General features: G+C 39.6%; 2 protein-coding genes across 9 annotated transcripts; both read left to right on the forward strand.

Annotated features, from left to right (window-relative positions):
* The first annotated feature begins 3,958 nt into the window (after positions 1 to 3,958).
* IKZF4 (IKAROS family zinc finger 4) lies at positions 3,959 to 28,101 on the forward strand. 8 transcript variants are annotated; one of them, XM_075199561.1, is made up of 9 exons: positions 3,959 to 4,184; positions 5,996 to 6,112; positions 9,102 to 9,156; positions 12,495 to 12,596; positions 15,787 to 16,047; positions 17,067 to 17,270; positions 18,750 to 18,899; positions 21,738 to 21,869; positions 24,717 to 28,101. In XM_075199561.1, the coding sequence occupies exons 3-9, from the start codon at positions 9,117 to 9,119 to the stop codon at positions 25,409 to 25,411; spliced, it is 1,584 nt and encodes a 527-aa protein (XP_075055662.1). In that variant the 5' UTR covers positions 3,959 to 4,184; positions 5,996 to 6,112; positions 9,102 to 9,116; the 3' UTR covers positions 25,412 to 28,101. The 8 variants fall into 8 exon arrangements, with proteins under 8 accessions (XP_075055662.1, XP_075055661.1, XP_075055658.1 ...); XM_075199560.1 differs by having other exon boundaries at positions 5,999 to 6,112; XM_075199557.1 differs by lacking the exon at positions 5,996 to 6,112.
* An 11,427-nt stretch (positions 28,102 to 39,528) lies between these two features.
* On the forward strand, positions 39,529 to 43,875 carry RPS26 (ribosomal protein S26). The gene is made up of 4 exons (XM_075199565.1): positions 39,529 to 39,621; positions 40,265 to 40,442; positions 40,594 to 40,724; positions 43,793 to 43,875. The coding sequence occupies exons 1-4, from the start codon at positions 39,619 to 39,621 to the stop codon at positions 43,826 to 43,828; spliced, it is 348 nt and encodes a 115-aa protein (XP_075055666.1). The 5' UTR covers positions 39,529 to 39,618; the 3' UTR covers positions 43,829 to 43,875.
* The last annotated feature ends 28,214 nt before the right edge of the window (positions 43,876 to 72,089 follow it).

The raw sequence follows: 72,089 nt of genomic DNA on the forward strand, positions 1-72,089 counted from the left end.
GTGGACAGTGGGTACAACCGCATTTTTAAGAGCACTGAGGACACTTGATCGTACTTCTCTGTACATTTTTGGTATCGCCTGCCTAGTGAAGTGGAATCTCGAGGGGATTTGGTACCGGGGACACAATACCTCCATCAACCCTCTAAATCCCACTCCACTGATGGCGGACACCGGGCGCACGTCTAACACCAACATTGCAGTTACAGCCGCAGTTATACGCTTTGCAATAGGGTGACTACTATCGTATTTTGTGGTCATGGCAAACGACTGTTGGACGGTCAATTGTTTTGTGAAAGACTTAGCGGTCTTACGACTTCCCCTCTGGGAAGATGACCGACTAACAGCAGCAACAGCAGCAGTGGCAGTAGTAGGCGTACCGCTGCAGGATTCCTCGGATGAATCCCGTATTGAGGAGGACTCAGTCTGGCTGCTGACTTGGGCTGCAGGACTGAATCTGATGGAGATTGTGGAGGAAGTTGACGAGGAGGGTGTTGCTGGTGTGTATCCAACTGGACCACGGGATTTAGGTGTCCCTGTACCGATGAGGGTCCTAGCCCCAGTTCCTGAACTAACCACTGAACTATGAAGGTTATTCAGGTGACGTATAAGGGAGGATGTTCCTAGGTGGGCAAGATCCTTACCCCTGCTTATTTGAGCTTTACATAAGCTACATATGGCCATACATTGGTTGTCTGGATTTGGATAAAAATAACTCCAGACCGAAGAGGTGCATTTTTTGGTCTTCTGACCAGGCATGACGATGGGCTTTTTCATCCCATGGACATCAGCTGTTTCCCCCCCTGGTGCCTCATTTACAATAACCACATCACCATCCTCATCATCAAGTTCCTCCACAGCGCCAGCTACATCATCAATAGCCTCCTCCCGAGCCACCTCTTCCCGTACAGTGATGGGAAGGTCAGGCTTGACAACCACCAACATCCTTGGACTCGCCTTGTGGATTTGTGATAATTTCTCTTTAGAAGGCAGAGTTGTTTGCTGTTTTGTTGCTGACAGCATAACTCTCTTCAATTTTTTGTAGGGGGGGGGAGGAGGAGGAGGGCTAAGATCCGTGGGTGAAGCTGAACCACTAGTCATGAACACGGGCCAGGGCCTAAGCCGTTCCTTGCCACTCCGTGTCGTAAATGGCATATTGGCAACTTTACGTTTCTCCTCAGATGATTTTAAGTTTCTCTTTTTGCTACTTTTTCTTAACTTGGGCTTTTTGGATTTTACATGCCCGGTACTACGAGATTGGGCATCGGGCTTGGAAGACGACGTTGATGGCATTTCATCGTCTATGTCATGACTAGTGGCAGCAGCTTCAGCATTAGGAGGAAGTGGGTCTTGATCTTTCCCTACTTTATCCTCCAAATTTTTGGTCTCCATTATATGTAGCACAAGATACTGCAGAATGTGTGAACTTGGTAATATTGCAGTACCAATGGACTTATACTGCTGGATTGGTTTTGCAAATTTGGTTATAATTATTATATATTTTTTTTTAAAAAAAAAAAATATTTTTTTTTACTTTTTTTTTATTTTTAAAAAACTTGGGAATAGTGGGGAAATAACTATGCCCTTAGAAGCACAGAGCACAGGACACAGCACCACTGGACTGAACAGGACACGGCACAGGACCCAGCAGCACTACGGAACTCAGCAGGACAGAGCACAGGACACAGCACCACTGGACTGATACTGCAGAATGTGTGAACTTTGTAATATTGCAGTACCAATGGACTTATACTGCTGGATTGGTTTTGCAAATTTGGTTATAATTATTATATTTATTTATTTTTTTTTTAATTTTTTATTTTTTTTTACTTTTTTTTATTTTTTAAAAACTTGGGAATAATGGGGAAATAACTATGCCCTTAGAAGCACAGAGCACAGGACACAGCACCACTGGACTGAACAGGACACGGCACAGGACCCAGCAGCACTACGGACCTCAGCAGGACAGAGCACAGGACACAGCACCACTGGACTGATACTGCAGAATGTGTGAACTTTGTAATATTGCAGTACCAATGGACTTATACTGCTGGATTGGTTTTGCAAATTTGGTTAGAATTATTATATATTTTTTTTTTTTTGAAATTTTTTATTTTTTTTTACTTTTTTTTTATTTTTAAAAAACTTGGGAATAATGGGGAAATAACTATGCCCTTAGAAGCACAGAGCACAGGACACAGCACCACTGGACTGAACAGGACACGGAACAGGACCCAGCAGCACTACGGAACTCAGCAGGACAGAGCACAGGACACAGCACCACTGGACTGATACTGCAGAATGTGTGAACTTTGTAATATTGCAGTACCAATGGACTTATACTGCTGGATTGGTTTTGCAAATTTGGTTATAATTATTATATTTATTTATTTATTTTTTAATTTTTTATTTTTTTTTACTTTTTTTTATTTTTTAAAAACTTGGGAATAATGGGGAAATAACTATGCCCTTAGAAGCACAGAGCACAGGACACAGCACCACTGGACTGAACAGGACACGGCACAGGACCCAGCAGCACTACGGACCTCAGCAGGACAGAGCACAGGACACAGCACCACTGGACTGATACTGCAGAATGTGTGAACTTTGTAATATTGCAGTACCAATGGACTTATACTGCTGGATTGGTTTTGCAAATTTGGTTAGAATTATTATATATTTATTTTTTTTTGAAATTTTTTATTTTTTTTTACTTTTTTTTTATTTTTAAAAAACTTGGGAATAATGGGGAAATAACTATGCCCTTAGAAGCACAGAGCACAGGACACAGCACCACTGGACTGAACAGGACACGGCACAGGACCCAGCAGCACTACGGAACTCAGCAGGACAGAGCACAGGACACAGCACCACTGGACTGATACTGCAGAATGTGTAAACTTTGTAATATTGCAGTACCACTGGACTTTTACTGCTGAATGTGTGAACTTGGTAATATTGCAGTACCAATGGGCTTATACTGCAGGATTGGTTGTGCAAATTTTGTGGTAATTAAAAAAAATTAAAGTAGTTTTTGGTATTTTTTAAAAAAACTTTTTTTTATTTTTTTAAACACAGGGGAATATTGGGGAAATAACTATGCCCTTAGAAGCACAGAGCACAGGACACAGCACCACTGGACTGAACAGGACACAGCACAGGACCCAGCAGCACCACTGACCTCAGAAGGACAGAGCACAGCACACAGCACCACTGGACTGATACTGCAGAACACAGCACAGCACAGCACAGCACAGCACAGCACAGCACAGAACTAAACAGCACAGCACAGAACTAAACAGCACAGCACGAGATCTACCAGGACAGAGGACCACCTAACACACCCTCCCTCTACCCTGATCAATGCCCGAGTGAAGATGGCGGCGACTAGCGGGGAATTTATAGGATCCGAGTATCGCGAGATCCGACAACGGGATTATGAGTCAGAGCCTCAGTTTCACATTTGAATTTGGCGCCAATACCCGGATCTGTCTCGGATCCGACTCGGATCCGCAACGTTCGGGTGGGCTCGGATTTCATAAATCCGAGTGCGCTCATCCCTAATTTAAATGTATCATTATTTGCATTTCATGGGATTATTTTTATTGCTACAGTTTGCTCATGTTTATGTTATACTGACAAATGTAACAATAGCTCTCTGTAACTGATGTGTTGTGAATTCAAAATACATATGTATTTCTTCAAAGTGATTATCTTATCTCCAATAACATCTAACAAGCTATCATAAGGTAGGAGGTAACATACAGGTAACTTGAGCCTCTGCAGCTGCTGTAACACTACAACTCACGGAGGCTGGTGGGGTAATACTGTTGTTCCACACCAGCTGGTACATACACACCGCAAGGTGGCGGAGGTAGAGAGAATTATGCCCTGGCTGTTCTGCGCATGCGCCCATTTGCATCACACGCTTTTTTTTTTTTCTGTTCGATCCGTTCTGCCTTCGATTGGACCCGTCTAACTCAGCAGCTGGTACACCGCTCTGTGATCATCTCTGCACCCTGTCGCTTGGCAGCTGCCCCGGAAGTTGTCGCCGGGGCCGGTTCAGCTCCGGTGAAGTCGCCGCCGGACACCACGGGCTCGGTAGCGACCGGAACGAAGTCGGCACGGGTCAAGGGTTGAAGAACGGGCGGGCGTGGATGAGGCTCCCTGAGGAGGAGCCGCAGCAGGTGAGGACGACAACTGATAACGTGTAACCCCTTGTCTACAATAGGTGCCCGCCCGGCACAGTGACAGGTTAGGCCCGGTACACCGGAGTCTGGGATCAGCTACTGCCAGTATCCCGGTGTTTCTGGTGTTTCCTCCACGGTAACGGGGATAAATGATGAGGGGTCTATACCCGGTGTAGTTAGGGTTACATTACTCTCCATGGACTGTGGACAACCTGTGGCTCCAGCTGGTGAGAGCCAGCGTGTCCGGCTATATCATGCTGGGACTTGTAGTTCTACAACAGATCGAGAGCCACAGGTTACCTAACCCAGATCGCCTGTCACTTTAAAGCATGTTACTTTTCCACATTCTTCTGTATACATCCATCTCCTAGTCCTGTCCTCAGGTGACACCAGTTGCAGCCTGATCCACACGGCACCTCGTATACATACAGTGTCTGCAGCCAGCACAATAATATGAGGCACACGAGTGTAGACTGCATGCAAAACAAATACCCAGGCCATTACCTGCGGTGTATGTGAAACAATAACATGTTAGGTTGATCAATACAACTTTTGTTTATTTTACTGCCCCTATAATATACGTGTTTGGATCATAAGGTAGATGCCTAATTGGAACATATAGGTGAAAATCTGGCTGCCAAAGAGAGAGTAGGAACAGTTTTATTCACTTGTCTTTTATGCACAGAATGTTTTCATTATATTGTTTTATGGCTATTTGCCAAATAGACTAGTAGCGGTAGTAATTGTTTTCTTGTAAACATAATATACCAAGATTGACAGTTAAAGTAATGATGTACCATTATCCTTGCTGGAAGTTTAAAGTTGCTGTCTTCATAAATATATTTGTGCTTCTAATGTATGCTGTTCTGAATAATTTATTATAACGTCCCATGTCCTGTTTGCAATTAGCTGCCTAGTTATTGTATAAACTTTTTTTATTTGTTGATGTATAGATGATGTTTGTTTATATGTTTAACGAACAGCCTTCAAACATACATATCTGTCCTAGTGTGAGAAAGCTGTAATCCTCAAACCTACATTTTGGGTACACTCCTTTAAAACAGCATCTAGATTTGAGTAAATAACTCCTGAATTCTGATATTTTGTCTGGCACAGCAGACTGGTGTTTGAAAAATAAATTGTCCGTTTAAATGGACCTGTCGCTTACACACATTAGATGTAGACATTTTGTGGTCTGAACTGATTTTAATGAACATGTAGCCTATGTGTTCATTATAAACCAGTAGCTCATGAATATAAGACAGACCTTATATATACTAGTCAGGAAATGCTTCAGTGTACTGGTTGCTAGCAAATTGGTAGGGTGCATACTGGTTCAGCTCCACTATGTGTATGTGACAATTTAATTGTAACATTAGTATAGTAGTTCTTAGATAAATCATATTAAAATGTTTAAGAACAGAAATATTTTTTGTAACAGTAGACCTATAATGTCAGCTCAGATACAATAATGGAAAGTACAATGAAATATTTCAGTTTCAGTGGGAATAGTATAGTTTGTATTTAGAAAAATTACCAAGGGCTCATTCACATATCATTTTTTCCTGCTGTACATCTTTAGAGCTTCATGTTCACAGGAAAGCACATAGAATAGTGATGAGCAACCTGATACACGTCAGGGGCCACATGGTGCAGCCATCTAACCTTCAAAAGGGCTGCACATTACCCTTAATAATAGGTTAAAACAATACACTTAATCAAATAAAGAGACACCTATCTGTACTAACATATGAACAGGCATTTTAAACAAGCGTTACAAGCTATAACTAACAAATCTGAAAATTAAGCAGGAAGGAACTGAGGACCCTAGGTGAAGGCTCGAAGGACCACCTGTTGCCTCTCACTGAAATAGAACCCAAAATGATCATTCACATGAACAAAGGACCAAAATAACCAGAAGCCAGGTTGGAGTCACTTAATAGTATTTGTTAATAAATTAGCTTGATAGATTAATTTGTGTATAGAGTGTAGAATCTTGCCTCTAGGAATATAGTGTATGTATGTGTTGCAAATTTTACTTTACCTGAAATAGCATACATTGATAGCAACTTCGTAGAGGAATACATTATTTCTCATTGTTTGTTTCATAATAATTATCAGATCATCAATTACACTTCGGATGTTATCAGATGGTGCTATTAATTACGCATCAGCATGTTCCATCTGTAGCAACAATTAAGGTATTGAACTATATCTGCAATAGTTTGTTGTTCGGGCATAAGGAGTGTTTGTTATCACTAACATTTTTACAAACGACTGAAGTTCCAATCAGTCTGCCAATACATGCATATACACGATTTACCTTCAGATCTGTGCTCTTCATCTGGTTCTGTAGTCGTTTAACAAATGACAGCACAGTATTCATTCATTCCTGTCACGCTGATTAACCGCCTTGTTATAGCTATCCAAATGTCATTGCAAATTTCATTAGGTTCAGTGAGTTTGAAACAAAATATTCAGTCTCAGAAAGAATGGACACATTTTTTCATCTACAGCACTCTCTATATTTATTCACTGGGACATGTTCATTGCCGCCATTGGCTAAAAAGATCATGACTCTGTAAACTCTATGGAAATTGTGATAGTGAGTGCATACACACTGCGGGATTGGAAGGCAGTTGAAACGAGTTTATTATTTTTACAGACCAACCAAATGAACGAACGTTCGATGCTTTGGAACAACTATCGGTCATTGTGTAAGAGTGTATACACTATTGCAATATTGGGCCGAGCAGTCGGTTTAGGGGTGTTTGGCCCAATTATCGCCTGAAGAACCTGTAGTGTGTACCCAGCCTAAATCGCAGTGGTTCAAGAGCCAAGAAAAGCCTTTAAGTACACACACCAATTTTATGAATTCTGATCTAGGGATCTTTTAATTGAACAATTTGTACACACAGAATGCACCTTAAGTCACCTAACAATAATTGTAAGATTTCCTTAAATATGCTTTCATTGTGAGAAACAAATATTGTGTGTGTGTGTGTAGCTGGAGAGACTTATGTCACTTCCGTCTTTTCAAAATCTGTCAAATTACTATCTTTGTAATCTGTAAAGAAAGTTATAGTTTAATAAGTTCTCCTAATGTACAAATACCCAAACACCATTACCACACTACCAGGACTGGACAAATCCCAAGAGCCGAGTAATCAATGCACCTAAAGGATTTCTGCCTGTGCTTTGGGAATCCTTTCTATTCATGCCATTGGATGCACATCTTTCCTGGCTCTACCTGTTTTTGTCCCATCCTGATAAACCGGTCTCTCTATTTATAAAACCCTCTTTATAATGTTATCTTGGCTTGCCAGCAAGTGTCTATTAAAATATATTTATTCCATTATATATCATCCTCTTTAGTGAGTACATCTTTTAACTAATGATGTGCCACTCAATTATAACAATAATTATAAGTTGTTAGACTTTACCAAGATGTTGCAAGACCATATAAAAGAATTATGCTGGATTTCCAAGGAATATTATATGGTTAACAGGGTGCATCATTTCTTAGAATAATCATTATTTAGACCATGGCTGCTCTACCTCAATATTATATTGAGAGCCAACTATAATCAAATATACTAAATTATATACTAATATACTGTAACCTAATTTTCTCTAGAACCTAATACAATACTATAATCACAATTTATGAGTAAGTCATTCCAGTTAGTTGCAAGATGATATACCTAGTTAGATAAAAATAAAATCCTAAAGTTCTGACAACCCTATGGGGGGAATTTAATCCCCCCCTGAAGTAGCGCAGCGTTAAACCTATTATGGTAAATTTAACCTGGCTTTCTGCTGGCAGCTCAAGAAGCCGTCGCTGAATCTACCGTAATAACGGTAATAGTGCGCAGGCCACGTTACTTTTTACAATAACGCAGTCAATTGAATTCCCCCCTATATATCACAGTGTTTGCAGGCAAACCAATTCCCACTTATATTATGCAAATTGAATTGGTAATGTGAAAATATTACTTCAAAATCAAATCTGTCTGTGACACTAATACAGATGTCGCTGTTTATTTTTATTTAGCTGCTTTGTTCATTTAATTCAGGGTCTCCATGGGAATAGTTTTTATTTCAGGTTAAGGAGAATTTAGGATGAAAAAATGGTGGGCAAATCCCCAAGTCTCAACTGGTAGAAGTGCGGATGTCTTGTTTGATAGCTGCTTACAGTCACCAGTAACTGTATGATAAATTAATTTCTGATTTCTGATGCCAAAAGCTGTCTTTCATATGAAAACTCTGTGTGGAAACATACTTTTTGCTTATTCTGCCTATGGAGACCCAAAATAAACTGAAGAAAACTCCACTCCAAGTTTTAGATATCAAGTAACAAAAACCATGAATGTCCTGTACCAATTCCATGTTTTCCGCTTGTGATGTGGTGTGAGCAGTATTAATGTTGTGTAATCCCTAGTAGCAGCTAGCTAGACCCTCCATGATGGGGCTATTTGGCCCCGCCCCGCGACACAATTCACATTATTGTGTTGCCAGGCCAAAATGATTGCTCTCTCTTAATTAAACCATGTGCATACAATATAACTACTTAAGTAAAATGGAGTTTGTGTGGCACTTTATTTATACAAGAATCATTAGGTTACAAATAAGCCAGCATTAAGTTTATATCCTCTGGTTATACCAAAGTGACCCAGTTTGGTCTTTTTTTTTTGCTAGCAATCAGATTGAACTATGCATTCTGGATGCTTATGAATTGTACATTATAGTGACCATTGCCCAGCATATTGTAGACACTTCTAGGTGAACTGAGTTTGACACTGTTGGGTGTAATATGCTATGTTACTGTGCTGTGCGATTCTTGTACATGGCTTCTGTACTAGGTAGCCTAGATTTTTTTTTCAAAGGGCTAAAATCATCCTATTCATGTTTCAGAGAATCCAGTCAAAAATGGAAATTGAAGACTACAATGCACGGTCTTATATGTCTGGTACGTATAAGCACAATATTGCTATCTGATGTGCCCTGGTATCCTTTGTCAGTGGGATTGATCGTTCACGTGTCAATAGATCTTTCATTGCTAAGTAGTTGGTGATATCCAGTTGGTGTATTCCTTATAGGGTATCTCAAACTGTAATCGACTAGCTTAGTACAGTTGTGTACATTTTACAAAATGCATGTCGCCTGTAAATAAGGATATAGATTTGATTTATATTGTTTTAAATATATAAATAGGAAAGTGTGTGTATACATGCGTTCAAAGAGAAATTGAAAGGGAAAATAAAAAGGACATTACTGCTGCTCAGTGATTTCTCATGTATAAGATCACCTAGTGTTTCCTTCTAGTTACAATGAGGTGCACTACTTAATAATGTAATAAGGAGGGAATGCCAGGGGCAGGTTGAAAGCAGACAAGTGCATTTCTTTAGGTCATTTAATATTTTTTTTTTTTAGACATAGTATTACAAATGACTGAAATACCCCTTATCCAGAAAGCCCCAACCAGCAAACATTCTGAACAAAAATACCCTATATCAGGGTTTCCCAAACCCCAGTCCTCAGGGCTCCCTAACAGTGCAGGTTTTCCAGATCACATGTGACCTAATTAGGACCACCTGTGGATCTGTTACAATGTGTCAGTTAGTAATGAATACACCTGTGCTCCAGCAAGGAGATATGGAAAACATGCACTGTTGGGGAGCCCTGAGGACTGGGTTTGGGAAACCCTGCCCTATATCCTTGTAGGTTTATATTTATTTATGTATGTGTGTGTTTATGAAATATATATACATACATATATTTTACTAACGTAAATGTTCGTGAAATTATAATACATGGCATATTTTCTAAAATTGTTGTTAGTCAAAAGAATTAATGGTCATACAGACACATAATGGATTTGATTTTTGTTTTGGAATTAAATAGCTTTGAGTCTGAGTTGTTATCTCTCAGCATGACTCTGTATTGATTGGTAGAGAAGTAAGTAGAATTCTTGTTTAGTGGATGTAGTGTTTAGCCAAAATATTGGAGACCAGTCTGTGTAAGCACATATGATGATCCTGTTACCACCTTTAACATGTGAAAACATTTCTTTTGTGTATAATTGACTTCAAATCCCGCTTTATGCATTGAAATTGTGAAATTATTAATACATACAGACTTGAGTAAAAGGGGAATTATTTATAAGGGTATTTTGTAATGTTTGTAAATTATGTGGGTGCATTTTTCTAGATTTGTGGGAAGGCTGTGGCCCAGATGAGAAGGTTATGATGTGAGGTTTGAATGTAGATGTTTATCTAATCATACCAGGGTGATGGGCTTATTACAGTGTCGTTTTTTTTTTGCTACTTGTACCTTTTGTCTTGAGTCATTGCTTTCCATGACTTGTTGTTTTGATTAGCTAGTTAGATCCTAAGATCTGTAATATTTGGTCTAACAATGTGGATACATGATGCTGGTTTGTGCCATGGAGCTGCCTCAAGTTGTAGGAGAACACACGCTGCCACCACCACCAGTGTCCTATACTTGCAGCTCAATGCACCTGCTTCTGGGTGGTGTGTGTAACTGCTACAGCATCTCTTCGCTGGTTACTCTAGGTGGATCCTCCTGTCCTCTTATTTTGGATCAGGGCTGCTCGTTAGCGGACAGAGTGTTGTGACACAGGGACCGATTAGCGCATTAATTATTATATGTAGGTCAGAGTAATATAGAAGGTATAGGTATCTAACAGGTACAGTAGTACTGTTACTTCAAACACCTTATTGGTAAATAACAGTTGCACCAATCTCTGCACATTCAGATATAGGCATATTATGATAATGCTTAACTTGCAAAACTAAACTTTATACACATTTGATGTTTTTGTGTGCAATCCGGTTTCTAGCAAACTCCTCTAAATTTGTAAAATGCTAGCTGCTTATTTTTTGTTTTGGTTTTTTACCTTCACTTTTTTTTAAGGTTTATCTGAAGCTTTTTTTTTTCAGAACATCCTGGTGTGTGCTTCTCTATCCAGCTAAACTGGAAATGGCATCACTACAGTGAATAAATATGCATTGCCCATAGATTTATGGAATGCTGCAATCATTTTGGCTTTTTTAACCACTCCAGGGCAGATAAAACGGCACATCATTCCCCTGTTTAAATATTTTTGTTTTTTCAAATATCCATTGAGATGTATCACAAGAGGATCTGCAGCAGATTAACTGTAGATGACAAGCATGCCAAATGTGGTCACAAACCTTGCCATGTGAACACGGTTGGCAATATGTGTGCCTATTGCCAAATAATTGTTACTTCCTTTATATACCTCTGACAGAAGCCAGCTACTAACCATAAATTTGCTGACTTACTGCTAACCTGATGTGGACACTACTAATAAACATTTTCATCATCTCCTGCATTGACTATTGCAATTCTCTTCTTACTGGTATTCCCATAAACAGACTCAAACCCCTTCAATCTATTTGCATGCAATGGCCTGACTGATTTTCCTTGAAAATCGTTCTTCCACTGCTGAGCCACTCTGTCAGTCTCTACATTGGTTTCCTGTTTTCATTCAAATCCAATATAAAATTCTTCTACTAACATACAAGGCCATCAACAAAACTGCACCAACATACATCTCCTCAATTGTCTCAAGATATCTCCCAACTCGACAAATCCGTTCTGCACAAGATGTGCATCTCTCATCCACTTTCATTACATCCTCCCATTCCCGGTTACAGGACTTTTTTCGAGCTGCACCCTCTCTGCGTAATTCCATCCCTCGCACAATAAGACTTTCCTCTGGTCTACAAACTTCCAAGCGTTCTCTGAAAACCCACCTCTTCAGGCAAGCTTATAATATTCCTCAACCACCATCTTAACCTCACTAGGTTACCCTATTACCACCCTTTACACAATTCACACAAGACAACAACCCTCTCACCGCAGACAACATTGCTCATATGAATCACTTTTTATCCTTTGCAATCTGGCTGGACCAATATGTAGTATGTAGATTTAACCTCATGTATCTGACTCCCACTGACCTATAGATTGTAAGCTTGCGAGCAGGGCCCTCTCACCTCTTTGTCTGTTTTACCCAGTATTGGTTATTACTGTTTGTCCCCAATTGTAAAGCGCTACGGAATTTGCTGGCGCTATATAAATAATTGTTGATGATGATTTTGTCCTACTTATTGGGAGTATTGACTGTGTAATTCTTCAACACCCTCATGATATTGTAAATGTTGTCCCTTAATATTGTAATAGTGTTTGAAGTAACTGGTATCTTCCCAGCTGACTCTCCTCCATTACCTAAACACAATGTTTTCCTTGACACTGCAGCTGGAGATTCATCTCTGGAGAAGGATTTTTCAGAAGCATTGATAGGACCCTCTGTGAGCACGCCAAATAGCCGACACTCCTCTCCAAGCCGCTCACTAAGTGGTAAGTACATCACCGTCATACTTGCTGCTCTAGTAGCTGGGGATTCAATTTTAAAGTAAGAACATTTTGCCATGTAAGTGCCAATATCCTTGCCAGGCTGATGCTGGAAGTCACAGCACACTGGTTACCACTGACTTCCACTTCATCTCCTAGCATAATATTGTATGGTGCCGTGTATGACAGGCTGCCAGGCAAACTATGCTTTTAGCATTGCAAATTGCATCTATTTGGTGAACTACTTATACATGGTAAAAAGTTTGTTCTAGATGTGTTTTTTTTTTTTTGTTTTGTTTTCTTAAAACAAAAAAGCACAAGTTGCAGAATGTACCATTTCCGATGGATAGCACTTTTTTGTTTCCATAAATAGATAATTACACATGACCTACAAAACAAATATTTGTTCTAAAAAATAAATTACAACAAATTAACAGCATTAATAAATCAGACTAGGGTCAATTTGTTAGCAGCCAATTAACCTACCAGTATGTTTTTGGAGTGTGGGAGGAAACCGGAGCACCTGGAGGAAACCCATGCAAACACGGGGAGAATATACAAACTCTTCACAGATAAGGCCATGGTCGGGAATTGAACTCATGACCCCAGTGCAGTAAGGCAGATGTGCTAACCACTTGGCCACCGTGCTGCCCACTGATTAATACTTAATACTGAAGAATGTTGATCATAAAAGTGATTTAAACCACTTGTTATTAGCTCCACTTCACCTTTTTGAGGGTTGTATCCCATTTGCAGAGATGCTTCAAGTGTGTATTTCTGTTATTCATAAAGCAAATAAAAACCCTGAATGGTGTGTTACCTACTGTCCAATTTCTTTAATAATAATAAAGTTGTGGTCTGGTCAGGGACTGACTTGTGTCTGTTATTTAGTACCAGCTAAATACGTCCTTGATGAAGATCTTTTGACCATTAGATCTTGAATTCCTCATTTAGAGATTTTTTGACATCAACAAGTAGTTCACATTATTCAGAAATGTTTGAAATACCAAGTTGTTTATTCTCTAACTATTCTTGAGAAATTTTGCAAACAGCCATGCTGGTCCAGTGAAGTGATTTCCTTCTTATATCAAGGCATCTAGGTCTCTGCCTTTGGGAAATAAACCCCTTTTTAAGTGAGAAATTGGACTGCTCCCTAGGCCAGAAATAATTGTAATATATCTTTGAGGGTCTTTCCAAGCTTTTTACATGCACAGTATTATGAGAAAACAAGATAAGTTACTTATGAGATGGTATTTGACACCAGTCCATCTGCAATGTATGTTCCCTAGTGCCTCTCCTTTATGCTGTTGTATCTGTGTTGGTGAAGTTAGATTCTTTCACTATTTGTGAAACTGTCCCAGGATTTATTCTATATATCTGGGTTCTTGCCTTGCTTACAACCACTTATTTTTCAACCTTCTTTGGTTTTCTCTTTATATAATATATTGCACTTGATATTATATTTTGAATGATAAATTAGTCTGTTTGATAAATTTCAGACTCATGTATATTGTTATGCCTAATATATTACATTTAATGTGTATTGATAGATTATTATATGCAATTTCTATCTTTTGTCTATTTTTTTTTTATTGAATCTTACTATATTTATTTATTTATTTGAATAAAACATTATTTTTTTTAATTATTGTTAATTATACAGGCACCACTTTTACTTTGATACAGTGTAACGTTTCAAAACCACCTGACATACAGCTGTCACTTCCCCTTGAACCCTTAATTCATTCTTTTGACACCTGACATACGGGCACCACAATTTTTATTTTAGTTAAACATTTTATTTCAGAAGATGCATAGTGATGAACTAGACTTATACTACTTAAACGAAAACAGTACTGCGGGATAAATGTGTGAAAAGGAAATAAGCGCTACGGAATTTGCTGGCGCTATATAAATAAATGTTGATGATGATGATATGAAACAATTATTTTCTAATAAACAGTCCGTTGGCGATGAAGACCAGAAGGAATATGGTGGGATATTTGGCTTGAGAGTTGGAAGCTGTGGCATATTTTATTTATTTTTGGTCCCATCAATTAACATGTATTACATTTTGTAAGCAAGAGTTAACCATGTTACTGCCATGTGTTGTCAACTAAAACAACTACATGCAAGAAGTGTATGGTAAACAGAATGAATAGCTACAACAATTGGAGGACAGGGATTGTTTGTAGAAATTGGTGAGTTGGTTGTATTAAAGAATGGAAGAAGTGTAGTGGACTGTGTGTGGGAGGAAATGGAGTATTGTATAATGAAAGTTCCAAGTTGCTCAGGTGACACTTTAAAGACACTTTATGCCTATAAAAGAGAGTTGGATCTGACTAAGTACTAATCAAGCAATGTTGGCAAACATCCAACTGTCAATCACTGGTGCAGTTTTGTCAATCCTTCAAGACATACGTCAACTTGACCCCTTCATATGTGATGCATGAGCAAAGAGACTCTAATCTGTGTCTACAAAGTGGAAGTGGTGCCCGTAAAAGCAGCTTGTTACACTGTGTCCCATTTGATCCATTCATTCACCTCTCCTGTAATAGGTGAGTATTGTAATTGCTTCACAGTGGTTTCCAATCTGGCTCTGCCTGTTTGTCATCATCATTTATTCAGGTAGTGGGAGATTCAAAACTCAAAAAATTAAAAAAAAGTGGTGAGTTACAGTGGTTCATATAAAAGGGTGCCTGTATAATTAACAAGTATTAGAAAAGTAAAAGCATGTGGCATGATGTGTGTCATCAAAATAGTTATTTAGTAATATGATACTAGCTGAATATGGGAGTGTGAGTATGGTGGTGTGTGATTATACTTGTCCCCCAAGGTGTAAACAAACGAGGTGAATGACCATTCACTTATAGGTTATTTATTCTGTTGAATTTTCCATAATTATACATTTATTTTGACTTGAAGTTATACTATGAATTGTTCTCTATTCACTCTGGTCATTTGAAATCCTGTTTATGTATAGACTGTAGCTAATTTCTATTGCCGAAATTATGTAATTGTTTCATTGCTTTTGTAAGTGATATGCCATATTGACATTTAATGGGAATCCTAGCATTTCAGAGTGCTATCTCCGGATTACTAAAAGTCTTTTTAAGTTTTCTTATGCAAAGTATTTCTTAGGATAATTTAGTACCTTTAATTATTTCTATGTTATTCTATCTGACTGCCTCTACAGCAAATTCCATCAAGGTAGAAATGTATAGCGATGATGAATCTGGTCGTCTTTTCAACCATGAAGATCGGTTGAGTGAGAAGGAAGATGGGGCCATGCCTGATGACTCGCTGGTTGAGCCACTTGGGTACTGTGATGGTTCTGGACAAGATCCTCACTCTCCAGGAGGCATTCGCCTACCTAACGGCAAGCTAAAGTGTGACATTTGTGGGATGGTCTGCATTGGTCCTAATGTGCTGATGGTGCACAAGAGAAGCCACACGGGTGAGCCTCAGCTCAGGGAAAAGTATAGCTGCAGGACGGCTCTGAGGCTGTCCTCCCACCACCTGTATTTCCTGCACTGTACCGCATTGATTGAGAAGATGTGCAAGTCGCACTTCCGGTGTCACTAGATATGTTACCATATCAGCAAAGACGGTGTGGTCTATATATGTAAATATATTGTACATTGAGTTGTGTAATATAGAAATAGGGCCTTGTTGCTTAAAGGTTAATTTAACAAGATATTATTGATATGGAATATAGAATAAATTATACTGTATTGTTTTACTATTGACTCATAAAATGATCTATTAGTTACTCATTCACTGCCTTCAGATTTTTGTGGCAGTCCAAATCACTAATGACTAAATTGTTAGCACCAATATTTTGTATTTTGTTTTGTTTTTAACATCTTTTTTTTCACATCGTTTTTTACACAGCACAGAATTCCCATTATCAGATATTTTTCTTTTTCTGTATAGACAGCACCGTTCTACACTATAGATCCCTGTCAGAAAAGACTGAATGTGTAATTCCAGAAGTCACCATTCATTTTCAGATGTATGAAATCTATACCTTTTGCAAGCAGTTTGAAAATAACTGGGTTGGTTTTTTTTTTTCGTTTTATTTTAATTCCCCTGAATACAGAAAGAGAGCAAATGGTTCTCTAATTTAAACACATTAAATTGTTAACAATTAAAAAGAAAAAAAAGAATGTAAACTGGCAAACATACAAGAAAGAGAAAATTACTCTCTGTAAAAGCAAATATAATATGTTGTGACACAATGGAATGGGGAGCATAAAGTGAATTCACTTATTATACAGAAAATATTATCTGTTTCTGCAATGATATGGAATTTTTTTTGTTATGTAACTGGTCCACTTCGCCATGTATACCAGTCTTCTAGTACTGAGTGGTCAGGAGGCATTTAGAACACAGCAGTTTCTGTAGGGACAGCGTAGGTGGGCCTTTGGTCCTATGTGTCTATAAGATACTAACCAGCTTGCTGTTGTGTTGCAGCAGTCAGCGGGGACTTTATGTTTGATGCTGTTTCAGGTGAGCGGCCATTCCACTGTAACCAGTGTGGTGCCTCCTTTACCCAGAAGGGGAACCTCTTGCGGCACATCAAACTGCACTCGGGTGAGAAGCCTTTCAAGTGCCCATTCTGTAACTACGCTTGCCGCCGGCGAGATGCATTAACAGGTCACCTGCGCACCCATGCAGGTGAGTGCTTGACGTATTCTGTTACCCATCATGCTCTTCAGTCGTTGTTGTAGTATTCTGTTATTTCCCGGTGCAGGCTCACTGTATGAGCATAGAAGGCATTAATTGTTTTCTCTGACAACACCATAGCTGTTATGCTGGCCATACATGCTGTGATTTCTACAAAAACAACCCCTATTGGCCTCTGTGTGCAGTCATAGTCAGTCATTTTCTGAAGAGTCCTGTATTGGCCCTAGTACCAAACAGTCCAGAGTGATTGGACAGTGTGTGGCCGTCGTCAGACGCCATTTCATTTTTTACTTTCAAACATTATATATTTCTGAACATATTTCTTTAGCAAAGTGAATTCTAAAAGAGTGGATTTACCATGTTGTTCACTCTGCATTGGATATTTTGTTTTTTTGTAATTTTCCTGATATAATGAAAGGCAAAAAAAATCCCCAAACATTGTTCCTCTGTATTGTGGGCTTTTACAAGTTGATGTTATTTAGAAGCTGTTGTAATCATCTAGCATTTATATTAAGATAATATCATACTGTGCTGCTTAATAACTGATGGAGCACTATGAGTGGGTACCTCTATTTACTGGGAACTAATAAGGGATGCATACATTAGAGACTGTATAAAGAAAGGCAACTAAAATGGTGCATGGTCAACAGCACAAAACTTACCTGGAAAGACTAAAAGATCTTAAAATGTATAGTTTGTAGCGGAGAAGTGAAAGGGGGAACATGTTAGAAACTTTCAAATATATCAAGGGTTTTAACAAGGTACAGGAGGGAAACATTCTTCCAAGGAAGAGAAGTATTAGAACACAAGGACATGCACCGACACTGGAGGGAAGTAGGGTTCAGAGGAAATTTGAGAAAAAATGACTTCACAGAAAACGTAGTGGATAAGTGGAATAGCCTCCCATCAGAGGTGGTAGAGGCCAATACAGTAGAGCCATTTAAAGCCCTCCAACATTGTGTTTGTAACTTTTAATGGAGGAGGTAAAGTGGATGATGATAGTTTCTGCCACAGTATCCAATCAGGTGCCACTGTACTGCCTAACCCTAGACTGTGCCGTTTCTTTTCAAAACTCTCATTCCCCAGTGGCCAGATGATTTATTGTGGCAAGGCCTGTTTTCATAGCAAACTCTACCATTGCAATGATATGTGTCAGCATCTGCCTGGCTTCTCACCCCTAGGGACCATTGAGCCTTACATCGTCATGACTGGATTATAATAAAGCTTTATAAATGTTAGTGTTTCTCGGCACTGCATAGATGCCTGCTATTGTCAGAAGCAGGTTATATGTATAATGTGCAACAATCTAACTATAAAACAAACCGTGTATTACGTTGCCTTACAGGCTGGGTCCAAACCAACATCTTAGATTCCTTTCCCTAGTGTACTGTGTTCCCCCATTTATATATAAAGTACTTTAGGACACATATCCCTGTTTTATGGGCAGGCTCTGTTTTTCATTTTTTCCAGTCTCCTCCCCCACAGTCGGCAAGCCCTACAAGTGCAACTACTGCGGCCGTAGCTACAAGCAGCAGAACACACTGGAGGAACACAAGGAGCGCTGTCACAACTACCTACAGAGCCTCAGCAATGAAGGTCATCACCTCTCTGCACATTCAGGTGAATGGGGTCCTAAGTTGTGTCGGTGCAAGTTTCTGCAATCACTTTTGAAATATTGCCTAAGACTTTGTATAAAAATATTTTCGAGAGTAACAAATGTATATGTGAAAATCAAAAGGAGCTGCTAAGAATTTAAGTTTTTTTATGGTAATTTTTTATTGTATAGAATTAATTGGGCTGAAAGTCACCTGAAGAAAAACTAGTAATTAGCCAGTCAATCTGTAATTATGATCTTTTGCTAACAAGATTGCCTACAATTTCAAATACATTGTCGTAAAGGGGGCTGAGCCATTCATTCAGCCCAAGTGCCGAGCTACAGAATGTCCAATTTGATCACTTGTGTGGGTGGCCAAGTTGGACACCTCTGGCTCGTCAGTTAGCATACGACGGCATACACAGACAGGTAGCAGATAACTATCCTCATATTAGAGTACCTGTCCCATGAAACCTATCTGAGCAACAACATAACTAAACCAATACTACATTTACTGTGTATTACAGCTGTCTAGTTTCTTCTGTGGTTACCATGTTATATACCAGCATGAAGTTAGCCACCTTCTGGGCATCTATGAATATTCATGAGTACTAATGTGAGTAAACAGCCCAAACATCCTGTGACATCATCAAGCTGCCAGTACATTGGCTCATTGTCACAGGTATATGCCCTTTCCAACAACTAATTTTAAATAATATTTAGGGCATTTCTAATACATAGCTTTATATCTGATTTTTCTCAACAATGGTATGAGAGTGTTAATACACTGTTATTTTGAGATTACTGAGGATGTACTATTACAGTTAGGATGTTCAAACCTGCATGACAGGGAAACTTTAACGGGCATACCAGACAATGATCTTATTTTATTTCAATAAGAGTGTTTTTAGGACAAGCTGGTTGTTTTAGGGGCATAAAATTGTTCATGTTTCAGGATCATTTTTATGTATCGGAGTTGTGTTTGTAGTTGAATATTGAAAATACATCAAAAGAACACACAGAATACATTAAATGCTGGTGAAAATCAAAAGTATGATTTACACCTGAGTAAAATTAGAGGTATTCTTTTGCTATAATACAGAATCACTGCAGTTGCTTAAAACAACATAACACGTCATCACCATTTATTTATATAGCGCCACTGATTCCTCAGCGCTGTATAGAGAACTCATTCACATCAGTCCCTGCCCCATTGGAGGTTACGATCTAAATTCACACACAGACAGAGAGAGAGAGATTAGGGTCAATTTGATAGCAGCCAATTAACCTACCAGTATGTTTTTGGAGTGTGGGAGGAAACCGGAGCACCCAGGGGAAACCACGTAAACACGGGGAGAACATACAAACTCCACACAGATAAGGCCATGGCCGGGAATTGAACTTGTGACCCCAGCGCTGTGAGGCAGAAGTGCTAACCACTTAGCCACCATGCTGCCCCTATATATATACATATTGTTGTAAATACTAGTCTGATGGTAGCAATCGCAAATATAAATGCAGCTGTTCCAGATTCCCTTAACTACTATTGATATTTGATAAAGGGCTGAGCTTGTGAGGGGGCCTTTGCTGCAGTCAATCTAATTCTGAAACTGCCTAATAAACAAAGGTAGAGTGAGGTGTGTCAAACACAGTAATTCCTGTATTTTTAAATTGTACCCCTTGGATTTGCTGAAAAGGCGATTTTAGTAAGTACACATGTTTACATGCTTCTGCTGTTGCATTATTATTATATATTTATATGCCCATACTTAGTGTTTGGTAGCACAATTCCAACTAACTGGAAATATGTGACAGTCAGTTAGCAGTGGTGTTGGACTGATGATGGATTTAACACTACGTAGAGAGAGCTGTGTGTGATGAGAAACATAAAATTTAGTGCAATTATTTCAAGTTAGATTAAAGTATCATTGTGCCCTGAAAACATATTTGGCATGTAAAGAGCCTATATGTATATGCATTGGTTGTTTTATTTTGATAAATGTCACATATGTGGGCTGTGTATTGTTATAGGCCTATGTTACATTAGTAAATATGCATCTGTAAAAGATACTGATTGTAAACTGGATTTCACAACAAAGACTCAGTCACAGATTAGTGAATTAACTCCATATTTTTTTCCCTTGAATTGTATTTGTATTGTTTTTGTCTTGTGTTTTCTGTCTCTTGCATGTGTATGTCAGGGAGAGACTGTCTCCGCGCACTAAGTAGGCGGCCATACTGCTGACTACCCTTTCCTTAGACCTCTGTTTCCCTCCTGTCTTTCCTGACAGCTCTTCTGCAATCTAGATAATATTCAGTTCTGTCATTCAAAACCAGCGGTGGATGTATATAGGTCCTCTGGTAAGGCAATACACAAAGAATAGCAAAGGGAGAGCTTTGTGTGTAGATGGAGAGAAATACTTCTCTATATACCAGCAGAGTTATGGTAGATTTTCTAATCACTGCAGAGCTGACAAAATAGCTATGAGAAGTCTAGAAATAGGACATTTATATCTGTCTAATGCTTAATGAATCCATCAGATCAATTCTATGGGAATGAAAAAATAGGTTTAGGGTGTTTTGTTCTCCCTCCCCCCCACTTATTTTCCCATAATTCATTCCTTTTTCCCAACAGTAGTTTTCCTATACGGGCATTTGTTTTTCCGTTGCAACAAGTGATGACAACAAAATCCTTGTGTAACCTTAATACAGTACATTTGCAATGCTATCACTAATATCACCATTGTGTTCCCGCACAAATAAAAATCACTGCCTGTTGAGAGGCAATTCATAGCGATATGTTGCAACACACTTTACTACACAGCACCACAACTGGCCCAATCTCTTCTCTCCTTTCCCTTCAGGTGAGGAGATACGAGACCTGGATCTGGGACCAGATGCCCTGATGCACCCCTCCTCTGACCCGCCGTCTTTTATGGACAGGCTGGCGAGCAGCCTCGCAAAACGCAAGCGTTCCACTCCTCAGAAATTTATGGGTAAGAGCACATGTTACTGTGTGCAGGAGGGGGCGGTGCTTGTGGTGCGGATCATATGTGACTCTATAGTGCCATCTAGGGGCAAGTCATTACACAACCATAAACATCCCATGTTCTCTACTACGCTGGTTTAGGCTCTAAAATGACAACATACATATATAAAGCAAATTCATCCATTAGTTACATTCAGCTCTCTGATAAATGTGAAATCCTTCTAAAATGGCATTTTAAACAGTTTCCTTCTTACTAATACATTTCACCTGTCTGTGTGTCTTTTGTTTAATGCTAATGTTCACTATTAACAGAAGAATGAGTCGCCATATTACAGGAAATCCTGATTTTATTCAGTTCAATACCTGTGACTTTGGTGATTAACCCTTTGTATGGAGAGGTGGTCATTTTGGAAGTTTTTTATGTTGATACACATGCAGTGTGTCATTTACACTAGGAATGCTTTTTTCAGTTTACTTAACTAAATTCTATGTTTGTTTTTCTTTCTTGAGGTAAATGTAGCATTTAATTTAGACTATAGAGAGGAAAATGGGGAAAAATAGATATTTTAGTTGAATCTGCCCATGGCTATATTATGCCAGCCAGAACAGCTCCAACATGCTGCAAATGCAAACTAAAGTATTGGTAGAAATATATGCAGTTGATTTAATATTCGGTGTATTTGTCATTTGGGTTGCCCCCGAGCCCCCACTATGATGTCGGCGAGTTGGGTCCAACACATCGCAGTGCAGCCATACTGGTGTAATAAGTGACTGTGGGGTAATCTTGATAATATAGATAAATATAGGCTGTGTGTGGAGAAGGAAGACCATTTTGAAAACTGCAGCTTTAAACATATCTGGCTCGGTTCCATTAAAGTCAATTGGCTTTTGCCATGGTTATTGTCCAGGCTACAGATGTTATATCATCATGATTTGTTTATGTAATAACAGATCGCTAAATGCTATTCATGAAGCAGAATACACTGTGGAGTGCATGTGAGCCACTTAGGTTATGCAACATGAAGATCACCTGCAAACGTTACTGTATTGGTTTAAATGAATTGAGAATTGCAATAATTGACTTGATTTTTTTTTTATGGTTTTATTTGGGTAGGGGTAGTTTTTGGTTGGCTGCACTATTTTTACATTAAAAAGTGGAGAGACAAAACAAAATTTAAGAAATATGTTTGCTGTCTCCAAGGAAATGGAAAAACAATGTGGAGTTGGTTTACCAGTGGCAAATGTAAGGTGCATTATGTACAATGGTGTAGTCCCTGCTCACAACAGACTCTGCAGCTCCCTACTGTCTGCTCATAGCAGTGGAAATCAAGGTTTTATAGATACCTATTGCACCTTTATTAAGTTAGACTTTATTTTCAATGTAAATTTCATTCTAAAAATTTCAGGTATGACATGTAGCAATACAAAGTATGTTATTATTTTTTGTTCGGTCTCACACGTACACGTGGTAATTATTACCTTTATTTGCACAAACTTACATGTACACATACAAGTGGTAATTATCAGACTTCTCCCCACCCCTTAATGTTTAATGTAGATTGCTAAATCCTCTGCAAATTAAGGTTCAGATTCTGTTCAGTATAAAGACAAATGTAAATCTTATGGACGTGCTGAAACTCGGTCTAAGATTTATAGTGAGGGGCTTCCAGCACTGTAAAAGCCTAATCTAACAGCTGATAAAAGCCAAATAGCCCATCATTTTATTTCTGGTTACTGGAAGACATTGCATTTGCAAAATAGAAGTGTGCTTTATATGTGTGACAGAATAGTGTGTGTTAAAATGAAAATGGAGTTTGCTTACAAGCATTGTGAACATGTGCAGTAATCCATACCCACCAGTCAGCAGTTGGCTTTGATTGGTCTTCTGCAAAATAAAAGACGATAATATCTGGTTGCTTTGGTTTACTGCAGATTTGCACTTTCTTGTCAAATATGGAAGGCGTGGTTGGGCCATCCCTGGCGCAGGGCGTGGTTGGCCCATCCCTGGCGCAGGGCGTGGTTGGCCCATCCCTGGCGCAGGGCGTGGTTGGCCCATCCCTGGCGGAGGGCGTGGTTGAGCCATCCCTGGCGGAGGGCGTGGTTGGGCCATCCCTAGCGGAGGGCGTGGTTGGGCCATCCCTAGCGGAGGGCGTGGTTGGGCCATCCCTAGCGGAGGGCGTGGTTGGGCCATCCCTAGCGGAGGGCGTGGTTGGGCCATCCCTAGCGGAGGACGTGGTTGGGCCATCCCTAGCGGAGGGCGTGGTTGGGCCATCCCATCTTTATGATGCAAACAGCAGCATTTCAAAAGGAAAGGATATCACCATTAACCCATTTGTTGTGCTTGCAAGATGCATAAAATATGTCCATGCCAGCATATTCATGATTCATTAAACGCTTGGGAAAGGTAATCCCAATAACTTTAGTTAACATATTACATTATGCAATATGTGCTCACCAAGTTTAAAGAATATTTTGCCTTTAATTGAGAGGATCAGAGTAGCACAACTGTTGTTGTTCTTCTGCCATTCAGTTCAGAAAATTTAAAAAAAAAAAATGTTGGCCTTGATCTTATGAGGAAGAGGTGACACATGATGGCACAGCAAAGAGAATAGAGACATATCAGCCTGAGTTGTACATAGGTGCTGTAAGTGAACCTGTTGGTTCAAAAGCCTGGAATACAAAACTACACTGTTTATGGAGGAGATCAACCCCAAAAACATGTAGACACCACATTTGTGTGAGTTGCCAGAATAGTCTTAAAGTCTAATTACTAATGTATGGCTGTGATTGGGATGTATCTTCAGATAATGTATTATAGGAATTGGCCAACACTTGTCTCTTTCTTCCTTTTCAGGGGAGAAACAGATGCGGCTTAGCCTTGCTGATCTTCCATATGATATGAACTCCAGCTTTGAGAAGGATATAGAGATGATTCCACATCACCCTTTGGACCCTTCTTATGGAAATCCCTTAGCTTTTGTTGGAGGTCCTATGCGCTTGCCACAAACAAACTCCGAAATTACCCCAGTTATTAGCTCAGTGTACACTCAACTCCAGCCTATGTCGGGAAGGCCAGACATGCCAGGAAACCGGGAAGCAGCAGAGGGCCATGAGGACCTACCAGATGGGGCACAGATACATTACAGAGGGAGGACTGAGCATGGAGCCTCTCCTACTAATGGCTGCCAGGACTCCACAACAGACACAGAAAGCAACCACGAGGAGAGGGGTTCTCAGGCCACCAGCAGCCGGCAAAGCCCGGCCTATGCCAAAGAGGACCAGAGACCTGAAGCAAGTGTGATAAATCCTTTCCGCTCTGGGCCTGGCACTGCCAAGGAAACCCTGCGGGTGCTGGGAGCGGATGGGGAGCAAGTGAAGGTATTTAAGTGTGAGCACTGCCGGGTACTTTTCCTAGACCATGTCATGTTCACTATCCACATGGGCTGTCATGGCTTCAGAGACCCTTTTGAGTGCAATATATGTGGCTATCACAGCCAGGACCGGTACGAGTTCTCATCCCATATTGTGCGAGGAGAGCACAAAGTTTAACAGAGGGGTAGGGGTGAAGCAAGGGGACTGCTTTCACCCCCCCAAAAAAGCAAAGATGCACTGTCAGACCAGGCGGCTGACATGTTTCTGGTCGTTCAAGATTTAACTCTTTTACAAGTTTTTAGTCATTTTTTTGTTTTGTGTTCTGATGAGAATGGGTGGAGCAGAGAAACTTTAAGCACTTTTAAATGTTTATTCATTTCATCATCTAATTTAGCACTACTGTAATTTGTTATAGGAAATTAAAACGTATTTGATCTCAGTGACCGAAAACTGCAAATAATACCATGTTGTATGCATCACTGTGTAGAGCATTAAATGTGTAGGTGAAAGGCATGGTTGCCATTTTTGTTTGTGTAAAGGGTAGCAAAGCACTACTGGAGTATTGATCTAGTATTCTACAAATCCAGAAATCTGTTTCTATTGAGCCTCATTTTGGTAAATGCACTTAAAGCGCCTTGTTGCCTTTTGTGGTACACTTGTATTACAAGAGATTTATTCTTTGGCTTTGATGCCCCTTGATTGGATTGCTCGGCATAGGAGTTACTGACACAGTGGACATTGTCAGGGATACCCAGTGTTTGGCCCTCCATGTAGGTGAACCAATACTCTTACTAGGTGTTATAGATATTGAGAGTTGTAGTTCGATCATTACATAGGCTTTCCCTGCAGTGGGTGGTTATTTTTTGTGTTCTGGTCCACTCATTTCAGAATGTGGTGAACTCTGGAATGCTTGATAGACACAGTGATCTTAAACATTTTCAGCACCGTTCTGTCATTTATCAGGCAAGTGTAGCACTTTATAAGACTGTTTAGTAAGTAAAACAATATAACTTGCCCTCAAACCAACCTCATTACAGTCCTAATTTTTCTTATTCTGACATTCTTAGTATTCTTTGCACTTACTGACAGACTATTTTAAAAAATTTTTTTTTTTTTTTTATCAGGTTGAAAGCAAAAATATGCTACCAAATTGTCTCTTCCTTTTTCAGTTGGATAATTTTTACTTTAGTTGTATATTTGCTTTGGTATCTTTCTTTTCCTCCTTTTCTCCTAGTCGTGGCTGTAATGCTTTGTGAAGCAGTGCAAGGTTAAACTGTCCGTCATGATCCCTTTTATATATTATTGTGATTTGTTTTATTGCCCAAGTATTGTAATTACCTGTAATGTCATTCACCTCACTCTTTAGTGACCAGTTTTCCTTTTGCACATAACACAAACTCATTTCATAGAGCCACTCACTTAAAATTAAATAGGAGTCCATGAAAAATTTGTCTGACTGAATTTGCTGCCCAAAATATTTTGTATTTCTATCTCTTTTGTACTTTTCAAAGTCTGTCAAATTCTCTAGGCAGCATTTAATACCAAGTTAGGTGTAGAATCTTTCACCCTGTGTATCAGGCTGTACTCATGATGTGCTAATGTCAAGATGACATTGCAGACTTGTATGACAGGGTGAGATAGTAATTCTTCTTGTTCCCTGGGAGATACAGGGCAAGCACACACTTTCTGTTGTCACACATGAATCTATTTGCTCAATTTTAATTGGATGAATAATGTTAGGTGCCAGATTTTCACATTTCTATATAAAACCAAAATAATATCAGAAGTCACTTAATTTTCGACAGCCCCTGTAAGTGCCTTCTGTATTTCAGATGACTACTTAATGAAAGATAACACTGGCCCGCTGGTTAGAGGTGCGACTTGTATGGTATATCTAGTATTCATGCCATTGAAAGACCACCATTTATGTCAATGTTTTTTTTTCCTTTAACCTTAAACCTGCCTCTATCGCTCCATCATTTCTAGTAGTTATGCTTTCGCTAGAATCCTATTTCATCCCTATCATACTGGGGACATTTTTGAAGGCACATCTGACCTTTGCATTAAATGTATTTTAATCAAAGCGGTAATGCAACTTTCCTTTATATTTATATTGCAATATCTCAAATCTGGTGCCTCAAACAAAAGGTACACTAGTGCTAGGAATTTTAAGAAAGAAAAAAAACTCCTGCTTCTTTTAAACGTATTTTCTCCTCATTTGATTGCAGGGAAGCAGCGTTTACTGGATATTCCAAGATGCTGATACCTCTAACCACAGCCCTCACAAATACCACGGTTCTAACATTTCTATACAATGCTTAAATAGTTATTCAACTTTTCCACTTGTATGTCTGTGTTGCAAGACATCTGACATCACAGTTAAAACGGCAGTCTTCACCCTAGATTTCACCTCTGAGCAGCAATACAGTTTAATTCACTTCTGTATCTGTAATGATGTGACCACTGGCATATACACCATGATAGCTTTAAAGCCTGCCCTTTTAATGTGGGCTTGAGAACGTTCATAAACCCTGGTTTTAATTAAGAAAAATGTGGAAGTTGGTCGCCTTTGATCCTGTATTTATTTTAATGATTTTAAGTCTGTAATTGATTACCACATATTGGGAATGTCATGAGGCAATTGACTAACATTCTGAGCTCTCTAATTACCTGCAGAACACTAAATAAAACGCTATAGAATTATTTTTCTCATACTCCTAAAAATGCAATGGTAAGCATTGCAGGGTCTGTCTAGCCCTTGTTCTTCACTTCAATTTATTTTAGATTTGATTATCTGTGGTGTCCTAAAAGTATCTTGTGTAGTTTTTTTTATATATATGTATAAAATAAATATTTTATTGCCTAAATCTCCAGCAGCTAAGTGATCTCTTAGACATGGTGCATACAACAAATCCCTCCCTCTCTTCCTTGTATCTGATGGATTCCCAGGCTTCAAACCAAAGGCTGTTTCTTTTGCTTTGTTTAATAAACGAAGTTGCACAAAACACCTCTGAACAATACACGTATCTGTTGTAAATGGAAGCAAATATATCTGTTGTTTTTATTCAGTTTTCTCATGTGATGAAGCAAAATCACATTCCATTCTATATTTGGAAAATAGCCAAGTGCTATAAATATATACTATCATATTGCTGGAGTTATTTTCACAATGGGAAAGTAATCCTTTATTTGAAAATTGGTTTTCTGTAGCACAAAAAATTGTATTACATGATTTTACTAACTCGTGGAAACATTAGATTCTCACCCCCTACTACCTAGTTTGATGCCATTTACATCTCATTCCATTATTTCACAATGGGGTGTGTGTAGTTATTGCTTTAAGGTGTGTACCAGTTTTGGCAGAGGGTCACACTTTACTGCAGCACTACTAATAAACTAGTCCTTGCCCACTATCCCCGCAATACAGCAGGGTTCCAGTATAAACCATGACTGGGCGCTGTACTGGATAGTTTCTGCAACACTGTAAGAGAAGAAGAAGATTGGATGCATGGGTTGAAATACCAGTTGTTTCCTGATTGGACACATACCATGGCCATCCAATCAGGAACCAGGTATTATTTTGTACCATTGGTCAGATCCCTTCCTCCTGCAGCGCTTTTTAGAGATGCTGTGCAGCAGAGATACCCATCACAGTAAGTATCAGGAGCCTGCTGTATTTAGTAAGTAGTGAGGACTATGAAAGGGGGTGATTGTGAAAGTCCCCACCCTAAAAAGGTGAAAAAGCCATGACATTGCTCGAAATTGAGGCAGTAACTTTGTAAAATGTATGTTAGTTGTCATAGCTTGTTACATTTTGCTTACTATAAAGGTATTCCTGAACATTATTGTTGAAAACACACAGATGGAACCCCTTAGCCATGTTTTATATTATTTGATTTCTCAAATGTATTCAAGATGTACTTTTATTTGAACCCATTGGCACTATATAGTGTAATAACTGCACTTTCATTTTGTCTTAACATTAAATTACATACAAAATTTAGTGGTTACAGAATTGGTAAGCTTTATGTCGCCTAATAGCTTTTTTAATATAAATAAATCGGTTGCCACTAGCAAGTTACATTTAGGTTGGAACACACACATACTATCTTTTCAGATGCTCTGTAATTCCAAAGTATAGCATCCTTGATTTGTAATGATTAAATCAGAATATGGTTGAAGAGCGTTTATTATCTAAATACGAAGTTACGCTGTACGAGCACAATTACAAAGTGCCCACTTGAGTTAGTATTTTCTATAATGGGAGCACTATAATAATGGCCTAAATAGATGGCATAGAGAATTTAGTTGATGTACCAGAAAAATACCTCTTTCTAAATGTAGCCTCCTATTGGATCCTGCTGCTTAAGTCCAGTTGCCTGATGCACTACCCTTGTCACTTTACAAACTAAAACCAATTTGTGTTCAGGAAAGGCTAATCTAAAAATGTGTTTTGGGGTTCTGACAAATGTATTCCATCTTCACCATACGATCATTCATATGTCATAATTATTCTGCACTGTGAAGTTTGAGCCAAAAATTAGAATAACTGATGTTTGACATAGTAAATGTTGGCCCATTGTTAATTATTTTTGTACCTGGATTTTTCACAGGTTTGTTCCATATTTTAATTAACAGCAAAAATCAAAGGTGAACCGAAATGTTCTTATTTTAATAATGATATATTTGTTTTATCAGGGTAGTGTAGCCAGGCTAATAAAGCAGTTACTGGTTACTTTGATCTGGTCATTATATTATTGAATATGTCCCAAAATGTTGAGATACTAAAGCAAGTAGTATTTGAAAATAAAAGCTCTACATATTGGTTATTACATTAACGATATGAGCATGATACACTACATTACTAAAGGAATATTCTGATACATTAAAGATCTATGTGAATGGTTTCATTGTTAGCATAATCTGTTGAGAAGGTTGTTGTGCTGTATATGTGCTGCTACATAGACACTTGTCTTCCTTTAATCCGCATAGTAACTACTTCATAATTTGTGTATGGTCATTAAAATGGAAAATATAAAAATGAGACTTTGCTGCAACCTCATATACTCAGCACATTGCTCATGTCCTGTCTTTTACTTTATTTGTTCCATTTTCCTGTGACAGATGTGTCAAATATAAAGTCTATTCTAATTGCAGGTATTCCAAGTGCTGAGCATAGAAGCCTACAGTAAAGTATTTTTATTAGATTAATGATCAAATTAAAATATATATTTGTTATAATAACACTATAGTTACTTTTTGATCGTTCTTCAACAGTAGCTTCTACATCCTTATTTTGCTGTCTTCCATTCTATACTAAAATTGGTCCTGTCACTAGATCCTCTGATGTTATATTATTACTTTACTACATGGTAACCAAAACAAATGTGGTTCTCCTGGAACCCTGTTCACCTGGGAGGGAACATTTTATTGAAAGCTGTTTATGTACCGTGTTCTCTTCTTACAGGCCAGGAGAGCTTTGAGGCATAATGAAAGCTAACCCTTGAGCGAGCTATCAACTGCTACCCTAACTGCTGAGTTGAGCTTCCAGACTATACAATGCTCGCTTCAGGGCTAGCTTGCAGTACACCTCACAGCACTCTGGCTGGCTAGAGGAAGTCTGCCAGGGAGAGCGCATAGCTCACCAAATAAAATGCGCTCTCCTTATTGAACAATGCAGAAGGCATTATAGGACCTAGTGATAGGACTGCTTTAAATCGTCTATGCTGATATCACCTAGCAATGGTTAGTTGAGGGAGACTGATAACGGTACTGCGGTTAGGATGCTGGCTCTGTTGTGTATCTGTTAGTGTATACTAACTGCAACAACAACTGTTACTGCAACAAAAAAAGATAGTTGTCCAGTTTGTGGTTAGTGGCAAAAGACATCCCTGTAAGTCAGTCATTATTAGCGCTGTGTTGACTTTACACGTTTAAATAGCCTGATAACCTAAAAAAATAACCGTTCTAGTAAAATTTGTATTGTACTTCCAGAAGAGTCTTGAGCTTTGATAACCATGCTATACCTAAAATGTCTGTATGTATTCTGTTAACAGATTTCTTACATCACTGCAACATTTGTGCTGTACCACCCAGTTTACATATTGCTTTTAAAAGGAGCGAACAAGGTGTGGCTTAATGAAAAAGCATTCTCTTATTAATTAGTGTATGTGCTCAAAAATCATTTTGAAGACAACTCATTGTAAACAGGGCTGAGGTCTGTTAAGGTTAAGAATGTCAAATCAATTGTGTAGCTTTCTAACCAATTGCCTCCTTTTTGGGACTTAATACAAGGTGATTCCAGTAGTGCTTCTTGAATTTGCATTCTCTACTTGCATTGTCTACTTGCTACTTGCATTCTCCTCACATTAGACAAAATGCATTATATTTTCCTTCCATTACAATATATTCCTAATACAGGCCTGGTGCCATCACCAAATATTTGGTTTCAAAAGAAAAGTATCGGTGATGGCACCAGGCCTGTATTAGGAATATATTGTAATGGAAGGAAAATATACAAGGCCAGCTCCATTTTCTTTTTTTTAGTAAGAGAGCAAATACTTGTGTTTTATTATAAAGGGGCAACAGAGAGAATCTGCATTAAAGTGCTTAAATTATGTAAAAATATGAATTTTTACTGAAGTTAAAAAAAAAAAAAGGAACAAGTAAGACTATCCAAATTGTACGTTCCATGTTCCTACTATGTTGGCAACAAGTGCAATATTTCCATTGTTTTTAATTTTTTTTTGCAACCACTGAGTTCAGTTTTGATTTTGTTAGATTTCTTCTCCTTTTTGTTTGTGTGGTTAAACTTGCTTTAAAAAAAAATAAAAAAAAATTGCTGCAAAGCGTTTTTTGTAACTGTAACATAGTGTAAGTAAACATTTGTGTAATGGAGATACTGTATGTTTTGTATTGTTCTGGCTGAAGATCTGTTATAAATAAAACATGAATAATTTATTATGTCCTATTTCTTTCCATTTTTGACACATGTTCCTATTATATGGCCTCTACTTCTAATACAGTAAAAAGTAAATGTACTGGGGACACGTGCGTGGAGACATTTCATTTCTGTCTGCTTCTCCCAGGTGCTCTACCATAAATAACATAGGTGAACCAAATTTAGAAATCCCACAAGCATTTTTTTTCTCCCAGATGAAGAGCTCTCCAGTGTCCATTCTTAATAGAATGGGAAGGTCACAGAACAAGATCCAGGTGTGAATACCAGTTTGACCTCTCTCACCTACTTTCCCCAAGTCTCCAAAGATGGTCACAGCAAAGCTCCCAGCTGATGAGTATATGCATTTCTCTCTGATAGATTTGGATGTCTCCCTTTTGGCCTATGCTTATATACCCAATCTAACAAACATGGGGATTAACTACTCACCAGAAACATAAGGACTTGCAACAGATAGCTGCTGATCTCAACAGTGCTATAGGGCAAATGATCAATGAATTAGGTTGTGAATGGATGATGCACAACCATTATTAAACCCTTGAGTGTGAAAGACGATTGGGACTCGTCCTCTACCTGACCCCATAAAGTGCTAACGATCAGTCCCACTCATACTCTGCATTTAAGGGGCTAAGAAAACCCACAGATCACTTGCCACAGTAATCTGAGTTTTCCCAATTCTGCCGGAGGAAAGGAATCTGACATACCAATCTCACCACTATTTATTTATTAACCTTTATGCACTATATGAACAAAATTATTCGGACACTTGACCATTACACCAACAGGGACTGTAATGACATTGTACTCAAATACATATACTTTAATATGGAGTTGGCCCCCCTTTTGCAGTGATAACAGCTTCCACTCTTCTTGGAAGGCTTTCCACAAGATGTTGGCGTGTTTCTTTGGGAATTGTGTCTGTTCATTCTGTAGAGCATTTATGGGGTCAGGCACTGATGTTGGATGAGAAGGCCTTGCTCGCAATCTCCGTTCCAGTTCATCCCAAACGGTTTCATGGGGTTGAGGTCAGGGCTCTATGTGGGCCAGTCAAGTTTTTCCACACCGAACTCATCATACCATATCTTTGTAGTCCTTGCTTTGTGTACTGAGGTACATTCATGTTGGAATAGAAAAAGGCCTTCCCCAAACTGTTGCCACAAAGTTGGAAGCATAGCATTGTCCAAAATGACTTGTTATGCTGAAGCATTAAGATTGCCCTTCACTGGAGATAAGGGGCATAAGCCAACCCCTGAAAATCAGCCCCATACAATTATCCCTCTTCCACCAAACTTCACAGTTGGCATAATGCAGTCAGGCAGGTAACGTTGTCCCGGCATTTGACAGTCAGATGGGAGAGTCTGGGTTTGGCAAACAGAGAAGTGTGATTCACTCCACAGAACACGTTTCCACAGTCCAGTGTCTGTGTGCTTTACACCACTCCATCCGACGCTTGGCATTGGTCTTGGCGATGTGAGGCTTGCATGCAGCTGCTCGACCATGGAAACCCATTCCAATAAGCTCCTACCGCACAGTTTTTGTGCTTATATTAATGCCAGAGGAAATATGGAACTCTTCAGCTGCAGAATCAGCAGAGCATTGGTGACTTTAATGCACCATGCGCCTTAGCAGTCCTTGACCCCACTCTGTGATTTTATGTGGTCTTCCGCTTCGTGGCTGAGTTGCTGTTGTTCCTAAACGCTCGCACTTTCTAATCACTTACAGTTGACCGTGGAATATCCAGCAGGAATGAAATTTCACAAACTGTCTTATTGCAAAGGTAGCATCCTATCACAGTACCATGGTTGAAGTGACTGAGCTCTTCAGAATGACCCATTTTATATCACAAATGTTTACAAATGGACACTCCGTGGCTAGGTGCTTGATTTTATTGCCAACGAGTCTGATTGAAACAACTCAATTCAATAGTTTACAGGTGTGGCCAAATACTTTTGTCTATATAGTGTATAGCACCTACGTATTATGCAGTGCTTTACAGAGAATGTTTCCTCATTCACTTCCCCACTGGAACTTATTCTAACTATTCTACCACACAATCAAATTAGGGTTAACTTATTGTCAGGAACTAATTAAGAGCAGCTCTACCCCTGGTCTATGGCAACCTGTTACATGACCCTGTCCAGAACTACTGAGCATTTAAATCATGTGTGACCATCTTTCAAAATCTCCATATTTGTTACAGATGGATCTTTCTATTTAAGCTGCAATTTACATATAGTAACATGCAATGTGCAGTTTTAATTCCAGAAGAGGTTAAAAAACATCTGCAACTTTTGCAATTTAAGGTTGCAACAAAGTGCAGCCCTATCTCATATCCAACTTCATCTCGCACCTCTGTAGCAGATGATCACCCGTAGCTGGTCCTAGAGCTTCCCCAGATACCACATCATAGAGCTAATCTTCAGTCTTGGTAGCTAATGCTTGGTATTTTACATATTATTCTTCCTATAACTAAACGTGATAGTCCTCATTCATCCCCCTTTTACCCTGCACAGACTTTATCCTACATTACATTAGGGACCCATAATATTATGAAACCCATGAGCTAAGCTTATTTGCAGTAAATAAAGAGTTTGTGTAACCATTCTCCGAGAACAATAGGCCTTGTTGGTTTTGCTATATTAATGGTTTAACTCAGGCCTGTCCAACCTGCGGCCCTCCAGGTGTTGTGAAACTACAAGCCCCAGCATGCTTTGCCAGGAGACAACCTGTTGATAGCTGGAAGAGCATGTTGGGACTTGTAGTTTCACAACATCTGGAGGGCCGCAGGTTGGACAGGCCTGGTTTAACTCATATTTGAGCATGTTGGCTCGTAAACCTTTGGATCTGTCGATGCTTTATTTGCAGTACTGCTAATGGCGATCATCATAAAGGGCTTAGGATGGCGCATGAACGTCATCAACCTTTATTTATATAGCGCCAGCAAATGCTGTAGCGTTTTACAATTGGGAACAAACACCGCACTAAACAATACTAGGTAATACAGTCAAAGAGGTGAGAAGGCCCTGCTTGCAAGCTTACAATCTATGGGACAATGGGAGTTGAATACATGAGGTTAAGTTTACATATTGCATTTCGGTCCAGCCAGATTGCATATGTAAAAAGTTATTCAGGATAGTCAGTATTAATATGAACACTCTAGATTTTCATAATAGACATCATCATCATCATCACCATTTATTTATATAGCGCCACTGATTCCGCAGCACTGTACAGAGAACTCATTCACATCAGTCCCTGCTCCATTGGAGCTTACAGTCTAAATTCCCTAATGTACACACACACACATACAGACAGAGAGAGACAGACTAGGGTCAATTTAGACAGCAGCCAATTAACCTCTTAGTATGTTTTTGGAGTGTGGGAGGAAACCGGAGCACCCGGAGGAAACCCATGCATACACAGGGAGAACATACAAACTCCACACAGATAAGGTCATGGATGGGAATTGAACTCATGACCTCAGCGCTGTGAGGCAGGAGTGCTAACCACTAAGCCACCGTGTTGCCCAGTTTTACCAGTTTTGTTAAATACTGGCTCTATGATTCACCAGCTCATCTGATGACATTCATAAACAAGAGCTAAACATATTAGATAGAGGGGCGTCAACCTCCAGACAATTCTGTTGAAAGTCTTTTGTAGGTTAAATGACCTGGCCAATGAATGATAATATTGGGTAGTTGTAATATTGAACAACTTAAGCTTATAAATCAATTCATAGAATGTCTTTCTAGCTCCAGTTGCTTAGAGGCGGTTTAACTGGTACATTCTAATAACTACTTTCTGCATTGCCCAGGTACATGTCTAACAGGCATTAAAAGTGAAAGGAAAATTTGTGAAGTAGAAGTTATGATCCTGGCTAATTTTCTTATTGATTTGTTTTAGCCTTCATGTATTAACCGGGTTACAGACAAAAAGGAGTTGCAAAGGAAACCTTGATGCGACTACATTATACAGGGAGGGGCATAAAGAGCTCCCACATTTTGAAAGGGTATAAAAAAAATAAATAATGAAACTATTTAGGAAAACATTGTATTTATTTCTGAAAAGAACATAAAAACAGTTTTGTTTTAATGGGTTTTAAAAATCATATTGGACAAATGACAGCCATCGTTGGCAATACATTGCTGAAGATGTTCCCAGAATTTCTCCATCACTCTCCGGATCGTATCAGGTGGAATTGTTTCGATTTCCTGTCTGATCCTTTCCTTCAAATCCTCAAGAGATCGAGGACCATGTTTGAAAACTTTTTCCTTCAAGTATCTCCAAAGGAAAAAGTCACATGGGCTTAAATCTGGTGACCGCGCTGGCCACTCCTCTTCTCTCATTAGAGATCAAACACCCAGGGAACATTTCCCTCAACACTCTGAGTGAACGTCGTGCTGTGTGAGCTGTGGCCCCGTCCTGTTGAAACCACACATGTTCTGTCTTCAGATTGTCCAGTTTGGGTTGCAGAAGGGTCTCCAATATTCCAACATACTGGTCAAAGGTCACAGTTACTGTTGCACCACCTTCCTCAAAAACACACGGGCTGATCACACCAAAGTTGGCAACTGCACACCAGTTACATGAGTAGAGTGGAGTGGTCGTTTGTGGAGTTCACAAGGGTTATATTCAGCCCAATAGCGAAAATTCTGCTGGTTTACGGCTCCACTGATATGGAAGTGAGCCTCATCGCTTATTGATGTAATCACACAGATGTGATGTGAACACTAAATAATGAAGAGCCAGGTGGGGGAGATGGTACTAAAAGTGTCATATCTCCCCCATCCTGGTACCTAGAAACTCGGGGACAATTTTAGTCCATTTTCAGTATATTTGTTTAGCTCTGACAAAAGGTAAAAGAAAACTAATTGTATTTTCAGAGAACCCAAAGTATTTTAGAAAATATAATATAATTTGTGTGGGTACCACACAAGCAAATTACTGATAGTGATCTTGGAATGTGACCAGCCAAAATAGACTTAGTAGTGAAAAGTTTGAGGAGTTACCTTGGATAGCTAAAATGGCCACTAGTAACATTTCTTTGATATATGTCTAGTAGTTTGGATTACAGTTGGCTGTATCATAGTGTTTGCTTCATTTGGGGGACATAAATATTAACCAGTCTGTTTAAAAATGTCCCTGTAGCAATTCCAAAGTTCCAATATAGGTCCTTATAATCGCTTTCTACAATAAATGTATTTTATGGATAAGTATAACACCCTTAGTTTGGATGAGCTGGATGCACTGAATGTATGAGTAAACTTGCCACTCAAGCTGTAGATTCAGTCCCACAGTGAAGATAGGGTTACTAAACTATGTCTGCAGCATTATGTGTGTAGTATCTCATATCCTTTCTTCTATAGACCTTTAACACATGGAGTTGATGGGGGATTTTCTCATAAAAATATTCATATTTACTGACGATATCTTTGCATCAAAAACCCCTAAGTTCCCTCTCTGTGTAGGGGGAAAGGGCAATTATTTCCTTCTATTCAACAGATGGTAACATGATGTGGAACTAACATGCCCTTACTTGGTTAGGAAGCATCTATGCTAAAGACATCTCTCCTTTCAAAATTGCTATATATTTTTTTTCAGTCCCTTTGGGTAGCCATCCCCAGGCACATCCCAGACACCATAGACAGGCTCTTTATCTGGCCCAATCTATTTAAAGAACCCAAGTTTAGGTTTATAGATAGAATGGGAGTGCTAAACTTTCTGAACTATTACAAAGCCTCTGAAATAGCCCAACTGTCAGCCTTACACACCATGTCAGAGTGCCCCGAATTATCAATGATACACTGCTTTGCACCACCCTTCTCCTTACACTCTAGCAATCTTTGTGCTATAATAAAGCACTGACTTTGAATATGGGACTCTTACAAACTCGTCTCCAATACTTAACATTAGCATAAATTTCTTGTACCCCTAAGCTTGCATACTGGACTGTTTAAGCAGTATATCAAGTGTATATCACCTCTTGCATTTCAATAATATCCAGGATTGTTTATTAATCCAATCAGCCCATATGCCTCAGTCAGATAATCACAAACCAAATTTTTGATTAAAAAATGATTTTTATTTTGTATAATGGTACAAAAAAACATATGATACATTACATTCAAGTTTACTGCGTTGCAGCGCAGCTATAAGCATAATACCCTGTGAAACATGACCAGGATCTGAAGAGGAGTACTGTATAGAGGATACTGGGTACCAGGATTATTTTAGAAGCATCGGATACTGGATACCAGGATTATCTGAGAAGCAAAGGTTACTGGCTACCAGGATTCACAAGCAATTTTAGATATGATTAACTTCAGCGCCTATAAGCTCAAAACCACAATCAGGCATGAAATGGCTGGGGGGGGGGGAGAGTATGTTCTCTGTATTGTGTGACGGTCACAAGAATACAAGTTTGTTCTCCGTATGGTTTGGGTGGTTACAAGGATGCACTCTATGGTCATTAGAGTGCTAAATACTAGTCCGATGGGGCTGGTAGATGTTTTTATGTGATTATAACTCTTTGACAGCAATTTTTAAATTATATTATTGTCTATATATGCCTGTGCTATGTGGTAGTTTTATCTGGCCACAATGGAGTGTTTGAACTAAAGAGTCATTCAGGGTTTGTTAACATTTTGCATTATTATACAATTTATGCATATTTTCAAAATAGGACCTCAACTTTACAGAGGCCAGCAAAGCTGCAATAAAAAGCAAGAGAGAACATCAGATATTTAAAGCTGGAAGAACAGTTAAGAGATAATGGCACAAGCTGTCTAAATCTGAATGCTGGAAAATACTACTGAATATTACTATAATGAATGGTGGGACCCAATTCGGGAATCAATTTGGTCTGTCAGCCTAAGGCAGTGGAAACCATCATCAGGCCCTCAGGGTGAGTAGGTGTCATGTGACAATATAAGGGTCTTCCCCTATGGAGAGAAGGTGGCAAGCATTGCTCCTATAAGCACAAGAACACTTTGTGGAGATTTGTATGTATATTAATATTACAAGAAGTCTGATATAGTACTTGGCCAGTGCGTGTGATTATTTTATTGTTCATTCCACAAAGCACTATCTGACAGACTGTTATTTGGTAAATGACATCCCATTCCCTGCTAGGTCCTTTAGTTCACATGTCAACATGCGTTCGTGAGCTCGTATGCGCGCACCCACCACGTGACAAACTATACTAATCACTAACAAAAAAGCATTGATCCCTCCGCGGCCTCATCGAAAGTAGTCCCATTTACCAGAACATGATTCTCTTACTTATGGGGGCGGGAACAAGACCGTCTTGGCTAATTAGAGCGTGGATCTTACGTCAGATTGCCCTACATCACGTCCGCCGCGGAGGGATCGGCTTTATAATGAATGCGCGAGGGTTTCCGGTCCTCTTTCAGCCTTCGAGTCCAAGATGGTGAGAGAGCGCGGCGGGAGCGGGCAGAGCCGGGACCCTCGTGTCCGCTCGTAGAGCGCGGTGCGGCGGCCGCGGTTATGTACCGGGATATAGTTCTTCGCTGGCTGTGCCGCGTAGAGTCTGAGCCCTGGCCGCGTGTATTGGGACCCGGCTGTACATGTCCTAGGGGCCGGGTCCACGCTCACACCCGCTCTATGCCTGACACTGCTGGGGCCGGCGGGTGTGGGATGGGGCCCAGCTACTTAATGCTGTGCGGGGAGACCGAGCTCTGTGATTAGTATAACTGATCGCTTGTCACCGGTATATATAGTATCGTCCTGCAGCGCAGTCATGCAGCCGCCATCTCATGCTGTATTATATATGATACTTTGTTTTACACCCAGGGGGGTTATTTATATTCTCTAATGCCAGGGCAATGGGGCATGTCCACTTTTCTGGATCCTTGGTGTAGTATTGATCAACCTACGTTGTGCATGTTAAATGTACACAATACATATTACATGGCATGATGTAAGGTAGTTCTGTTTTAGCATTATTGTGTTAGAGAAATATTGATTGCAGAACATGTACTTATGTTGTCATTTAAGTTACTATTTTATAAATGTATGTTGAGCAATGACCTACCTGTTATCTCTCAAAACAGACAAAGAAAAGAAGGAACAACGGACGTGCCAAGAAGGGCCGCGGGCATGTCCAGCCCATCAGGTGCACCAACTGCGCTCGCTGTGTCCCAAAGGACAAGGCTATCAAGAAATTTGTGATCAGGAACATTGTTGAGGCTGCAGCTGTTAGAGACATCTCTGAGGCTAGTGTCTTTGATTGTAAGTTTATAGCCCCTTTAACTTGTCTATTTGTTTGTTGGATTATGTAGGCTATTGTAAACATTAATGAAAAAATTGGCAATGTATGCAGTCTTTTGAGTATGTTTAGATGTCTAAATTTTGTGTACTAAATGGTATGTTTCTCATCTAGCCTATGCTTTGCCCAAGCTGTATGTGAAACTGCACTACTGTGTCAGTTGTGCCATTCACAGCAAGGTGGTCAGAAACCGTTCCCGTGAAGCGCGTAAGGATCGCACACCGCCTCCTAGGTTCAGGCCTGCGGTATGTACCTTTACTAGTAAAATTCTTATGTTATTTTGTATCTTTGGTTGACAGTATGTGTAAGTTTTACATTTCTGTAATTCGGAATAGTGAGGGCTTTAAGTTTGCCCCAGAAAGCAATGGGGTAAAGTTATAGGTAGAAAGTAACTTCGGAGGTACATTAACATTTCATCATCACCATTTATTTATATAGCGCCACTAATTCTGCAGTGCTGTATAGAGAACTCCCTCACATCAGTCCCTGCCCCATTGGAGCTTACAGTCTAAATTCCCTAACATACACACACACACACAGACTAGGGTCAATTTTGGTAGCAGCCAATTAACCTACCAGTATGTTTTTGGAGTGTGGGAGGAAACCGGAGCACCCGGAGGAAACCCACGTAAACACAGGGAGAACATACAAACTCCACACAGATAAGGCCATGGTCGGGAATTGAACTCATGACCCCAGTGCTATGAGGCAGAAGTGCAAACCACTGAGCCACCGTGCGGCCCAACATTTTTTTTACATTTGTTTTGGATTTGCAGAAGTTTAAGGAACATTTTCTGCATTTACTAACTACAATAAAAGTGCATTTAATAAAATAATGTGCAGAATTTGTCGTACTCACCACAAATTGTCTAGTCTTAAGATTTTAGATTGCATACTAGGCTTTATTATTCAGGGGTATGGAAATGTACGCCTAAACATCCATGTTTACTAATCATTTCTTGTAATCTAGCAACTATAGTTTGACGTAGTTTGTGGTCTGCATATAAAATTTTTATTTGAAGCAGCTTTGGCCCCAATTGTATCTGCATGCTGAGTAAGTTAAGCTCCTGATATCTTCAGTTTGGCCAGAGTGAGTCCCTCTGTCTATGGGGTGCCCCCTCCACTTCATCTTGCAGATACCTTTAAACTACTCTGGTGAAACCCAATGACATCTAGCTTGTGATGTGACAACTTGCCAGCTGTATACAATGAACCCCTCCTTGCAGCTGATTAGTGGCATGAGGACAAAGTGCTGTATACAACCTTAGATACTTGTCCCAAATTCACAAGTGGATATGGCCTTAAACACAAGGACATTTTATGAAGGTGTAGCACAGCGATTGCATACAAGACGATAAGTTCAGATACAAGCTGCTTGTAGTAATTTTGTAAGCATCTGAACCACTGTCCGTGCCAGCTATGTAGCAGGTGTATTCCATATGTGATTGACTTGACACTGATCAAGCAGATTCTTTGGTCCGTATTGTACCTGTATCTAAGGAAGCTTTAGAACTATTCTGTAGAGTAAATGCAATGTGAATAAAATGGCTGTTTTACATAACTTCATTGTGTATTACGCTGCCTTGATCAGATACCAAACTAGTTATTGAAGGATATACTGTTGGTAATTTACAAACACCAAATGGATCAAAAATAGCACAGGCTGCATATGTTAGGTGTTTGGAAAATATACTATGATGACTGGACTGTTAGACCTGTAAAAATTTACAATGGGTTTCTCTGACTTGGCTTACATCTTTATCTAAAGGTTACCACGCTATCAAACACATGAAGTACCACATTATATTGTATGTGTACGAGGTTTTGAACGTCAGAAATGTGCAACTCCTTTTCTAGCATTTGGTTCTACCATATATTTTGTTGCCTCTGCTTTTGTGTATCTATCTCCCTGTTGTAAAGATCATGAAGACCTTGTAGTATGTGCTCTCCTGAATAAATCCATTGAACCTTGGGTTAAAGGAAATTGATTCCCTAAGATGTAGATTGCCTGCTATATTTCCATGGCACATTGAACGGCATATTGAAGTCTGCTCTTGTACACAGAAATACATATTCTAATATAAAACTGGTTCCAGACCCCTCCCATTTACAGGTCAACAATCTTTCCAGCGAGACAACTACCGTTAAAGAATAACTGCGCAATAAACCAATTTTAGTTTCTCACGAAGTGAGATCAATAAAATTACAATTTTGTCCGTTTCCCCCAGAGTGTTGACTCCCATGATGTTTAAGTAGGATACCTTCACTGCTACTCGGGGCAGGCTTTTTTAATTTGGTATTCCTTTTATCAAGGTCCATCAGTTTAAAAAAAAAAAACAGCAACCCTGCCCTGAGTGGCTGTACTGTTCAGGCTGTTGGAGACATTGCAGTATTAGATCTAAGGAAGTCTAGTCAATTGCTTTCTCCACCAGAAATTACCTTTTTGTTTATATGGTTATTCTTTAATTGTGATCGTTGCCAACTTCAGCCTTAAGCTGTTGTGAGTACCTCGAACGGTTGTAAAGGCATTCTGCAGCGATGTATTGCAGATTTCTCTTGGCCCTCCCACAATAGCTGTGCGAGGAGAAATCTGCGATTTTGAGGTAGCGTAGTGTCTGCAAATATGTTCTAAATTACACTTGCAGTGCTCAGGGGTATGAGTGTAGAAAATATCAGTGTTTTCGCATGGTTAATGTAGGCCGCCTTTGTTTAAGACTGAAAATCGGTCTTATTTAATCAAATTCTTCAGCAATGTTAAGTCTGCAAGCAGCAAACTAGCACAAGATGTTCACCACCCTGCTTCCCACACCAGTGCACCAGAGGTTGTTGGGAGCAGGAATGTGTTGCACAAGGGAAGTAGGTTGGAAAATATCTTGAGCTGACCTGCTGCTAGCACAGGGCAAGTAGGAAACTGATCAAGTATTGAGAGAGGGAGGAAGAAAATGGCACAGGTGGAAATTAGTCATATATAAAGATATTTATAAATGAGATTCTTTTTCACTAATGGGGGAAAAAACTTTAAAAGCCCAGGAATTATAAACACTCATTCCCCCTCCCTTCTCAATATGAAAACAAGCCCTATTTACAGGTCAATGTTTCATGTGTGACCTAGATCCTGATATTCAAAATAATCTGTTAAACATTTTCCAGGTCTGTGTGTATTAATGTGAACATCTTGCCTTGACACATACTTATGGCTTGTCATGGTATTTACATAGAATTGTGTGGTTCTCCTTTTCAATGGTACGTTCTTTAATGTGAAGCTGATGTTATACATTTCCACTAAATTGGTTGTAATTGTTTTTTCTTCCAGGGTGCACCTCCAAGAGCTCCCCCAAAACCAATGTAAGACCACCTGCAAAGATGTATCTTGTCCAATAAACTGTCAAAGAAAAACACGTCTTGCTTTATTTTACATTTCTTTTTAATGTCTATAACCTACACCAGTGTTAGTAGCTATTGCTCGGGTGGATGAGACTACAGACTTAGTAAGGGCTAGTGACATTACTGAGGCAAAGCGGCCCACAGTGATGTCACTAATTCCTTATTTTGTGGGCTGAACCAATAATCTACCTTTAATGACTGACTCCAAGTGTAGGGAGGGGGTAATTCCTGTTTAGCCCCATTGGTCACAGTACATACCATTCCTTTATTTTGTTTGCCAGGGCTGAATAGAATTGTCTCCACATGGCGTTTTTATTTTCTTGGAGTGTGCTTTTTTATTTTTATGAGGTAGGTTCTCATGCATTACCCACTCATTCAGCCCTTGTGTGACGTCTCAGACTGGGTGTATTAAACTGTTGTCCAACAGTAAGAGAGAGGCATGTGATCAACACCTAATGAAGATTATAAACAAAAATATTAAAGTGGCTCTAAATATTGAGTACAATTTTTAAAATCTAAAAAAAATACTATTCCTGGATATAAATTGCTAAATGGTTATTTTATTAAAGCTGTTCCAGTCTTAGCTTTTTCTTTCTGGGCCTACTTGATCTCTGGATAGTACATACTATCAAATTAAAAGATAAAGGGTATTGCCTGAGTTGTTCTTTATTGAGCAGGATATTTAATGTATATGTAAATGGCACACGCTTTATGCAGAGCACCCAATGGGGTGCATTGTTGAAAAGTGATAAACATTTCTTTTTTGCTTATTTCACGGCATAAATTGAATTATCCTTTTATTTATAAGGTGCCACATGGTTTTTGCAGCGCCGTACACAATACAAACAATGGACAATACAGGGAAAACAATACAGAACAATAAATGAGTAATACCATGACTTCAGAGGCTCCAGGCAAAGAAATTATATTGAAGTTGGAGCAGAAGAATAGGTAGAGACATGAGGGAAGAGGGCCCTGCTCATAAGAGCTTACATGCTAAAGGGAGGGCAAACAGATGGCTGGCACAAAGGGAGTCAGAAAAGGGGAGCAAGTGCTCCTTTCTGAGTAGGAGCGAGGTGATGAGTGAGCATGGAGAGGGTTAGGTGGTAGGCTTTGAGGAAGGGCTGAGCTTTGAGTGCCTGTTTGAAGGAGGACAAGTTAGGGGACAAAATGGATGGAGCGTGGGAGGTCATTCCAGTGCAGGGGAGCAACTCTGGAGACTTCTTGAATTCTGAAGTGGGATGAGGTGATCAGAGTGGAGGAGTGGTGACTGTCATTGGCGGATAGCAGAGACCGGGTGGGAGTGTGGATGGAGAGGAGTTTGGAGATATAAGGGGCAGTAGAGAGCGAGAGAGAGAGCCTTCTAGGTGAGGGTAAGCAGTTTAAAAAGGGTTCTGTAGGGGAAGGGGAGCATCGAGAAAGGAAGATAAGACTCTGCCACATTGAGTATAGAACGTAAAGGGACGAGGTGAGAGTGGGGGAGGCTGGTGAGGTGAAGGTTACAGTAGTCAAGCCGGGATATAAGTGCTTGGATAATAGTTTTGATTGCTTCCTGAGATAGGAAGGGCCAGATGTGGGCGATGTTGCATAATTGGAAGTGACCGGATTGAGCAAGGGATTGAATGTGGGGCCAAAATGAGAGGGAGGAGTCGTGGGTGACGCCCAGGCAGTGGAGTTGGGGGTCAGAAGAGATGGTAGAGTTGTTAACAGTGATGGAGAGATCCAGGTGGGATGAGGACTTAGACGGAGGGAAACAATGAGTTCGGTTTTTGCAATGTTAGTTTTGAGAATGTGAGGACATTCAAGAGGAGATGTCAGGGAGGCAGTCGGATACATGATCAGGAGAAGAGATGTAAAGTTGAATTTCATTGGTGTATAAGTGATACTGAAGACCGAATTAAGTGATGAGAGCACCTAGGGAGGTAGTATAAAGTGAGAATAGTAGAGGGCCAAGATCAGGGCGTGGAGGGGGGAGGATGAATCAGACATGGATACAGAGAGAGTGGTTGGCGAGGTATAATGTGAACCATGTGAGGACAGAACCAGAGAGAGTGACGGGTCTGCAAAATGAGGGGGTGGTCCATGGTATCATAAGCTGCGGATGGGTCTAGGAGGATGAGCAGGGAGCAGTGACCCCTGGATCTAGCAGCGAGGAGATCATTAGTTACATTGGTCAGGGCAGTTTCAGTGGAGGGGGCGGAAGCCAGATTGGAGAGGGTCAAGGAGGGAATTGTGTGTAGGTGACTGGTGAGGTGGTTGCAGACAGTTCGCTCGAGAAGTTTAGAGGCATAGGGGAGAAGTGAAATGGGGCGGTAGTTAGCGAGTGAGGTGGGATCAAGATTAGGTTTTTTAGAATGGGAGAGATAAGGGCATGTTTGAAGAAAGAGGGGACAATGCCAGTGGAGAGAGACAGGTTGAAGAGATGAGCTAGAAGTTGTCGAGAAAGGGAAGTGGGGGCAGTATAAGACTGAGACACGGAGGTGAATGGGGGAGAAGAGGCAGATAGAATGTGCTTCGAAGGTGGAGAAAAGAGGGAAGGCTCAGGGAATGACCTGAAAAGTGCAGTTAGGGGATAGGAATACCACCCCCGCCTTGGACAGTCATCCGGTCTGGTTGAGTGGGTGAAGGAAAGGCCACCATGGGAGAGAGTGGTGGGGGAAGCAGTCGGTAGAAGAGTGCCAGGTTTTGGTGATAGCAAGGAGGTTAAGAGAGTTGGAGATGAAGATCATGGATCGCTGGCTTGATCTGAAGTTCCAGAGGGCACGGGAGAAGGGTAGGGGAGTGATGTGGAGGAGATTGGAAGGGTTGATGGAGCGCATTAGGGTAGAGATGGGGTGGGGGGTAGAGGATGGGAATAGTACAGGAGCGTGGAGGCATGGTGAGAGACAGGAGAAGAGGGGGGGGGTGCAGAAGTTGAAGAAGGAGGAGTCGGAGAGGCAGAGGTGAGGATAACAATAGGCAAACAATAGAGCAGTAGACTGGTAAAAAAAGTAAAATGACAAGGCAAAAACAGGTATCGCTAAAGAAATAAAGACATGGTAAGATCCCAAGCAAAAACAATAGGATTAGAGAAATAACGGCCAGCATTTGGTCCTGAAGGATAAATCCACCCTATTCCATTGTAGTAGTCTTAATTTCTGTTCCATACAGTGTCTCCACGGAGCAAGTAGACTCAATAGGAATTATATTTTTTTCTGTATTTTTCCCTATTTGTAATCTCCAGCTGTCGCTCAATTCTTTAAACCTTTGGTTTAATTTGGGTATTTTACATTTGTACCTATCCTTCACTGTCCTTGTACTACTTTTTTTTTTTAAGGCTTTTTAGTTCTCAAGAACCAAAGTGCACTGTACAGTTAACCCCTTCACCTCCGTGCTGAGCTCATTTGTTTTGAACTGATCACATTCCATCAATAGTAATTTATGTAGTGCCCATGTACATTTTTTCATAAGACTTTTTTAGAAAATTCCATAAGAGCTTATACTTCCTGATACAGCAAAGAAACCTCCTTACACAACCTAGAAATGCACCTCTCCTCCATCCCTGGGTTGCTTAATGTTTTCTGTAGTGATGCAGGCTTAAATCTTTTGATAAAAATATGAACTAATACCTCATGTTTTCATTTTGCTAGACACACACAGATATGCAGTGTGAAGGATAAGCGCTGACAACTGTCTTTTTGTTTTGTATACATATATGGGCATTTATATTGCCACGCAGCTGGTACCATATATTATGTGGGATATACCAAGCGCGGGCTTGTTTTTCTCTGGTTCTGTAGGGTGTTGTTGACTAAACGCTACATTCAGAAGAGTGTACTTCTCTCTTTCCAATAAGTGCAATTTCCTACTAAATGTCTTGAGCATTTTTTAAAATGATCTGTTTCTTTCGCTGATGGTCTGGTGTGACTAATCTTGTGAGATCATCCAGAAAAAAAATGTGCTGACAAACTAAACTGCTTGATGTCCCAGAAACGTTCTAGGAAGTACACTAAGCAATGTTCCTGTTATTTCAGTGGTTATACACTCAATAAATGTACATCTTCCCAGAATGTAGTTATAGTTTAAGTGTACATGTCCCCTAAACAGAGGTGGCACCCACCTTGCAGCTTTAACAAATAGTATGTGCTCAAGTAGTAAACAGATACTAACACATAAATGAACACTGAACATACAAAGAAATCAAAATGTATTAAGCAGTGGCATGAAAGATTTTTCTTTCAAACAGCTGCAGCAGAAGATGTCACATCCAGAAGAAAATGTCTGGTAAAGGGAAAAAGATGGTGGCTTTGCAGAAATCAGCTGCTGATGTTTCTGCCTTATGTGCCCAGGAGGTTGCCACCGCCCTTGTAGAATGCCCTTGTAGGAATTCTGGCACCTCATTGTCCTTTCCTCTTGTAATTATGTGCACTGACATCCCTTAAACATCTTGCAAAGGGTATTTAGGAATAGAGCATGTGCTTGATAAGGTCCTGCTGGAAGGATGCTGATCTGTCTTTCTGAATTCTTTTGTCCTAGAATGGAAAACAAAATTTTTTGACAGGATCTTATCTAATCGTTCCTCTTTGTCGTTAGTTGGCTGTGGACAGAGATGGAAGTACGATCTGATTCATAAGAAAGTGAATACTATAGGTAGGGAAATAGGATTAGAGCTCAACACCACTTTGCCTATACAGATGTTCAGAAACCGCTCCTTACACTATAGAGCACATTATTCTCTCACTTGAGGGACACATCTTGTGAAAAATAAAATGGATCCAATGTCGGGGTATCTAGGACAAGGCTGAGATCAGAAGGTGCCACAAAAGGCTTGATATGAGATCTAAACTAAAAGATTTTCAGATGACAGTTTGGTGTCCAGAAAAATACTAAGTGCAAATACCCTAACTTTCAGATTAGTGAAATTAAACACTTTCTAAGCCATCTTAAATAAAATTAAGAATATGTGGAATGCAAGCAGACATAATATCCACTAGTTCAGGTTTGCACTACAATATAAATCTTCCAAGTCTTCTATAGTAAATTGAGGAAGAATTGTGTTTCCTTGAATATTACATGGAGGCTGTTACAATTGGTTAACTCCCTAATCAGATCTGTATGGACAGGAAAAAGGGATATACACCTGCACTGCAGGGTTACACTAGTCACTAGTGTCTTTTTTCTGGTGTTTGTTGAGTAAGGAGTTTTTGTGTAGTGTTAGTGTATGGGTTTTTTCTTATATATTCTTCATTTACCTTTTTTTTTTCTTCCACAGGTAACATCAAATTGATCAAATGAGACAACGTAGCAATAATCACAATTTTCACTTGACTGCACATCTAGCCACAGGGGTAGACAGGGCAGGGGAGCATCTGTCCCCTGGACCAGTCCCATAGTGAGCTACCATGGACTGGGTCAATGGGAAGGGGAGGACAGGTAGAGAAATTCGGTCAGGAAAGAGTGAGAGAATAATGGATAACTGGAGTTGAACTAGTAACTTGAATCTTAGTCTGGAGTCTACGGTTAATTCACTTCCATAAAGTAATATCGGGTCATTAGCCATCTCTAACAAGGGCTTGAATAAGTTTGGAAGTAGGCGGGTGTCTCTTTGAACTCTAGCCTTTGAAACCAAATGGCAGTGAATTTGTGGAATTTGTCAGCCGATGATAAGGTTATTTCGTCCATACACAGAAATCAATACAGCTAAACCATTCTTTAATTGTAGGAAGTGAGATGAACTTCCAATGCATTGTTTAAATGTTTGAGGAGGGATCTCTTGTAATTAGAGATGGATGTATTAAGAAGAGAAAGGAGCCAAAATTGCGGGTCTACTGCCCTGTGATTTCCTTTGAAAGACTAAAAACGGTTTGCCATATGAAGTGAGTTTGGAGCAATCCTGCCACAGTCCCTGTGGCCAAATTCCACCTCCAGCAGGAAGCAGATACAGTAGGTGAGAATCTGAGCAGCAGACTGGGTCTCGTATACCACCTAGATAAGATTTTGTATTGTGTCCCCACAACTGAGAGACTAGGTGACCACATATGTGTTGCTTGGAACACTTTTATCTATTTATCTGTAAAGGGACAAGGTAGACCTCTATTCCACACTTCCACAAATCAAGGTGTCAAGTGGGATAAGTCTACTTGGAGCAATCCATATAGAATGGCAATCATATGTCCAGCGGTGACGTACACAATAATTGAAAGGATGTGAGATCCCTTTTGAATTGAGCAACACTGAAATGATTTAAAAGAACGGTCGTATTTGCAGGTAAACCCAGTGATCCTTATGTGTGAGAGCCAATACTTCACTGACCTTGGCAAGCGAGCATATACCTCCCCTTCCCACTAGCTGGCCAACGCGTCTGATCCACGCCTCTAAGGCTCTGGAGGGAAATCTGGATTGTGTACAATGGGAGTAAGAGGGGATATACAAGAGGAGACTTTCCTGCAAGTTCAGAGCTTTCTCCAGCATTCTAAAGTGGGCCCAATTGTGGGTGCAAGATTTTAGGTGTAGAGAGCCAACGTAGTAAATGAAGGGCTATTGGATAACATGAGCCACTGCTAATTGAAGTCCACTTCAGTCTTTGCATCCACAAAATAAATCATGTCTACATCTTGGTCTCCTACTTCCCCGGACAAAGCCACGGATTGTATTTTGCAAGTCTCATTTTTTTTTGAGGAACCTTGACTGGGACTGCTTGCAGAACGTATAAAGGATCCTGGGGAGAATATTATTTTTTACAATATTAACTCTTCCTAGCCAGGCAAATTTTTGAGTATTTAATTATTGCAGGTCTCTCTGGACCTCAGCTATAAAAGGCAGGAGATTAAGGTTAAAAAGCTTGGAGATGTCAGTGGATAGTATAATACCCAGGTACTGAACCTGAGACGGATGCCAGGAGTAGTGGAAGGCTGATTGGAGATCTGCAATCACCTTTTCGGAAATGTTCAGGCCAAGACCCACCGATTTAGTATAGTTTATTTTAAAATTAGGTAAAGAAATCTGAATTCATCAACCAAGATCGGTAGGGTAGCTATTGGTCACTTTGTGATAGCCCAAAGATTATCTGCAAGTAATATTTTGGATCTTGAGAGCGATAGTCAATGGATGAAGGAGGCATTGTTGTCGAAGTGTCTGCCAAGATAGGTCTTGGAAGATCAGTATTTTATGTCCATTGAATTCTGTGATCACGAGTCTTCTGGCCTTTTGCATGATTTCTTCCTTCACATTATAGTAATGGAGACTACAAATAATGACTTTTGGTTGTTCTGTCTGAGGGCTGTTTGACCTCAGTGTCCTATGCGCCCAGTTGAACAGTATGATGTTGGGGTCGGCGTCTAATATTGAATTAAATATTTTCATGAGTACATCAACGATACCTTGAGGAGGGAAATCCTTCAGGACTCCTCTAACTCTTAGGTTATTGCATCTGCCACGATTCTCTAGATTCTCTATGTGTCTTTGTATTTCAGATATTTCCCTTGCCTTCTTGTTAATGGTATCTCTCAACTGGGAAAGAAGGTCAGATTGTTACTCCTGAGTGTTCTCCAGCATGGAGACCCTGGGTGTAACCTGAGTAAGGTTCACAAGTTGAGATGTGAAGTCTCTGTTCAAGATCATGGATATCTTGTTTTGTTGGTAAAGTTTGGAGACGTTTAAGGATATCTCCCAAATCTCTGTTGGTCTTAGTCCCCTTGTCAAAAGATGATGTTTCTGACATTGCGTAAACCAGCGGTGCGTCTAATGAATAAGAGTTTGGATTAATGAGGAATTGAAGTAGATCTGTCTGTATGGGAGGGATTTTAGATTTCTGTGTGGCTTTCTTAGTTGACCCCTTTCTGCCCTTCATTAAGAGAATACAGTTGAAATACATTTTGTCGACTATCAAATCATTTGTGGTTAGCGTGATGAAGTAAGATGCTGTAAGTCACCGCTACCCATTGACTCGGTGTCTTACTCCATGGAGGTTTTAAAATTAGTCCATGTGGGCCTCCGTAGACAGGGCCAAATAGTTGTATAACATAGAGACTTACAGAGATTCCGCAACGATTACATCTTTCCTCGATGACCGGTATGTATGTGATAAAGCTGTGGTATCCGTGAATACATTTTTAGTAGAGTCTTGTTGAAGAACACTGATGTGTATGGTTGTCTAGAAAAAACTCTTTATAAGTAAACACCATCAGGTATCACTGCCAGATGAGTAGATAGTGTGGCCCCACAGTTACAGCAAGTCACTGAGTGGCTACAGCGGCACCCCTTTGGGGAGCACACCTGTGTGCTATGGCCAGTAGAGGTGAGTCTATGCCAGGCGAGGGGAGGCACTGAGGGAAGGTGTTTTAACTATCCATTTGTATAGGTGCAAATGGAGCTGTGCCAATGAACGTGTGGAGTGCGAACTGTAATGTGTAGCAATCCCAAATGATAAAATAGTGTGAATTAGAGCAATATCAGGAGGAACCACTGGAGGGCAGCAGAGTCACACAAAAGGTATGAACAAACCTCTTAGAGTTGATACAACTAGGTTAATTAACCCTTTGGTGACTGTGATACGTGTCTAAGCTGGTAGATAAATGCTCCTAAAAAATGCTTCGAAAAAATGGAGATGTTGCCTATAGCAACTGATCAGAGTCTAGCTGTCATCTATTTAACACATGCTACAAAATGACAGCTAGAATCTGATTGGTTGCTATAGGCAACAACTCCACTTTTTCAAACCCGCAGTTTAGTAAACATACCCCTATGAGTAGAAAGTTCATCCTTGTTGGTTATTAGAGAGCAATGATGAGCTGTGCGATAAAAGAATGTACAGTGCTTATGCCAAGACCCTGTTAGGAGCATCTAGAAGTGACTGCGCCCCAGGAGCTGAGAGAGGCCGTTCCACAGTTAATTTTCCCCTCCACCCTCACAAAGCAATCTTCTGCTGGATGGAGTGACTGATGCAGGATGCCTAATGGTAGAGCGCTGAGGGAGACCATGTGGCAGAGCACTCAGGTAGGTGGTAGAGGCTATAGGGGCCGTGCCTGGATCCAGCAAGCAGCGTAGGGAATGAGCAGGTAAAGCAGTCTCGTCTCCGGGTTGGAAGCGAGCAGGTTCGGTCAGTGCGGTGGTAATCATATTTCCTACGCTGAAAACACAGACGTAAATATGACTGACACGAAAAAACCGACAATGAAAATACTGCCAAGCAGAAAATACCTAACGTTATAAATACTGACGGAAGAATATACAGCCACCGGACCCGCCGCAAGTAAACAGCCAGAGGAAAATCTGTTCAGAGCAAAATTAGGGGGACAAACTGGGGGGTACCCAGATTCTCTTCCAACCAGCACTACACTTAGCCAGCCAGGGCTGGTAGCACCATAACAGGGGAACCCGGAGCTGGGGGCCCCCTGCCATGATGACAACCAAGCCCAGGCTGGTCAGCACGTGGCTGGAATCCCTAGGGAGTGGGGTCCGCAAAAAGTGGGTGGGGTGGGTGTGGCCCCCCTCTAGGAATACCCAGCCTTGTGCTGACAGCACTAGGGCTCTTCCCACACCCCTGGGTGTAGGGTAATAAAATGTGTAAAACACATCCAGTGCCAGCATGCTCTGGTGCCAAGTGCACCAGAGCATGGTTCTCCAAGTGCCAGCATGCCCTGGCTACTATGGGTATGCAGGGCTTGTAGTTATAGAAGCAATAGCATGCCTAGACTGTTAACTGTAGCCCGGCCTGGCTGCTTCTTGTAGTTCCACAAGCTAAAATACTGTTTTACACACATTTAATTACCCCAAACCCACCGCCCTAGGGGTGTGGGAACAGCCCTAGAGCTGTCAACACGGGGATGGGTATTCCTAAATGGGGAGCTGCACATTTTCTTTGCTGACCCCACTCCCTATTATGCCACACAGTAGTATCCCCACTTCATATTATGCCACATAGCAGAGCTCTCAGTTCAGACTATGCAACATAGTTGTGCCACTAATTCTAATTATACGACAAAGTAGAGTGCCCGGTTCATATTATACCACACAGTTGTGCCCCCAATTCACATTATGCCATTTAATAGTTCTCTCAATTCATATTATGCCTCATAGTAGAGGCCCAGTTAATTTTATGCCAAATAGTTGTGCCCACAATTCATAACATACCTCATAGTACACTGTAACAGAAGACAGGCGAGGCGCCTCAATGTGTATTACCACTTGTATAGTATAAATGGATGTAATATCATGCGTACCATTAGGTATTGATAGGTCATCTAGTCAGATAAGGAGGATCCTCTTCATAAATTGTTCCTCCCAGTTGGTAAAATAATGGACAATGCAAGAAACAGAATACAACATAGAGTAGTATTGTCAGGATGTGTAATCACACCACCTGTGAGATATATACCACCTATGGGACTTCCTTATCGTGCAAAAACACTTATGCCCAGAGATCAACAGTTATAATGTATAGGACACCCATGTGTACCAGCCCAAAAACAGGTATAGAAATATATAAACTGCGTACCAGATGGTCTCTTCAAGTTGGCATAAAATCAATCCTTTGAAGGATCAGTTGTATAGTCCCCCTCTTCAAATCTCAGTCATTTGGCAGCAATAATGACAAGAAAGGAGGTATAAAAAGTACAATACCGCTTTAATAAAAAATAAATATAAGCACTTACATCAAGGAGTGCAGATAGATGTTAAGATAGTAGGCTCAACGCGTTTCGTCCCAGTAAAAACGGGACTTCATCAGGAGAACAGCAGATACCTATACCGCTACATTACCGGCTTTAAATAGAGCCCGGACGCCATCTTGGCGCATGCGCAGATGCCGCCACTAACTGCGCATGCGTCAGAACAACTTTATTCATATTTACAAAAACGGAACAATAGTCCCTCATGTACAGAGTAAACAGACACCAACAGAATATCGAGATGTCTACTCTCATTAGTCACACCATACAATAAAGGGATATGTTAACACATGTTCCATAATCCCCATAGCGCCAGCAATATCAATAATAAAACATCCAAATATGCATACTATGATGCACAATTATAAAACATATACAAAAAACATATATACATACACATACATAATCACATATACCCTAATCAAATCTGTCAAACATTGGGTTAATCAATATCCACATACCTAACCTCAAATCTGGTGACAATATATCGGATACAGATACCAATCTTTGTAATTTAGTGTATATCATCAGTCTGACCAAGCATTGATATTTTAATATTAAGGGATAACACCCACTAATTATATCTCTTGACTATAGTGATCAATAAGAGCAATAAAACCAATACCACCCAAAAATTACCATCCTAATGATAGACCCAATATAGTGACTGTACCTTCTAAAATAATATATGTTTACCAATATGTAAACCAAAAAGCCTATGATAGAGGGGGAGAGAGAGGGGGAGGGGGGGGGGGAAATAGGAAATGGAAACAGTGAAAACCCACTTATGTTGCCTATTGTATATTGTGGCTATATAGTGAAAAATAATTCCTAGGACTCATTATATTGTAACGTGTAACTCTGGAAAAAGTAGCGAACTGCACCACAATGAGCAACGGTATGGAAAAATGTTTAGAACTACAGAAAATATCAGAGAACCCCAACTACCAGACTACAAGAAGGGGGCCAGCTCATAATTCTCATTGAGTCCAGATGGAGTCATAGTACCTAGTTGAAAAATCCAAAACATTTCTCGCTGAGAAAGTTTACGCTGTAGATCTCCTCCCCTTGGATTGAGAACTACTCTTTCCAGAGCCATAAATTTGAGGTGTTTTGGATCCCTATTATGATTTAATGCAAAATGTCTGGAAACTGAATGACTTTGAACTCCATTCTTGATGTTCCGGATGTGCTCCTGGATACGTAATTTTAGAAGTCGTTTGGTCTTACCAACATACTTCAATTTACAAGGACATTCCAACATATAAATAACGGAGGTTGTTAAACAATCCATCCGTTGTTTCACATTGAATTTTTTACTGTTGTCATAATTGTAAAAAAAGTTTACCGCTGGATTCATGTACTGACATACATTACAATGAGTGCATTTGACTGATCCTATCCTATCAGGTATAAAACTAGAGGATCTCACAGTGGGTTTCTTATTAGAAAGTAAACTTGGAGCTACCAATTCCTTCAAACTGCGATTTTTCCGAAATATTAAAAGTGGTTTGTCCGGAAGTATTGTGGAAAGAATAGGATCTCTTTGCAAGATACCCCAATGTTTATTTATAGTTGACCTAACCAGATGTTCTCCACTATTAAATTCCGTGATAAACGGTATGATTTCCTCTTTCTCTGATTTAGTAGTATATCTTAAAGTTTCAGTCCTATCCTTTTTATTAATTTTATCAGTAGCCTCATTGAGAATTTTTTGTGGGTATCCCCTTTCTTTAAAACGATCGACATAAATGCTGAGTTGTTGCTCAAAATCAGTATTGTGACTGCAATTCCTTTTTATTCTATTAAACTGGGAATACGGAATATTATCCTTCCATCGTCTCTGATGACAGCTATTATAGTGTAAATAGCTGTTTGTGTCAACAGGCTTGATATAATTTTTGGTAATCACTTGTGTATCGTTAGATGTTAACACAAGGTCAAGATATTCCACTTGTATATTACTTATGTTGGCTGTAAATTTAAGGTTATACTCATTCCTACCAATATACTCAAGGAATTCCTCAAATTCATCACAAGTACCATTCCAAATGAGTAAAATATCGTCTATATAGCGTTTGTATAGCTTAATTTTATCTGAAAAAGGATTAAGTTGCTATATATACTTAGCTTCCCAGCTTCCCATATGGAGATTGGCGAAGCTGGGTGCAAAAGTGGTACCCATGGCTGTACCCCATGTTTGAAGATAGAACGTGTCCAGGAAATTAAAATAATTATGAGAAAGTATAAATTGAATAAGATCACATAGAAAATCTCTGTGTTCTGCTGAGATAGAGCTGTCCTGACTTAAAAACTCTCTACAGGATTCAATACCCTTCTCATGTTCTATAGAAGTATAGAGGGATTGTACGTCAATCGTAACCCAATGGTAGCTATTGTCCCACACAAAGTCTTGTAGTATCTGTAAGATACTCGTCGTGTCCTTGAGATATGAATTCAGAGAAATAACATATTTTCTAAGAAAGAAATCTATATATTTAGATGAATTGCAGGTAAGGGAATCAATACCCGAAATTATCGGTCTCCCTGGTGGCTTCAACAAATCCTTATGTATTTTAGGGAGGTAATAAAAAGTTGGAGTAACCGGACAAGATGTAAATAAAAACTGAAACTCCTCTTTGGTTAAGATGTTATCGTGGAGCCCTTTTGATAGTAGCTCCCTTATATCAGAGATATAATCAGTGGTTGGATCTCTATCTAATTTTTTATAAGACAGGTGATCCCCCAATAATCTATTGGCCTCCGCCACATAGTCTGATTTATTTAAAATAACAGTGCCCCCTCCCTTATCGGCCTGCTTAATGACAATGTTACTATTGGATTGTCGTTTTTCCAAAGCCTGTTTTTCATACTGGGTCAGATTCCCGTGTCTCTTTTTCTTATGATTAGTACGACATAGATCTTGTATGACTAAATCCTGAAAAATATGTATATAGTTACTCTTAGATTCTAAGGGATAAAACTTAGAAGTCAATCTCATGCCTGATTTAGATGATGGGTTATGGTTTTCCTCATAATTTTTGAGGCTAGTCATGTCCTTCCTTGCAAAGTGTCTTTTTAAAGTCAATTTACGAACAAATTTATGTACATCTATATATGCCTGAAACTTGTTAAGATGACTAGTGGGAGCAAAAGAGAGACCCTTATTTAATACAGATATTTCAGACTTCGACAATTGATGTTCAGATAAATTAAAAATACCTTTTTTCTTTAGCTCATTGTTGGAGGTTACAAGAATCTTTTTTTGTGAATTCTGGATTCCCCCTCTTCTACCTCGTCGTCTATGTATCTCCTTTTTAGGGGGGAGGCTACCCTTGTATTTTCCTTGCAACGGGTCTTGTAATGTAACAGCTTTTCCCGTCTGGAAGGACCCGGAGATAAAAAATCATCCGTCTCACTTTCAGAAACTGAGAGAGTAGAATACCTATTCCTGAGTTGGGGTTCAAAGTGAACTTGTTTATTCAATTTGGGACTAGATGACATAGTCCCCCTTCCCACTGAAACCTTATTCCATTTGTTAGTAGAGGCTCTTTGGGAAAATTCACCATATGAGGATTTGTGATTGGCTTTAAATTTAGACCATTTTTTTATTTTTGCTTGTGCGTAATCCCTTTTGTCAAAGGGACAATAGCTACCATTGGGTTACGATTGACGTACAATCCCTCTATACTTCTATAGAACATGAGAAGGGTATTGAATCCTGTAGAGAGTTTTTAAGTCAGGACAGCTCTATCTCAGCAGAACACAGAGATTTTCTATGTGATCTTATTCAATTTATACTTTCTCATAATTATTTTAATTTCCTGGACACGTTCTATCTTCAAACATGGGGTACAGCCATGGGTACCACTTTTGCACCCAGCTTCGCCAATCTCCATATGGGAAGCTGGGAAGCTAAGTATATATATCAACTTAATCCTTTTTCAGATAAAATTAAGCTATACAAACGCTATATAGACGATATTTTACTCATTTGGAATGGTACTTGTGATGAATTTGAGGAATTCCTTGAGTATATTGGTAGGAATGAGTATAACCTTAAATTTACAGCCAACATAAGTAATATACAAGTGGAATATCTTGACCTTGTGTTAACATCTAACGATACACAAGTGATTACCAAAAATTATATCAAGCCTGTTGACACAAACAGCTATTTACACTATAATAGCTGTCATCAGAGACGATGGAAGGATAATATTCCGTATTCCCAGTTTAATAGAATAAAAAGGAATTGCAGTCACAATACTGATTTTGAGCAACAACTCAGCATTTATGTCGATCGTTTTAAAGAAAGGGGATACCCACAAAAAATTCTCAATGAGGCTACTGATAAAATTAATAAAAAGGATAGGACTGAAACTTTAAGATATACTACTAAATCAGAGAAAGAGGAAATCATACCGTTTATCACGGAATTTAATAGTGGAGAACATCTGGTTAGGTCAACTATAAATAAACATTGGGGTATCTTGCAAAGAGATCCTATTCTTTCCACAATACTTCCGGACAAACCACTTTTAATATTTCGGAAAAATCGCAGTTTGAAGGAATTGGTAGCTCCAAGTTTACTTTCTAATAAGAAACCCACTGTGAGATCCTCTAGTTTTATACCTGATAGGATAGGATCAGTCAAATGCACTCATTGTAATGTATGTCAGTACATGAATCCAGCGGTAAACTTTTTTTACAATTATGACAACAGTAAAAAATTCAATGTGAAACAACGGATGGATTGTTTAACAACCTCCGTTATTTATATGTTGGAATGTCCTTGTAAATTGAAGTATGTTGGTAAGACCAAACGACTTCTAAAATTACGTATCCAGGAGCACATCCGGAACATCAAGAATGGAGTTCAAAGTCATTCAGTTTCCAGACATTTTGCATTAAATCATAATAGGGATCCAAAACACCTCAAATTTATGGCTCTGGAAAGAGTAGTTCTCAATCCAAGGGGAGGAGATCTACAGCGTAAACTTTCTCAGCGAGAAATGTTTTGGATTTTTCAACTAGGTACTATGACTCCAGCTGGACTCAATGAGAATTATGAGCTGGCCCCCTTCTTGTAGTCTGGTAGTTGGGGTTCTCTGATATTTTCTGTAGTTCTAAACATTTTTCCATACCGTTGCTCATTGTGGTGCAGTTCGCTACTTTTTCCAGAGTTACACGTTACAATATAATGAGTCCTAGGAATTATTTTTCACTATATAGCCACAATATACAATAGGCAACATAAGTGGGTTTTCACTGTTTCCATTTCCTATTTCCCCCCCCCTCCCCCTCTCTCTCCCCCTCTATCATAGGCTTTTTGGTTTACATATTGGTAAACATATATTATTTTAGAAGGTACAGTCACTATATTGGGTCTATCATTAGGATGGTAATTTTTGGGTGGTATTGGTTTTATTGCTCTTATTGATCACTATAGTCAAGAGATATAATTAGTGGGTGTTATCCCTTAATATTAAAATATCAATGCTTGGTCAGACTGATGATATACACTAAGTTACAAAGATTGGTATCTGTATCCGATATATTGTCACCAGATTTGAGGTTAGGTATGTGGATATTGATTAACCCAATGTTTGACAGATTTGATTAGGGTATATGTGATTATGTATGTGTATGTATATATGTTTTTTGTATATGTTTTATAATTGTGCATCATAGTATGCATATTTGGATGTTTTATTATTGATATTGCTGGCGCTATGGGGATTATGGAACATGTGTTAACATATCCCTTTATTGTATGGTGTGACTAATGAGAGTAGACATCTCGATATTCTGTTGGTGTCTGTTTACTCTGTACATGAGGGACTATTGTTCCGTTTTTGTAAATATGAATAAAGTTGTTCTGACGCATGCGCAGTTAGTGGCGGCATCTGCGCATGCGCCAAGATGGCGTCCGGGCTCTATTTAAAGCCGGTAATGTAGCGGTATAGGTATCTGCTGTTCTCCTGCTCCTGATGAAGTCCCGTTTTTACTGGGACGAAACGCGTTGAGCCTACTATCTTAACATCTATCTGCACTCCTTGATGTAAGTGCTTATATTTATTTTTTATTAAAGCGGTATTGTACTTTTTATACCTCCTTTCTTGTCATTATTGCTGCCAAATGACTGAGATTTGAAGAGGGGGACTATACAACTGATCCTTCAAAGGATTGATTTTATGCCAACTTGAAGAGACCATCTGGTACGCAGTTTATATATTTCTATACCTGTTTTTGGGCTGGTACACATGGGTGTCCTATACATTATAACTGTTGATCTCTGGGCATAAGTGTTTTTGCACGATAAGGAAGTCCCATAGGTGGTATATATCTCACAGGTGGTGTGATTACACATCCTGACAATACTACTCTATGTTGTATTCTGTTTCTTGCATTGTCCATTATTTTACCAACTGGGAGGAACAATTTATGAAGAGGATCCTCCTTATCTGACTAGATGACCTATCAATACCTAATGGTACGCATGATATTACATCCATTTATACTATACAAGTGGTAATACACATTGAGGCGCCTCGCCTGTCTTCTGTTACAGTGTCTTCATTTCCGGACTAACCATCTGGCTACAGGATATCGTGGCTGCCGCTCATACTTGAGCTATTCTACATCTGGAACTTTTCTGCTGCTTACAATATTACCATACTGTGATTACGTTGTGGTTGTTAGCGCCATTTTATATATCTGTTTGTTTGTTTTTTCATTACCTCATAGTACAGCCTGCAGTCCGCAATCACGTCTGGAAGCTGCTTCATTAAAGAAGCTGAAGATAGCTGAAACAGCTCTTGCACCTGCGCAGCAGCTCTGCTTCAGCCATATTTAGCTGCTTTTGTAAGGCAGCTGCGGAGCTCCGGAGTGCCAGAAAGAAGTGGTCCGCATGTCGTGTCTGGCACGTGTGCCGGGGGTTGCCAACCCTGCCCTAGGGAATCCAGCCCTGTGCTGACCAGCCTGGGGTTGGTTGTCATCATGGCAGGGGACCGCCCAGCTGCAGGTTCCCCATCTATAGTGCCACCAGCCCCAGCTGGCTAAGTTAGTGCTGATTAGAAGAGAATCGGGGGACCCCATGCTGTTTTTCCCCCGATTTTCCTGCAGCCAGCCCTAGGCTGGCAGCATTAGGGTTAATATGACTAGGGAGGGGGGTCAATGTGTTTTTTCTATTTATTTATATTGTCGCTGTTTACCTGCGGACCAGCTTGCCTTGCCGCTTTAATGCTGGCAGTGTGACTGTCGACATTTTCACTGTCGGCAATCACAATGTCTGTGTTTATTGTGTTGGGATTTCTTACATGTTGGTATTTAGGCTTTCTGCATTTCTTCCCTGTCTGTATTTGTAAGGTTAGGTATTTTCTGTTTGTCAGGATTTTTATTGTCGGCATTTTCGTGTCAGTCATGTTTGTGTTGGTGTTTTTGGCATAGGAAATTCATACCCAAACCAGTCAGTGAGTCTCATCCAGGACCAAAGACATTTCACATCTCAACAGGCTTCGGCACGTTTTAAGCCGCACAGTTATAAGCGATCAGAGAAACACTCCCGTTTGGGGTTCTGGGGCTTTCAGAAGGTAGAAAACCAAGGTGTGGAAATCGCCCAAAAGAGTGACAATGCAGTAGGGGTGTAAGCTTTGTTATCCATAAGCTCAATGGTCCCATGTCTGCGCTTACCAATGTACGTTGTTTTATGTGTGAAGTGTATGTAGGCTTACCTTTGTAGGTCTGGCTTCCCTTGGTCACATCCTGTCAGGCCTGTGGTCAGCAGCAGGGCTAGTGCAGTTCATCAGAGCCTGGAAGCCTTGCCATGCAGCGTCCACAATGGCCCAGTACAGAAAACATCAGCAGGCTGGGATCCTCTTCCTTTTCTATCTTCAGCGACACTCTGTTCTCCTGCTTTTCAGTGGTATTACATAGCAGAATTAAGAGAAGAGTAGTGCGTATACGTAGACACTAGAGCCAGAAATCAAGGGGAGCTGGTCCGATGTTACAGCCAGGCAGTGTGAAAGGTCAGACCGGAGACACAGGAAGCTGCTCGGTGCTGAACACTCTAGTGAGCTGCAACTTTGCTACAATTTGCTAAACTGCTGTTACAGAGAATCCGCTGTTCATTGCTAATATAGTACAATTTAAGAATGGATCCAGAGCCTGTCCCCAAAAACTGAAGGAGACTCCTAGGTAGACCTTTAGTAAATGGGTATTTGTTCTGCATAACAATGTTTTCTCTATTGTATTTCAGTGTTTTGTTTTTAAACAGTATGGAAAGGGAAAAGACATTCAAAACTAATAATTGTGTATGTACATACAGCCTGAGATAATGCCTCCTGGAATGACTATGTAGCAGTCTTATGTACGGTATGTGGTGCTATAGAAGGGGAAGGTTTCTCAACCTCCTGATCTGTTTAAGCAGTTATTTTCCTACATGGTGAAACCAATGCAGGAAACATTTGCTCAAGTACAAGGGACAAAGGGGGACAGAACTGAAATGAATGAAGATACAGAGGATTTAAAGACCATTTCATCTCTCTGTGGTTCATTTAGTTCTCTAGTAGATTTAGATGTGAATCAGGAGATGTTAAAAAAGGTTTCCAGATTATTTAATCTGGGCACAGTTAATTAAATTCTTAAGCATAGTAATAAAATCTTAGGAATGGATGATATGCCATTCACTGTTACCCCTCATACTCAGGGCCACCTTAACAACTTTATGGGCCCCCGGGCAATGCAGTGTACCGGGCCCCTAAAAAAAATAATATATATATATATATATATATATATATATATATATATATGTAAAAAAAAGTGATTATATATAATCACATTTTTTTTTTACATACATATATATTTTTTTTACACACACACACACACACACTATTTATTTATTTATATATATATATATATATATATATATATATATATAGGGGCCCCCTTAATTTACCTTAAGTCCGATCCTCTTCTTTTTTCCGCGCCGCTGAGTCTCTTCTGCCCTCTTCCGTGCTGTGGTTGCAGTGAATGCTGGGTGTGACATCACGCCCAGCGTTCACTGCGAGCACAGCATGGAGGAGGGGACCAGGGAGGGAGCCAGATCACCGCTGATGTGACCGCAAGGCAAGTATTTTAAAAAAAAATATATATTATTTTTTTAGGATTCGGACGGGCCCCCCTTGCCTGCAGGGCCCCCGGGCACCTGCCCATCGTGCCCAATGGAAGAGACGGCCCTGCTCATACTCTCTGTTTCACGACCATTATATGAAAAGCAAGGCTTTTCATACGCAAGTTTTAAAAGATATGGGACCTGATTCATTAAGGAAAGGAAAGCAAAAAAATTTAGTAACTTTTCACCTTGGCAAAACCATGTTGCATTAGAGGGGGAGGTAAATTTAAAATGTGGGGACAGATTTATAGTGGGGGTAAGGTATGTCCTAGATCAACTTTAAATTTCATTGTGCAAATAAAGCCATCAATTATTTGTGTGCTACATGAAAAAAACAGACAGTATTTAACTTATGTGCAAAATAATAAACTAATTTGCACCCCTTGCACATGGTTTTGTCCAGGAGAAAACGTACTCAATTTTTTGCCTTACTTTCCTTAATATATTAGGCCCATGGTGTACAAAGAATGGCAGATGTTGGATAAACATCGGCCTCATATGGAAAGGCTTAACCATATGTATCAATTTCAAGATGAGGATGGCTCAAAATGGTGTATTGTGCCTAAAATTTATTCAGGCATAGCAAGTCTCTCAACAAAGACCACTATTCCATTAGATGATGGAGGTACTCTAAAAGATCCTATGGACAGAAAATGTAAAGTTTTTTTCCAAAAGATTTAAATATTACTCAGGCATTGTACTTAAAGCTGGATTAGCTATAGCCTCAGTTTCTACAGCACTCAGGTTATGGACTAATACCCTACATTCAGATGTCAAAGAACAGATTAGTAGACAATATCTACTAAAATGTATTGAAATTATACAGAAAAGTGCTCATTTCATTTGTGAAGCCTCTCTGACAAGATAAGCTCTTTAGAGGTACTTTTTTTTTTATGGTGACAAACTTGATGCAATTCTGCAGAAGTTTGCTGGAGCCAGAGCTAATCATTTGCCTCCGGATAGAAGAGTGAGGCATTTAATTTATTCTTCCTCTAGGCTACATACAGTTCATGAGAGCTTGCACTGATAAACCAGGGAAACAGTATTTAGGCATTTTGACAACACTTCCAGGTCCTTTTTTGCTCTTTAGAGCTAAAAGACGGAGACCAGGACAGTAATCAACTCAATGACTGTCTCCAAACCCGACCTCTGTTTATTCCTGTAGGGGGCAGAATTACAAACTTTGCAGAGGTTTGGAAACTCACCACTCAGGATCGGTGGGTCCAAAATATAGTCAGCAAAGGCTAAAATATAGAAATTCATCATTTGCTCCAGGGGAACAATTTCATCTGGACCTCAATACTCAATACTCTCCTTTGGAGTTACAGGCTCTAAATGATAGTTTACAGAATTTATTAAAAGCAGAGGAGATATCTGGTTTTATTCAAAACTGTTCCTAGTATGAAAGTCATCAGGAGGTTTCAGAACCGTTCTGGACTTACAGAGGCTCAATCAGTTTGTATATGCAAAACATTTCCAAAAGGAGTCAGTCAACTCCATTCTCTGTGTGAAGAAGGGAAACTTTCTAACCTCAATAGATTTGCAGGATGCTTATTTCCATGTTCCTATTCCGATACAATACTATAGGTTTCTCAGAACTGGCCCTTCACGTGTTGGGCGGAGCACAACAAGTATTTAGCTGTGGCGGCACATTAGTTAGACAAGCCGAGGTCAGTATGATGCAGGTAAACAAAACAGAATCCATTAGCAGAGGAATAGTCAGGAAAAGCCAAAGGTTCAAGTTGTTGCATCTGTGATGTCAGCACAAGCACCTCATTGCAACTCTGTAAACTTGCATTTTTTGTGGTTGTCATAAAAGAGAAAAAGAAAAAAGAGATAGGAGAGGCACTCCAGTCCCCAAGAGCATTTTTTCTATATTAAAATCTCATTTGATTAGAAACTTCATTAAAAATCATTTGTATAATCAATTTTCAGACACAAAGGTGCCTCTCCTATCTCTTTTTTTTTTCTCTTTTTTGATGGTTTAGATATGTGTGTCAAGAGTGCACCCCATCTGTATAAAATGATGGAAATATCTCACAACAAACAGATGTTAGTCCTCCTCTGTGAGTGACCACACTTTTTACATTTTGATATTTGCTGTGAGAGTTGAATACTGAGTCCTGCAGGATTCCTGACACACTCAGAACCATATTGAATAGTGTTTACAACAGGTTCACGCTCCACAGAACGGGGAGCTCATTTGCTTACACAAATTATACAAGGCACGTGGCTAATAAAGGAAAGACCTCTACAAGCAGTGTGGCACGCAACTCAACATTTTCAGTGTTTCCTACAACACAAGCATCTAAAGATCTTTTCCAACAACAGAATGGTAGATACGTTCATAAACAAACAAGCAGGCACCAAGGGCAACGCAATGATGTCTTAGGCAGAAAACAATCTGAAGCCCCTTTCTGCACTTCATGTTACAGGCAAAGACAATATTATAGCCGACTATTTCAGCCGGTGTCAATTACACCCAGGAGAATGGTCCTTACAATAAGTGATCTTTCAGTTGCTAGCTTATAAATTCGGCCTTCTGAATATGGATCTCATGCCATCAAAAAGAGTGTCCGGTTTTGAATGGACATTTTCTGGTGCTGAACAACTGACCGAAGTGTCAGAGGCCAAAATTGTTTCTGAAGCTTTACCCATATCACTGCCAAACTCAGAGGACAAGTTCACAATGGAAGGACCACTATTACCTGCACTGCCATAACAATGAGAGGAAAATGAGAGTACACATTCCTGGACCAGTAATTGAAACCCCTGTGCCACCGCCATGTGAAGTGCTAAACACAATCTTATACTGTTTGCAAAAATGGCCCTTGTTGATGCCATTACAATCTCTGTGGTCTCTAAACATCCAGACTTCCATAATCTTGCCTCCCACAAGATCTAGAGTAGGTTGAGTCTGGAGAGAGTCACTGAGAGGATTTCAGCCATTGCCTACCTTCCTTACACCTGAAGGGATGAAAAGGTTGTCTAGAAGCAGTGGCACCGTACCACTGAAAATATTGCTACCCAGGCCTATAGCCCTGTGCTTCCCTGAATTGCTGCAGAGAGGAAGAGGTAGAAAAAGGTCTTGTTGCAGGTAATGGGATTTGGATAATCAAATCCAGTTTATGAACAAAATGAACAGTAACTTCATATAGAAGCACAGTGAAACAAATCTTTGATTGCAAGTCTGCTGTCCACGGACACAGCCGAAAGCTCTTCCGGGGACCTCAGCTGAAATCATACTCCTGGCAGGAAGAGAAATTGTATCCAAAGGTGACTCACAAAGGAACTCAATAACTTTTTTGTGTGACTTCAATGCTCTTAAGTAAATACTGTCTATTGATTTTCTCCTGCACAGCTTTATGTAGGATCTCAGTCCATGCTATGAATGTCCTGTTGACTGAAGCTACTGCTACACCTGATTTGAATACAGTTTCTAAGTAAATTATTTGATCTGCTTTCCACTTCCCTATACATTGGACTTTCCAACTGGCCTCCATCTTCCAATGGAATCGTGGCCCTGGCCGAAAGACTGGCTACAGCAACATCAATTTTAGTCACCGAAAACCATTTGAAAGCAGCGTCGTCCTGAAAAAAATACATACAATCAAATCACTTATATTATGCTGACTTCTATCCAACTGCATATTTGATAAATTGAGTAGCCAGCATTTTGGACCAGCTGAGATTACCAACCCTAAGATTCTAATTCCTCATTGCCTAATTTTTTACCAAAATGGAACAATTCTAGAAAGCTCCCTCCAGATGTCGCGGGGAAGGGGGAGCCCTTCTCTAACCCTTTCAGCTGGATACATTTTGCAGAGTTCGGTGTCTTCACTACTGAGAGGCTATTGGAGCTGTCAGATGTGAACTAAAAAAATCCTGTACAATATTTATTTTACACATTGTCCTTTTAAATTCCATTTCCATATATTTGCATATATTGGTATTATTACATATAAGTTCTAAATTAGTATGCAATAGATAATAGAGATATGGTATGTTTGGGTTCATGTGGTGCTGCATTCATAGAGGGTCGGCTTTCTTGCCATGCTCAAGATTGGGCCCATTTTCAAAACAATTTCAAGTGAGATCAAAATTCAGATTCTGGAAGGGCCAACCTCTCCTGTAAGACTGCAAATTCCACCAGAGTCCTCCAGCTGGTCGCTCCTAAGTACTCCCACTTTGGACCAGACTTGCAGAACCCCTGGTAAGGAAGCTATTTGTAAATCAGGGTTGTGCACTGGAGGGGTTAGGGGTGATAATGAAGAGGATATATATTTTAGGGTTTTAATCTTACCCAGTAATGTAGGGCGGGACCTATCGTATTATGAGCCAACTGAGTATATACTTGCACCAAGATGCGGTGGTGATGTGTGCAGTGTTCTCTGTCGCCCAGAACACCAAAATGTCTCACTACGGCTCTGATTTGAGGTGTGAGGTGGGTGCATTATGTCTGTGGGGTAGTAGTGTGATGGGTTGAGTGTTTTTTCTTTCTGTGCTGTCAATGTTAATGGATGAGTAACAATATCCATATGCTTCTTGTGCTTTTAAAGTTTTGGGGATTTTTAGACTTTATGGGGTATATTTACTAAACTGCGGGTTTAAAATAGTGGAGATGTTGCCTATAGCAACCAATCAGATTCTAGCTGTCATTTTGTAGAGTGCACTAAATAAATGATAACCAGAATCTGATTGGTTGCTATAGGCAACATCTCCACTTTTTCAAACCTGCAGTTTAGTAAATCTAACCCTATGGTCTACATTTACTAAACTGCAGGTTTGAAGAAGTGGAGATGTTGCCTATAGCAACCAATCAGATTCTAGCTTTCATTTTGTAGAATGCACTAAATAAATGACAGCTAAAATCTGATTGGTTGCTATAGGCAACATCTCCACTTTTTCAAACCCGCCGTTTAGTAAATATACCCCTATGTCTCATTTTATACTTTCCATGGTTTTACACCATTTTTCCTGGTTTCCTTTACAGCATAAAATTGGATTGTATAAGAAATCCACATTTTACAATCTATTGTCATCTAATGTATTACTGCTCTATTTCACTAGATGGCACTAGTGTTATGAAATTGTAAAGTAATGTAAGATTAAGACTAAAGATCCCATTGTGGTGAAATGAATATTTAATATTCATGTATTTGTTTGTATGTTTATAATATACATATAATTTAATATTAAACATAAGACTCATTTTTATAAATGAAAAACTTCCAAGTCTGCAACTACAGGAGCAGGAGTGATTAGACACTTTATCAGAGGTTGTATCTAATCAACAGTGGTTACAAATCATTTCTATAGAAATTACCATTTGGGTCTAATCCTTTTTTTTTACTTCACTGTCTTGTCTTTAGTAATTGTCATCATCTGTGCTCTATATTCCGTGATCTTTACCATCATTTCCAATTCCAATACGGTGCTGCACTAGAGTGGGCAACTCGTGATGTTTCACACATTATCTTTTATCTGTATAAATATATCTGCAATGGTTTTCAACCTGGAACTGTACCCAGGAAGTCTCAACACATACATTTAGGGAATGGGCAAACTGGTGCCAAGTTACTAAAAAAAAGTTATGTTGTTTGATTTGTGAACAAAGATGTATGGTTTTCTACAGTATCTATGTTTGGTCTGATAGTGTCCCCCCATATTGAGGTTTGGCTGTATGATTCAACCTCTGTACGACCAGATCGGTGATTAATTAGGCTCCACATTGCATTGTGCCTGCACATCCTGATCAAATGACGACCCAGCACATACAACCTTTGAAATCATCATTCAACCTCTTTTTCCCTTAGACTCAGAGTTTGATTGTGCATAACAATCAGTTTTGGAGAGATGATTTTGTCAAACATGAACAAACTAGCCAACCAAATCACACTGTGTGTTAGCAATAACCATGAAATTACTCTGATCAATTTTAGCCAACATTATAAGTATTTATTTTTATTCTACAATTTCCTTGTTTCAAAACATCCTGCTGTCAACAACAAAACAAATAAATGTTGGTTCAATTTACTAAAGTTACAGCCCTGGGTGTACTTGTGCATTACATGGTAATTATCACAGGCGGAAAAGGAAGGGTGTTACCTAACAGGTGACACAGTGTAAAGCGTTGCTGGAAAACAAGATGAATTACATGAATGTGGGTGGAGTAGACTGAATACATCAATAAACCTTGGATTCAACACACTAATAACAATCATTTTCTGTGCCCAGCTCCAGTCTATAAAGATTTCTCCATGAATGTTTTTGGTCTTGGCAATATTTGTGTTGCTTTGGTGCATTTGACTGGGGTCATAGAACTTTTTTGCTATTTGTCTTAATCTTTGTGTGCATACTTGCCAGCAGTCCTGATATTCTGCACCCAAAAAGCAAGTGTCCATATCAAAAATGGTTGTTTCTTGGTCGGATTTCGACATATTTGGTTATAGGCATTTTGGCTGCAGCATGGGTCCAGAATCAGCCCTGATAAAGCTGAGAGATATACATAGTAGGAGTGTCTTGTTCACAAAATTAGATTAGTTAGTTCTTATTTTTCTTTTCCTCTCACTAATCATTCAGAGCGTGTGGAAAAGAAGACTAGCAAGACTTCACTATAACCCCCAGTTGATTAGCTGGATGATAAAATATTTTTTATCAAAAGAAGAGCTTCAAGCATGTCAAGGGTATAAAAGGATCAGGGGGTATATTTACTAAACTGTGGGTTTGAAAAAGTGGAGATGTTGACTATAGCAACCAATCAGATTCTAGCTGTCATTTTGTAGAATGTACTAAACAAATTATAACTAGAATCTGATTGGTTACTATAGGCAACATCTCCAATTTTTCAAACCCGCAGTTTAGTAAATATATCCCCAGGTCGCAGATATGTATAGATTTGGATAGTATACACAAACTTTCTTCATGTGGATTTATGGATTCATTTGGGGAAGACTCATTTGGATAGTGAAGAAGGGGAAACTAGAGAGGACCCAGGACATTTAACCGTGAAATGGTAGATGTACCTATTAGACATATTAATAAACGTTGGAACTACCAGATATGCCAGCCTAATTACTTTACAAGATGCCTTTATTTTACTCTTTATTTGGAAATCAAGGGACTAGAAAGATAAGTGAAAAACATTTTGAAAAAGTTGTACTTATGTTGAAAACTAGTTTGGATGTAACAGTTAAACAGGAAAACAGACTAATATATAATATAATGCTAGTTTTATATGTTTAAGGGGAAAAAGTGAGGAAAAATAAATGGGGGATTATGATCATGTGTAGAAAGAATCACTTAATGGAGGTTTCAGAGGTAGTGTAAGGGAAGAGAGCTCAGTGTATGGTCAGAGGGCAAAAGGGTTGGAAATATTATTCAAGGGTCAGATTGAGATTGGAAGGGGATTAAACTACATGTATAACCCAGATTTAGTGGAATTTATCTTCTTTATTATGCAGGTGATAAGTAATCTTTTCCTTACGAGCAATCATCCAGAATCTAGGATTTAAGTAAGGATTCACAGGATAGTTCTTCCTGTTTCCATTATTTGACAATAAGACATCAGACAGGACAACCAGATGTGTGTGAATGTTTGTACACAGCCCCGCCAACTGGCAGAGGTGGCAGTAGGGTATATTTTCGCAAGCTTGTCAGGAGTGACGTACTAAAATAGACTGTGTAGGAATTCTTTTTAATCATAGCGGAGATCGAGGTAAGACCACCCTTGTCCTGATAGTTTCTCAATAATTCCCTGCTGAATGGGGGGGAGAGGGTAGGTCTCTCTTCCACTCCCTCTCACTATTAGAGGGCGACTTTTGTTTCTGTCTCTAGGCATATGTTAGGGCTTCCATGGAGTGCTTCAAGAAATTGAAATCAATGAGTAATATATAATTTGATCATATATGTGGAAATTATTTAAAATATAGAGCTACCCATGTGGTGGTTCAGTGGGATCTTGCAAAGGCAGAGTGTAGTATTTCTGATATTGTGTCTAAAGATTGGTGGGCGGCAAATTGATGCAGAAAATTATTGTGTCAAACATACCTCTATGAAATGAACTTCAATCAACCAACTTGTTTATTGAATTAAGTATACATCATTGAGGCTTTTGTTCTGTATACTAGATGCAATTATTGTTCATATTGCTGAGAATATCGGTATTAACAATACAGTATAGTTGCTGATGATAAGGTTCAGTGGCTATTTGATGTGCTGGAGGCGAGGGGCTTTGGCCTACCTTATGCTATATTGAAGCATATAACCAGCAGCAAAACATTTTAGGCAGTTGAATTCATCTGTTGGCACTTACAGTTACCATAGTTCCTATGGCTTTCTTATCAACTCCAAGAGGTGGTGGGTGACCTGTTGGGAATTTCTTGTGGATGATTGTTGTAGAAAGA

This window comes from Mixophyes fleayi, chromosome 2, assembly GCF_038048845.1.
Source record: "Mixophyes fleayi isolate aMixFle1 chromosome 2, aMixFle1.hap1, whole genome shotgun sequence".
In the NCBI taxonomy this organism is placed as follows: Eukaryota; Metazoa; Chordata; class Amphibia; order Anura; family Limnodynastidae; genus Mixophyes; species Mixophyes fleayi.

Coding starts and splice junctions, on each gene's coding strand:
- RPS26 (XM_075199565.1), top strand. Junction 40,443..40,593: donor TGAGGCTAGTGTCTTTGATT/GTAAGTTTATAG, acceptor TTTCTCATCTAG/CCTATGCTTTGCCCAAGCTG. Junction 40,725..43,792: donor CTCCTAGGTTCAGGCCTGCG/GTATGTACCTTT, acceptor TTTTTCTTCCAG/GGTGCACCTCCAAGAGCTCC.
- IKZF4 (XM_075199557.1), top strand. CDS start 4,155: ATGAGGCTCCCTGAGGAGGAGCCGCAGCAG. Junction 4,185..9,101: donor CTGAGGAGGAGCCGCAGCAG/GTGAGGACGACA, acceptor TTCATGTTTCAG/AGAATCCAGTCAAAAATGGA. Junction 21,870..24,716: donor CACTCCTCAGAAATTTATGG/GTAAGAGCACAT, acceptor CTTCCTTTTCAG/GGGAGAAACAGATGCGGCTT.